We start from the raw sequence: 65994 nt of genomic DNA on the forward strand, positions 1-65994 counted from the left end.
CCGCCCGGAACGAAACAACAAGTGGGTCGCTTTGTTTAACTCCTGCTCCTGCAACACCCGGTCTGTCTTTCTTGCTTTCTTTGCACGCTCGGCGCAAACACTCCAAAGTGGTACCTTGGTAAACACCATCGGCTTCGAGTGGATGCTGGTCGGCATTTCGATCCTCTGCTTCATCTACGCCCCGCTGCTGACCTTCCTGCGCGCCCCACCGACCAAGGAGGAGAAGAAGGTAAGCATCGACGGCATTGACAACGCCGGACTGACGCTCGAAGGTGGACCATCGCCGGCCCCTCTGGCGGACGGTAAGGCTGCCCTGCCAACTGCGGCGAACGGCAAACATGACGCAAACCCCGGCAATCCCCACGCCAACGGAAACGGAACCGTAAATGGGCACAAGAACGGCTCCAGTGAGCCCGCGCGGGTAACGGATGGACCGTCCGGTGTGGTTGTTGGTGAAAACTGCGTGACGAAACTGTAGGGTTCCCGCGTGAAAGGGACCGGACCTTGCTTCCCAGCTCCCATCCCACCACACACTGACCCTCGCTCTCTAGCTGATTCTTGCAATCAATTGTCGTAAAACGCTCTTCGAAACCCCGGATGGAACGGATCGATGGAATCTCACACTAGAAAACGATATTTTGAATCCTTTATGGTGATTTAGATTAAGTTTTTTTCTTATCTGTTCCATGATTTGTAACCATTGTAAACTCTCGTGCATATTTTTCGTAATGTTTGTATTACTTTATATGTTGTACTTTAGTTGTAAGGCAATCTTTATGAAGGACCGAATAAACATTTTTATTTGATAATAATTTTCCGTTTTTTTTAAATTAATTTATGCTGAAGCTTAGATTTGGATTGGTTTGTTATTTTTTATTTTGTTTTCAGGCTCATTTTCTGAATATTCTTGAAGTTTATTAATAGGTTCATAGTAGACGGGGTCATTTGTGAATTCTCTAAAGTTCCTTGATTTTTCTTTGCCATGTTGAGATTTTATATTTAATTTTATTAAATTTTTTTTAGTTTTCTTCACAGCGCAACATCTTTAAAAACTGTCCCCGTTAAGTCTGGGTAAACTCTTCAAAGTTTCTTCACAAACACAGACGTTATTTCTTTCTTATCAACTTTCTGGCACCAAATGAAGAGTTTTTCCCATTTTTTTCACGTTTCAGTCTCTCATCGTTGGCGAACGGTCTTCGGTGCGGTACGTCACGTATCAGAACGAGGAAGAGGACGAGTAAAGCGGCACACCAGTGGTATTTTGAAGAGAATGTTTCACTACCCATACTCATCGCATACACTAAACACCTAAACGCATAAACATAAGAAACGTAAACGCTACACAACCAAGAGATCAGGAACATTTTACTCACGTATTGCATGGATGTTTGGAGCAACAACAAAAAGTAAAAATATATAAACAAAAGTATCTCATACATAAAACTTAGTGAGTAAAACTGCTGAGCAAAACAGGAAATAATCTCAAATGAGAGAAAAAAAAACTTGATGATAGAATGAGCAAGCAACAGCAAGGAACAATAATTTGGCCAAACAGGTAACAAATCTTCACACTCGTTAAGCGAAGCACGGAAACCAATACTGATTACTGTTATTCGATTTTTGCATAACATGCTGATCAAAGGATAATAAGGAACGAAACAGGCATTAACCAGCACACCAACAAATGAAAAAAAAATGACTGCAAAGTTTAAAGCCTAACGAAGAAAACAACATATAAATGTTATTAACGAAAGGAAAGAAAACAGTTATGCTTTAGAAGTGATCCTGTGCGAACGAAACCAAACATTACTACTGGTGGATAAATCTTGCTCTCAGCATTCAAATGTATCTTAACGCTACTAACCAATGCATTAGAAAACAAACAAAACTATAATTACTCCCTGCAAAATACTAAGTCAATCGGTTTCGGTGACGCCTTGGAGTGGCGCATCTTCGTTTTGTTCTCGATTGGATTCGGAGTGGGGCTCAGATTCCTCAGTCCCAAATGCCGATCGAGGAGTGACACTCCAAGGCATCATCCGGAATCGACCTAGCCTGCCGCGACCGGGTGGCGCCGCTCGAAGTGAGAAACGAATACCGCCTGGCGGATCGTTAACGGTTTTCGTTTGTGCATCGGATCAGACGGCCCCGGGGGTGAGATTATGATGTTCAAACGTAGGACGATACGGAGGTGGCAAGTGGCTCGATTCGTTTCCCGCTCAAAGCCATCGTGTCCCCTTTGTTTGGGCAGCCGAAATCGTTCGAACCCGAAGGATCGCTTCCGCCTCGCAACACGGATACACTTCGGATAAACGACACTTTAAATCCACTTGCGGGAGCCCCTCGGGAATTTATAGTGGCAAGGCCGTATCGAAGCTGGAAACAAATATTTAATAAAAGGAACCCTTTACTTTCTGCAAGCTTAGTTGGCACTACACCCCGTAAACGGAATGTCCTCCCATGCTGCTTAATGTCTGCTCTATCGCACGCGTCTAACGCCAGGACATTGCCGACAATCTGACCAATTTATGGGAAATGTGTAAGTTGAAGGAAATTTCGAACGAAAGGCAAATTACGTAGAAACGTAACATAACGAGCCGATGACAAACGGAATGAATCCGATCAGTTAATATACACACATATGCTACTAGAAATGCGGTGACGCATACTCACTATGTCGTGTACCTGTAGATACCACCCGTCACCGCTAGTGGACGCTACGTAATGTAACCATATTCCCACAGCTTTACGGTACTACACTATCAATGTACAACCTTGTACTACAACTTCTATCCGATCGATGTCTATAGTTACGAGCAACGTGCAAACTTGTTATCTAAAACACTACTGGCAGACTACTGTCGATTGTTCCCTTTAAACGAGTAAACCTGAACACTTGAGACTACTTCGGAAGCAGATGAAGCGGGAAAAAAATAGAAATACAACATGTCTAACACCATCGTGACACAACCAGTGCCGATAATCTCTTTGCGAAACTTGAATGGCTGCAAGCTTTGCCAGACGGTATCGGTAGCTACATATTTAGTCAACTTTTTAAGTAATTGCATATAAACTGTTTCATTTGTTACAAGGTAAAACAAATAATGTGTAATCGAACATACAATACTATAGGGCAGTATCAACAGCAATAAAACAATCAACTATAACCATTGTTCCGTAGAAAAGACTGTCGTTACTTCCTTCGATGTCATGGCATGTCAGAGGAACCTGAAAAAAAACACACGATCACCGCTGGAAACTACACTCGAGCATGAGTTGGTGAATTGTTTCAATAATCGGTCTAAAGCTTTGTGCATAGATTTGGCAGAACGTAACTTATGGAAAGAATACATTATCTACACTACAAACGCCACAACCATCTAACACGTACGATTGATATTTAAAAACATGCTAAAAACACTTACGCTAATACGTTATAAAATATAAAAACACACAAAATCAAAGTTCACAATGATGAATTGCTGACTCAATCAAAAATCAAACATCAATCGAACATCGATCATGCGTTGTACAGGGTTGTAAAACATGCCTCCCTCATGATGGCATCGGAAAGCATAAATGAAAGGAAATACGTTAACCATTCGCTAAATTTATCTTGAGCCCGGACTTTCTGTCCGATTGATTTAAGGTTGAAATATTTTCCTCCTACTTCTGTAGTGACGATTGACGAACGAAATACTATGATTGCTAAAGTGAACGGAAAATGGAAAGTTTATAGATATTCTGTGTCGAACCTTCATCGAATCGTAAACCACGCATCCTTGTTATTATCCTTGTGCCGATGTTGTGTTCCGGTGTGTGCGTGTGTGTCTTGTTTGCTTATCTGGTGTCGATCGTTGTGCACTTCACTGTTAAAGTACGCCAGGAACCAGGGGAGAAAGGGAGCAGACGAACCCACACTGTAGAAAAGGAAAATTCGGTCCACTCGAGAGCCGTGTTATTGTGAGTTAGACAATAACTTTTTGCTGATGTATCTTTGAACGAGGGAAAACGTTTGAACGGAAACTTAACAGGTCGTAAAGCGAACCAATCGTACACATAAAAAGAACAAAAAAAAAATCAATACAAAAACGAACCAAGCATCCAATGAGGTGAAAGAAAGTTATTCTATGGCAAACTAAAGTTAGAAAATATTTACACTACTACTCTATATATTCGCAAATATTGTCGGTGCGTTATCAAACAATAACCAGCAGTTATGCAACCATGTAAGCAAGTGCTTCATTGCTTATCATTCCATTTGGCAGATTTTATAGAAGATCACATTTTTGTTGTTAAAACTTTTGGAAAACAAGTATTTCCTATGATTTTCCTAGTTCACGACAGAGACCGCCCAAATGTGGCCGTCTCTGCTCGCTAGGACATTAAACTTAACTACAAACTATCAAAAAGGCTGGTATGGGGTCACACACACACAGTACAGAAGTTCAATACATCCACTGAGTAGATGTTATAATCTACTAGTAAGTTGAAAATGAAACTAAACTATTATCTACCAATATATATTATACAATCCGGGAAGGTCGGATACTTTTGCCTGCATAAGAACTCGTGTTACGAGTTCTTATTTGTAGAGACATTATTTTCGGATTTGCTATATACTCCAAGGAATAGTTTGCGAATCGTTCACTATTTAAGTTTCAGTATAGCCCACACTCACACACACGTGTCAAACTAATCGCCATGTTACACATTTCAAATAATTAAGAAATCTCCACAGATTCGTAGGGAAATAGGATCAATGTAATAATGAAGCAAATTCCGTTATTTGAATTGCAGTAGCTAAAACAACTGCTATCTATTTGGCCCGTGACATTGTTGATGTATAAGAAGGTAAGAAAACCTGTAATAAGATAAAACGGAAATGAGAAAAATGAAAAATAAAAATAAGTATTTTAACTTCTTAAAAAAACAATATGATGTGAAAGCTTTTTGGATAGAATAGAACCCACTTTTAGCACCGTTGACGAAGCGCAAGATAGTTACAAAAAATAAAAAATAAACAACTTTGTATCACGAAAGCATACATACCCAAAATACATAAGCGTAAAACAAAGCGAGGAACCAAACTGTATCGTTTCGGAAAGTATAGGCGCACTAATGTGCATATTTTAGTGCTTTAGTGAAAGTGAAACGAGTAATGAATGGACGGCTAGAAAATGCTAGGCCAAATGAAATGAATATTTACAAAACAATAGCAACAAGTTAGAAGAACAGACAAACTAACAACCAATAAATATCCGACTCGTTGTTCTATTTGATATGCAGTTTAGGCTAAGTAATAATCAAACCAATCGATCGCTAGTTTAAGTGCAGCAAACCATAATAAAGTGTAGAAAATGGAATGAATGCAACAATAATGGCCAATACCATATATACAATTTATAAAACATTATCCCAAAACAGTATACACAAAACTATACATATATACATATATACAGATATTTCGCGGTAGAATCCTTTAGGAATATGATGTTGTATTGCGAAGGAATGATATTTTGCTGCGGCCCTCAAAATGGTCCATTTTTAATATGTTTATATATAGGTGTATTCGATGCTAACAAAAAAGAAACTCAAACAGTGAGCGTGTTGATAAAAGAGTAAAATTTTACTTGTAAAATGGTAGCTATTGACCGTGAACCAGCAGCTCGTACCAAAACAGGCAAAATGCTATAACTATGCTGATACTATTATGTACAATCAAGACGAACAAAAATGGGGAACACAGAATAAAGTTGTTGGTGACATCTAGCCGGTTTGATGTTTTTATTTAAACAACGGGTAGTAGTGATAATCTCCGAGGCATCCACGATCGCCTAAGTTCAAGCGAACATATTCACATACTCCAGGATCTTTGGGTCACACCGGTATCCCTGTATGATGGTGTCCTTCAGCAGGCAGTACTTCTCGTAGATCGCTATGCTTTCTGCGCTCACCGTCGGAATCGGAACATCGTTCTGCAAGTCCTGCTCTGCTGGCCCGTTGGCAACGATTATTTCATTGTTCTGTATCGAAAGTCCCCCGCTTTCGTTCATTGCCGCGTGTCGATTGTACTGGTGCGGGGAGGACGGTCGTGCCGGTCCTCCGAAGGGACTGCAGATCCGATTGATTTCGGCGTATTTTTCGTACCTGGTATAGAATGGCAAAAATCAAATTTATTCGATCAGATAAAACCTTACATCGCCTACTTGGGTATGCTCCAACGTACTTTAACATATCCGCTTTTTTGGGCATTTGAATTTCAAACCCATAGATGTCGTTCGTCATCGGAAACATGGAGCTGAGCGTGACGGGATCCTCCGCCCGGCTACTGTTATTGCTACTGCTCGCTGCCGTTGCATTCCGATTGCCCTTATCCTCGTCGTCCGACTCGGACTCATCGTCGGACCGATCGGACGACGAACTATTCGTCGAGCTGGTTGACGATTGGCCGGTGAGCGAAGGATTTTTCAGTCCCGCATTCTCCATCCGCCGGATCGGTTCGAAGGGGCTGAAATGGGAGCGAAAGGCGGGCACCAGGTTGCGCGACTGGTGGCTCAGCTGGTAGTCGATGTGCTCCTCGAACGAGGTTAGTTTGTAGTCGTAGTGAAAGTTCGAGTAGTAGTCAATTATTTCCGCATCGTTCGAGTGGATCTTGATGAGCTCTTTGACGACACGGTTTTCGTCGCTCACTGCCGCCGGCAGGCAGTTCATCACGAACGGACTGATCCACTGGGTCAGTGGAATCGACGAGATTTGGGTGATTTCGTCGAACCGCGCGTTGTGGATGTAAAAGTCCGTCTCTAAATCCCAGATGTGGAGAGTTTCTACACGAAGCGGATAGGAAAGGAGGATAAAATTATTAATCTCCGACCTGCCCGAGCATAAATAGAAACGCTTCCACTACTTACTGTTCACCTCCGCTTTGGAGGGAATGTAATAACCAAGGAAAAGATTGATGCTATGCTGTTTCTCCGTATCACTGAACGTATTGCTATAATACCGGCTGAGCGTTTGCATAATATCGTTGCCCTGTGACGCCCAAACGGCCGTTTTGCGATACGTTTTAATGCGGTGCACCAACTGTGACCCACCGTACTGCATGGCCAGTGTGTCACCGTGGTCCTCGTACAGATTTTCCAACATTGTAATGCAATCAGATTCAAACTCCAGCTTGCGCTCTTTCAAAAACCCAAGATCGTACAGTTGATGCGCCAGAACACACTTCCCTATCGCAAACTGTGCCGTGTTGGTGCGATCGAGACAGTCCACGCAGTTCACCCGCACGATCCCGGTCTGCTTTTGGCTCCGTTCGTCATCCAGATAGAACAACCCCGTCTGCTGTATGACCGTATCGGCAATCTTGGCCAGCTTCTCCATCACGTTTCCCTTGCCACGGCTTTTGCGTGCCATATCGAAGTCGATGTAACGGATGCGCTGCTGTGGTGGGAGGAATTGGTTCAGATAGCATACGGTCGATTGCATTTCTTCGCTTAGTAAACTTTCGTGGCGTCGTTTTTCACGCGTTTTCACAAGGTTCAATATGATAACCGGCGCTCCGTAGTGAAACATCAGCCGCTGGTAGTGCTTACCGGCCGTTTCACCATACGGATCGGACAGATCAATGGCAATCTGGGGCTTCGGAACCATCTTACTGACATCCTGCGACCAATGCGACGGCACCGAACCGCGCAACTGCGTGAAGCTGCACTTCCGATTGCCATCCTGCACGATCTGCTCCGTTTCCACCTCGTTCGCTACGTCTCCGTGGAAATTAGCGCCACGCTTAAGGAACCGAGTACCCGCGTACCGTGTACTGCGCCTCGCAATCAAACATACGTACACCTGCCGTCCGAAGATGTTTATACTCGACTGACTGATAAATCCGTGAATTATTTCCAACATCCAGTCCTTGTGCACGATGCCACCCATTGGTTTGAGCAGAAACGAATTCCACACAAACCGCTCCCGGGACACACCGCGGAAGGCGTAGGTTGTCTTCTCCCCGGTGCGGTTCTGCCATACGAGCGGCTCGTCGCGCACAATATCGCACCGACTGCCGACGAACTTCGGTGGTGCCAGATTGTACTGCAAGCTGTGCGTAAGATCATAGCTGTAGCTAAAGTAGAAATTACTGTTCAGATCGACATTGTTGAACATTTTCAAGTAGCGCTGCTCGAGCGGTTGCATTTGTTTGCCGGATGATTCGTTCACCCGAATCATGGCCGTGTCCTTGATGGTGTAGATAATGTGCTTGCCAATGAAGGCGCATCGTGTCCGCTTGGTCACCAGTATCAGGTAGTAGCTTTCGAGAAATTTAACAAACCCCAACACACCGTACGCACTGATCGAACGGGTGAAGGAACGGGACTGGACAAACTTTCGGATGTCAGCCTTTTCCAGCTCGTTCGGGTTTTCGTAGATTGAAAGATCCGGTGCACGTCGGTCGATTTCCAGGACGCGGAAACGGGTTTCCTGGCTATTGCTTCCGATAAGGTAGAGTTTCTGAGCATGGAGGAGAAAAACAAACCTGGGTTAGTTCATTGGCCACTACAGCTTAGTTTATAAAAGGTACTCACGGCTTTCGTCTCAAACAAGGCCACCTTCTGTATCGAGCTTATGAGCGGCTGAAATCGTACGTTTTGATCCATTCTAGCTAATGTTTTAGATCATTCTTAGCAGACAATAAAAGGGATGGTCAATTGTTGACCTCTTTTTGGTAATTCATGATAACAAATGATGATTCATCGAAATTGTCATAGCTTCGTCGAAATCTTTCAATGCCCAAACAATCGATGAAAAACTTGTTTTTGTTTTGATCCCTTACGTTACTTTGCCTCAGAAAAGTATTGTATAATATTGCATAATAATTCACTTTTTTTAAATTACCATGACTAGCGGTTTATTTTGTCTTTCGTGTATTACAATTATGGTTTCATATCGAACTGGCACTCAGGAAGTGCCTCCTTCAGCTGTTTTTCTACTTGTTGTAAATCTTTCACATAACCCAATTCGAACGTTTTTAGCTGCTGCAGTTTGGTCAACTTCTTCAAACACAGCAAACCATGATCGGTAACGTTACCACACTTCGAGATTTGCAACTCCTCCAAAGTACCGGCAACATTTTTCAATTTATACAGTGCTTGATCGTCGATGTACACACAGTTGTGCAGCGTGACCTTCCTCAACCGAGTCAAACCTTCGAGATGATCGAATCCGATGTGCATGATGCCCGAGTCCGTTCCGTCGAGCTCCTCCATCAGCACCGGTAGAGTTTCATGTGGTAGGGCATTAAAGTGCACGTGCGTCCGGTGATCTTTCACGAACTTTGCCTTCGCCCCGTTTTTCAGCAACCATTCCGCACAGAGCCGATCCGGGCCTACCTTCTTCAGCCGGCTGCGGTCGACCCGGTTAAACATCATATTAACCCAGCCCCAGAATGGCCGGCTGAGTGGTGCTCCAGCCATAGATACTGGATCAAATTTCGCGGCAACTCGCACCATTGGTCGTACGGTAAGCATTTCCTAGAAACCGAGAATCAGGTTATAGAAAAGATTTACGTCTATTTCATGTATAATTTACTACTTACGTTTGTTTTGCTTTAACCGGGTGCAATAAACAACGTTTCGCGGTGCATCACCTAGTCAAACTGTCCCAAACTAACGAGGATTTGGCATGTTGACAAACTGCAATGTTGTGAGAATCATCTGGAGCGTTTCAATCCACCTAAAGTTGTACAGCATGATTTACTTGAAAAAGTATTTGAAATGTGTTCAAATTTTAGTTATAGTAGTGGTGTTTAAATCTCATCGCATATTTTTTTATATTATAATTGCAAGGAAGGGACGCATTTTTCCGGATAGGTACGCTGTTTTATAAAATTTTAAATTTGGATTGATTTAATTTAAACACGTATGCTAAGGTTTTACTGCTGATGAAGTGGGCCGTACCATTAAAAATAAAAAAAACTAATATTTACATACATATCCTTCTAGAACTTTTATTTTAAAAACTGTTAGAATTTTTTCCTCCAAGTATTCAGGATCACCGTTACAAGAGTAAAACATTTCTCACACTTTTCTTCAACGAAAGCTACAGCTGCAAACAAAGCTCTTTGCCATAAAACGATCTATTATTTCAACAGAGCTTAATACAACGTTTGTACATAGCCTTAAAATACCACTCTGAAATTAAAAAAAATGTTTATGGTCTAAGTTCTTAGTTTTGGATGAAATCATTTATCATCGCCCCCGTCTTCCATTGTTGCTGGGCTCTGTTTAACTGGCGCACTGGTAGAAACTATGTTAAACCGTTTCAAAGTCAAATTACGACCCACTAAAGAAGTGGACAAAGTACCAGCCGATACTGAAGCCGGACTGGTTTTGATAACAATCTTGTTGCCACCAGTGCTGGTGGTTATGATGCTGCCTTCCGGTTGTGCGGTGACTCCAGTTTGCGACAAATTATTGCCTCCCGTCGTACTAATGACAATGGGTTGATATTTGCCCTGTTGCATGGTGACCGGGGTACCGGTTTGCTTCACGCCGGAACTGTTGATGAATTCAACCTTACCGCGGGAAAAAAGTTCACCCAAATTTTTCACCACCCCCGAGGAAATGGTACCGGTGGCGGGCGTCAGTGGTTTCGTTAGCAAGAGCTTCGTGTACTTTACCCCGGTGTTGCTACCGCTCGAGACTATCGTGCCAACCGTACCGGTGCTGGTTGCTGTGCCAAGGGGCAGATTAAGTTTTGTCCCACTCACGTACGGAAACGTCACAGTTCCGTCGACCGGTTTCAGGCTACCTTTGTTTACCAGCACGATCTTGTTGGATTTTCCGAGAACTGCCGAGGTACCGGCACTTGCTCCTTGTAAAGTTACCAAGCGTGGCGCTTGTATCGTTGTCACCTGCGGTTCGGCGGAAGTACCAGCCGTGGTGGGGGATCCTCCAACCACGGTAATGCTCGCCACCGGTGCCGGTGGTTCGTTGTCACCTTCGTTGTCGGCAAACACAATCGGTAGGTCGAAAATGTTCGTCTGGGACAGATCATTACCGGGAGACTTAATTGGGGATGAGTGCTGCTGCTGATCATCGACACTTTGCTCGGACTCGGGGCCACGCACGATGGTAAACTTCGGTGGACTGAAGGTGATGTTATCGGATACCGAGCCGACGTTTCCACTGTTGCCGATGACCGAGACGACGGGCTTATGGGTCGATTTCACTGAGTAGAACTTTTGTGTGGTTCCCGTGTTCGGTTTCAGCTGAATCAGTTGATTTGAAATCAGCTTCACGTTCACATTGCCCGTCGTTTGAGAGGTATCTCGCTTGAGTGCAGGCAATGGAATCGGTGTGCTGGCCAGGCCCGATACGATCTGTGCACCGGAAGCGTGCATCTCATACTTGATCGTCTGATCGGCACGATCCTCCGATGTGGCTGCAATAATCGGGGAAGTCTTTTTTACTGATGGCACAACCTGCTTCTCGGGTGTGCTCGGCAAAATGCTCTGTATAGCAATGTCCAAGGCTTCCTGTGCCTGCTGTGATTCCAAGGGCTTCGGTGCCGTCCGACTGGACGATTGTCGAGACTGCTTTACGCTACTTTTCCGCACATCCGTGGTGGTTTTTCGTTTACGTGGCACCGACGACTCTACATCATTCAGTGGCACCAACACATTACTCGACGATAGCGGTCCGTTCGAAGCTGGTTCCGGTAGGCCGGTTTTCTTCTGCCTCGGTGGACTAAGTAAGCAGTTCGTGGCGAACTCTGCTATCTCATCAGCGACCATATTTTCCACCATCGACTGGGTGACGCCATCGATTTTGCGCTTGGTCTTGGACACCCGTAGGCACTCGTCGGCCGAGCCGACAACAACCAACGATGTTTGGGCGAGCATGCGACTTCTTAACATTTCAATTTCCTCCTGGCTGCAATGAAAAGATGCAAAGCAACGTTTGATAAGAAAATTAAAAAGTGATATTCATCTCAAGAATACAATACCTTGATCGTGCGGAGTTCTGCCCAATGACAAACATGACGGGCGAGGTGATGTCCACGATGTGATCGTCCGGAGCGCCACGCACTCCATTGTACGTGTTGTAGGAGAATCCCAAACAAATGACGCAACTAACCGTTTCTACCAGGCCAATCTGAATGGCCAGGGCAGCGCCGGCGTCGAAGCCGACGAGTATAATCGACCTATTTGGCGCCCCGGTACGCACCTGCTGTATTTTCGTGCGCGTTGTGGCCACCATATTTTCCGCCAAACTCTGTAGGGTTTGCTTTTCGATGCTTCCCTTGATCGGTGGCGTTTGGATCGGTATAACCGAAGCCATGGTGGCGAACAAACTGAACCACTTCTGCTGCCGGGCAGTTGGTTGCGAGAATTGCGGTACCGATGGCACCACCACAATGTACGGTTGCCCCGGAAGCTTACGGTTCTTGTGGGCCACGATCGGTTCCCAAGGTTTCTTCAAGACGGGCCCGAGCAGATCCGGTCCGATGTTGTGCGGATTGCAGAATACCATTTTGTTTACCAGCATCGGAAGCTTGGCGTGCAGTGTTTGCAGAATGTCGATATAGATGGCCAGGTAGCACGGTGGAAGGTTCTCCATTAGCAAACTGTGTAGCCACTGGGTTAGGCGGGTTTCCCAAGACACACTCGCCAGCGCTTGCCGGAGCCGGCTGACCGACTTATCGATCACCGTGCGACGGTGTACGGGTTCGTGTTGTTTCTCGGTATTAGTCAACCGTGCCAGACGGTCCATATCCAGCAGGCGCGCAACACGATCGAACAATTTGAACTGCTGCACGGACCATCCAAATCTGAAAGAAGAACATAAACAATGTAACCACGGCACACACAAACAACTATCGACCAATGAGAAAGGGTGGATCTACTCACTTGTTGACTTTTTCTTCCCAGTCATCCTCATCCGACACCGAGTTCCGACCGCCACCGACAATGTTTTCACTTTCCTGCATTGCCCGTCTGGCGCTTTCCTCGTTGTATGAGGGAATCGGTGGATTGTAGGACTCCTCCAGATCGATGCGCTCATCGTGAGGATGCGTGTGGCACGACGGACACTGCGGTGGTCGGTGCACCATAAGCGTGCGGGTCGACGCCGTTTGGCTGCTTTCCAGCAGCCGGAAGTCCCGCGTATAGCTATGCTCCATTTCCACCGCACGCGTGTTCACTGGTGTGGAAGCCAGAATCGTTCAATATTTCTTGTAACCACTGGTATACAAATCCTAACGATGCGCCAGGGAACTGTAAACAGTCCGTGCGTGGTGCGGCTGATCTTGTACGGTCTTCTGCGTAGCCCTGATGGATCAGCAAAATTGAACTTGAAAAAACTTGTGACACGCCAATGTTGTTAAACACATTAGTAACATTTAGCGACGTCGTAAACTATGATAAGTGTCTTATTTTCTGAATTTCTTCACAGAAGATGCAAATTAGCAATCTTCCAAACATTTACGTCAACCATTTGACGGCGTCATTTTATCAAGGCAGTGTTGCCAGATTCATATATTATGAATTTCAATTAAAACTTATTTCATGAACGTTTCACTCTTGACTTTATTGATTTCTAAACAAAAAATGCACTTTTCTCACGAATGTTTTTTTTATTGTTGTAATGAGAAATAATTTACTTTTACGTTTTATTCAAAGAAACAAAAGAAGCACGTTCGCAGAGTACACTTTTGACGTCTCTTCCCAGTGTACTGTTTGTTTTGATTCGTGCAGTGCAGTTTGTGAAACGCATGTCTCAGTTGGAATCTGAATAACTAAAGAGGATTTTTATACTTGCCAGCAAGGACATCGAAAGAAAAGGTTCGATTCAAGATGGAGCCCCCAACCCGCATCAAACAGGAACCCGGAATCAAAACGGATTACATGGTAAACACGAACAGTATAATCCCCAACACTGCGGGATCGATGGACGTAGCTGTGAAAACGGAGCGACTGCAATCCTTCCGAATGCCTCGGGACCTTACGCTTACCAATGGACGTGCGACGAAACCTCCGGCAAACAAAAAGGTGTACACGCCCAATTTAAATGCAGTGCGCAACAAAAATACGTGAGTTATTAGGGCCATCATTGCCAGCATTTCCTATCAAAATGCAACGATGTTTCATCATCTTTCGTACTTGCAGTGATGTTAAGACCGCATCTACCGGCCCTAAGAGCAGAGTCAAGACTGATCGTAGTAAAAACGATAAGGACTTAAAAAACCGAAAAGCTTCCCTCATCCAAACATCAGGAATCTTTTCGGATGGTTTAGCACAACGAGCACCGACTCGGGCATCGAAATATGGTATGTTGTTAACGTACAGTGGTGCATTCAGAGTTATTCAGTTTCCATTCATTATATGCTTTCCAATACTATAGACCGATCAGGTTCTTCCAAAGAACCGGGCGAATCGATTAGGAAGCCTGTATTTGCCAGGACGGAAACTAAAATGGATTGGGAAGATGAGAAGAAAAGGTTGAAACATTTGTACGACGATGAGGAGGATGATGTCGCTGATATCGATAGAAAAATGGAGATTGGTTTGAAATTACCAGTCAAGCTTGAAAGTGGTACGTACCGGAAGCACGAGCCAAACCTAGCCGAACTTAATTTGAGTTCTATGTTTTACTTTACAGATGATTACAAAGCCAAACCGGAAGTTAAAACTGAAATCATTGATGACGCGAGACTAGATCCATTTACTTTGGCCGAGTCACTGGTATCGAACCCGGCATCAAACAACATATTTCTTCTGCAACTACCGGATGCATTGCCTGGGAAGTGCGATAGCGGGGAGAAGCAAACGGTAAACGGGCACGAAATCAAAACAGAAGCACCACAAGCGGCTACCACCGAAGAAGCTCCACAGTACTGTACGGTGCGTGATCTTGACGAAGGTTGTGTTGGTAAAATTATACGTTATCGGTCAGGAAAGGTGAAACTTATGCTAGGGAAAATACTGTTTGATATCAGTCTTGGAATGGACACGGGATTTCTGCAGGAATTGGTTTCGATCAACGTTAATCAAACAGAACGCAGCGGAAACATAATTAACATCAGTACCATTAAAGCTAAGCTGAATGCATCCCCGGATTGGGAATATTTATTTAAGAACTCTACGTGAAATACAACATTCTAAATGCAGCCTCAGTAGGGTTGAATATTATCTGTAGTTGAAGAATTGTTTGCACGGTGAATGTTTCCATCTCGATCCAATGCGAAGTTGTAGCTTGTCGGTTGAACCAATGCCAACTCGATCGCTTTATCGATATTCTCACGCGTAATGAACGTCTTTGATTGCTCCTTTTCGGCACGCACTTTCGCTTCAACCTCTTCCTGTTTGGACATTTCCCGTTGCTCTTTTAGCACTAACCGCTCTAGAATGAATTCCTTCCGTGCAGCGCGTTCGGCAGTCAGGCGTTCCTCGCGTTCGGCAGCGGTCTGTTGGTTCCATTCGTCGTTCCTTCGCAAAGCGTCCTGCCATTCGGCCTCTTCCTCTTCCGGAGTTTGAAGCACCAAACCAGCTCGAGAGACCAGCTTGTACGCTTCAACTTCATCGCGTAGGAAATTTCTGACCGCTTTCATCTGCGTGCGATAGTTATTGTGCAACCGCTTCAGTTCTTCGACCTCTTCCTCGATCTGTTTCCTGCGCTCTGGAACACGGAACAATTTGCTCTTGGCCGTCCCTAACCATCGTGGTTTTCGCCGGTATCGCACAGTTGTGTACTGCAGAAGGGCTAGTGCACGGGGTTTTGTGAAAACACCGGAAAATGCCGCCACTAAACTAGCCATCGTCGGTACTGTTCTGAACACCACACTAAAAGTTAAATAACATTGTTTTGACAGCTCGCTTGCTGCCGTGCTGATCAAAATACCAACCAAGGTTTGTGCACCTTTTTTCAATTTAATTTTTTTCCAAAAATTAGGAAATACGGAGTAATCTAAGTTGTTTGTCTTCAAAAGGCCTCTTAGCTGAGTGATATGTTGTACTTATAGGCCTAGGCACTAAACAATTGCGATAAATTGACTAATTTACCAATTCATTCAAATTTCGATCATGGTTTTAAATGTTTTTGCTTTCAATCTGTGCTGACAACTCGAAGTTGTCAAATCCTTTCTAGGGATGGCAAAGTCGAATCAAAGATCGCGCGAAGTTACAGTTTAGTAAATTTTTGTTAAAAATTATGAAATAGGGAGCAAATTTAGCATTTTCCATCGACTGAGTGTAGGCCACGGTGATCCAGAATTTCCTGGACAATATATCGTTTCATTTATAATTGAAATCCATTTTTGATTAAACTGTCAAAAGAATGGCGGCGCAGAAAATGGCTATCTACTGACCTCTCGTTTTACCGATCTTGGGTAGGTCTATCTTTCGGAGTCTTGTGATACCATTTTACACCTCGAGCTCAGTTGCATTGCATTTCCAATCTCGAAGACTGCGTAAGTGGTTGGCTGGTAAAAAGTTGTGATTCGGCACCAAAGTTTGGGTCAATTGCTTTGCAATTGTAAATCGTATCCCACAGTCCACCAGTGGTCAGTGTTTTAAAGAAATATCAGCATATAGTAGTGCTAGGTGAACATTGATATGCGAACTTCTTTTGCTTTCAATCGATTTTTGTTTTCTTTGCTTCTCCATCGCTCAATGGCCGGGAGTTTTCATTTCTATTGTTTTACGCAAGATAACGCTTAAAAGACTCCACACTACAGATGGAAACTATTTGTTCTAGCCAGTAGAAAAAAGGAGGTTTAACCTATGGCCATTGCTATATTTTATTCGAGCAAAACTGAAACCCCGCGGGTCACATGACACCGAGAGGGTTCCGAATCTATTGGTGCTTATTGCGTTTGTTGGGTTACCATCATCGCACTGGGGCGGTTTTGATCAGCTGATCTTTCTTTTCAACGCTGGATGGTGTCGAGGAAATATTGCCGCTCGATTAAGGTCCACTAATTTCGATCCGCTTTTCTATTTACACAGAACTTCCCAGCAAGGCAGCAGTAGAGCAAAAAGGGTATCGACACGGTCCGTCACGAGAGAACGAGATAGAAAATGTCGAATCTTAAGAAAATCAGCGATGAGGACCGCGAGTCCAAATTCGGATACGTCTTCGCCGTATCTGGTCCTGGTAAGTAAACACAGGGGGGGGGGAATGGCTTTAAGCAGCAACATTTTGAGATCCTGAAAATGGAAAATGTAGCCATTTTGCCCGTCGAATTCGGGAAAATTGAGACGATTTCCATGTTCAGATCTGTCATTCGGGATTGCGTTTGATTTCTCGAAGTCACATGACGTGTGAAGAGAATGTTGTGTATATGTGTCTGTTATGTTTTCCTGTAACCAGTATGCGGGTGTGTGCGTGCAATGACAACCATTCATGTGATCGAAAGCGACAATTTGGTTTGGTCGTCTTTTTAAATGGATTGTTGTTTTTACCATTTAAATCTCCATTTTAAGAATTTTTGTGCAATAGATGTAACGAAAAAGTGAAGTTTTTGTAAGGATGTTCGAAAACACCTAAATTAGCTAGGTTTCATTATGTAACTTCGTGCCTGCTTTGATATCATGATTTGGTCAGATGACACTCCATGCTTCACAAGCAAACAGGTGATATGGTATGAAGCTTTCAAAATTATCTAAACAAGCCGCATTGAAAATGAGTTTGAATTTGTTAAACTAAAAATATACAAAAATATTTTTAGTTCACGAAAAACATTTCGATTCGAATTTATACTCATCATGTTGCTTATGCTTCTTCCAGTCGTGACGGCGGAACGTATGTCCGGATCGGCTATGTACGAGCTGGTACGTGTCGGTTACTACGAGCTGGTGGGTGAGATTATCCGATTGGAAGGCGACATGGCAACCATCCAGGTATACGAGGAAACATCGGGTGTCACCGTCGGTGATCCCGTCCTGCGTACCGGCAAGCCACTGTCCGTGGAACTTGGACCAGGTAGGCACGTTTGTTCCGGCTAACGTCGATGGGCACTAACGTTTCGTTGTTGAACATCTGTGCAGGTATCATGGGAAGCATCTTCGACGGTATCCAGCGTCCCCTGAAGGACATTAACGAGATGACCAGCTCGATCTACATTCCGAAGGGTATCAACGTGCCGTGTCTGTCGCGTACGCAGAGCTGGAGCTTCAACCCGCTGAACGTGAAGGTTGGCTCGCACATTACCGGTGGAGATCTGTACGGTCTCGTGCACGAGAACACGCTCGTCAAGCACAAACTGATGGTGCCGCCCCGCGCCAAGGGTACGGTCAAGTACATCGCACCGCCCGGCAACTACACCGTCGACGATGTGATCCTGGAGACCGAGTTCGATGGTGAGAGCAGCAAATTCACCATGTTGCAGGTGTGGCCAGTACGTCAGCCGCGTCCAGTGACGGAGAAGCTGCCAGCGAACCATCCGCTGCTGACTGGTCAGCGTGTGCTGGATTCGCTGTTCCCTTGCGTCCAGGGTGGAACCACCGCCATTCCCGGTGCTTTCGGTTGCGGCAAGACTGTCATCTCGCAGTCGCTCTCGAAGTACTCCAACTCGGACGTCATCGTGTACGTCGGTTGCGGTGAGCGTGGTAACGAGATGTCTGAGGTACTGCGTGATTTCCCCGAGCTGTCCGTCGAGATCGATGGTGTGACTGAGTCCATCATGAAGCGTACCGCGCTGGTAGCCAACACCTCCAACATGCCTGTTGCTGCCCGTGAAGCTTCCATCTATACCGGTATCACCCTGTCGGAGTACTTCCGTGACATGGGCTACAACGTGTCCATGATGGCTGATTCCACCTCCCGTTGGGCCGAAGCTCTGCGAGAAATTTCCGGTCGTCTGGCTGAGATGCCGGCCGATTCCGGCTACCCAGCTTACCTCGGTGCCCGTCTGGCTTCCTTCTACGAGCGCGCCGGTCGCGTCAAGTGTCTCGGTAATCCGGAGCGTGAGGGTTCGGTTTCGATCGTCGGTGCCGTCTCACCGCCCGGTGGTGATTTCTCCGATCCCGTCACTTCCGCCACACTCGGTATCGTGCAGGTGTTCTGGGGTTTGGACAAGAAACTGGCCCAGCGTAAGCACTTCCCGTCGATCAACTGGTTGATCTCTTACAGGTTAGTATTTATCGTCATTTTTCTCTTTCACCTGCACATCTCCGTTGCGTAAATTTTTGGAATTATGTAGTGAGCTTATATTTTGCCGCTGAACACAAAACTTTCGCAAGTGGTGAAAACTGTTTCTGTTCAAATTATTATACGTTTAACTGACATTTTATTTAAGTTCCAAACTTATCCAAGCACAATCATTTATAAATGTTCTTGTAACAAAACGTGCTGTGGAATCATCAGCAATGATAACTAGTGAAATGGTTACACAAACAATTAAAAAACAAAGAACATAAAATCTCAACGACAGAACGGTTAAAAATAATTACACTAAGTTGGTCACATTCTTGTTGAGCATACTGATTGAATGTTACATTCCACATTATCGTATTTAGGGGTACGAAAAAAACAATAAATCATGCTTTTTACTTTTTTTTGTTTTTAGCAAGTACATGCGCGCCCTTGATGACTTCTACGACAAGAACTTCCCCGAGTTCGTGCCGCTGCGTACCAAGGTCAAGGAGATCCTGCAGGAGGAGGAAGATTTGTCCGAAATTGTGCAGCTCGTCGGTAAGGCTTCGCTCGCCGAAACGGACAAGATCACCCTTGAGGTTGCCAAGCTGCTGAAGGACGATTTCCTGCAGCAGAACTCGTACTCGGCGTATGATCGCTTCTGTCCGTTCTACAAGACAGTCGGTATGCTGAAGAACATGATCGGCTTCTACGATATGGCTCGCCATGCCGTGGAAACGACTGCACAGTCCGAGAACAAGATCACCTGGAACGTGATTCGTGACGCGATGGGCAACATCCTGTACCAGCTGTCGTCGATGAAGTTCAAGGTATGATGAGACTATGGCCTATCATTGTTTATACAACCGTTTACTAATTGGATAAAATTTTGTTCTCCATTTTAGGACCCCGTGAAAGACGGTGAACCGAAGATTAAGGCCGATTTCGATCAGCTGTACGAAGACATGCAGCAGGCATTCCGTAACCTAGAGGATTAAGGTGGCACGCATCTCCGTGCGAGGAAGAAGCGTGTGCCAGCATACAAGAAGCAAAGTCGGAGAGGGTAGAGTGTGTACTACTATTTGTAAGATTATTTTACCATATTGCCAGCTATTCCACCCGACGGGGGCGTACCTTTTGGGGAGAGGTGCGCCCCTTGGGCGCTGGCGTATCGTGAAATACGACACAAGAAGAACCACGATAAGAGAGACGTTATATATAGATACTATATGTACACACATGCACAGGTGCAACATGTAACAAGTATTCCACATGCGGTAGATATAGTAATGTCGTTCTGCGCCGTGCGGAGGGACACGAAGGATACACGGAACTAACAACAGCATTAACATCAGCGTAAAAAAAGGGGATAACTACAAACGTGTGTGTCCATCGTGTGCATCCGTCGGATGCGTGAGAATGTTTTAATTTGGTTTGTTATAAAGAAGTAAACGCAAGAAACGGCAGAAGATGTGGCCTACGAAACCCATCTACCGGGCAATGCCATCGTTCGTCCTCGTTCGAGCAAACGTCAAACAGAATAGGCAAACTGTTCGTACTCCTTTCTTTCTCTGCTCCCTTAATCTCTCTATCGGTTGCCGGTTGTTGCCGTGGCGACGGATATCAACCAACGTCGGCATGCTAGGCGTTTAGGATTGTTCATCACAAAACAAAAAAGTGGTCTAGAAAGTACAATTTAAATCCCATCCTGTACTTTGTGTGTGTGTGTGTGTAAAAACGAAGGGGATCACAAATCCAAATGCATCATGCACCACCGGCAGCGGCCCGTGCACCGCCAGAGGGAAAGGGTGTAACCCGTGGAACGGTAGGCGGAATTAATGTCGCAAAACGTACAATAAGGAGAGCCAACTTATGTTATGTTGCTATATATATTGTTTTTTTTTGTTTCAATTTAATATTCTTGTAGAAATTGTAAACCACGTAGCGGTGGCATAGTGTCGCTAAAAGATATAAGAAACATATATACATATAGAGCTATTAAGCATGATTACAACAAACAAACAAACAAACAAAAGAAAAAGTCTTTTACAATCGGCAAGTGTTAATGGAGTGTTGAAGTTGGCGGTAAAAGGATCGTAGGGAGGCGTACATAAATGAGTTGTAAAACTTAAAGAAAAAAAAAACCTAGAACGAGAATAATTCTTCACTACTGTTAAGCCGTACCGAAAGAGTCAAGTCGTTCTGGAGAATATTGTTAAAAAAAGGGATGTACTAACTATTATATCCATTTTTTCTCCCCTACGTCCACTGAGTGCTCGTTACAAACCTTCAATCGCGTGCAATCCAGAGTTGCCGTGGCGTTTCTTCCTTTCTTTCAATTTACTTAAAAAGTTCGTTGAGTTTATTTTAATGCTTTACGTTTCTCCTTAACTTCGCTGCCTTCGTCACAACGAAGCCCTTGGCGATGTTCATTGTTCTTTGTTAAATATTTAGTAACGTCTGCGCGATGTCCAGAATTGTCCTTTATTTTGCATGTAAGTGTTAAAACTGTGAGCTGGCATTCGAAGTTGTAAGCACCGACACATCATAAGACGACTTTATTTTACAGTTTCCTTATTGAGCGAAGCGCTAGCACAAGGAGAAAAGGGTTAACATGATGGAACCATTCGTTTATTCCGTTTCCGGTGAAGGAAATCCTTTCAATGTTGTGTCCGATGGTCTTGTTTGCAATCGCGTGATGTGGATGTGTGTTTTCTTAAAATCGCTCTCCCCCTACCATCGTGTAGGGTAGTCGCAAATGCGTGCGTTCGTACACGCAGCCGCAGTCCAAGCAGCGTAAAAGCTGCTGCAAAAGAAATTATCCGAGACACACCGGACCGGAAGTGTGTTTGGTGGTGCGCAAATTGTAACTGTACTACTTAGTCGAATGAAGATGGATATTGAAATGAATAAAATCGATCGGAAAATTGCATTCCAAACCGCGGACAAATGCGTTCTTTACTTTGATTACCGCTATGTTTTAGTAGGACGACATTGTTCTAATGATTGATAATGTCGAGTTGTATTTTAGCGTGTATAACATAATACAACCCAGTATGTTTGATCAATTTTACTTTTATACCAATCTCACAGATTTTCGGATCGTGCCGCAATGAATTTACAGGTTAATAGTTAATAGATAGACATTTCTGATTTTTTTAATTAAATTTGTTGCAAACGTGAATGTAAGTATTTTCCTACAAAAGATGTCCAGGAAAAAAAAATCTTCGAAAGTATATTTTCAGCAGAAATGAAGGATACAAATCCCGAGTTTAGCACCATCCCTTCTTAATATCTGATAATCGTGGATAGCAGTGGTGTTATAAACGCAAAAATACATTATTTTTTTGTTAAAATTTTGCGCATATAATCGTTAGCTATTTCAATCTAGTCAGAAGAAGAAAAGAAACTGGCAATCTGAATACGTGTTAAAGCCCACTAATTGGCCCACCGAGACCGACTTTATCGAACCTTGTTTAAATGTCATCATTGTCGTTATCTGCATATAAAGTAATAAAATAAGCAAATAAGTCGGGCTTGGATGAAAATCGCGATAACAAATGTCTTGTGAAGACAACATTTGTGGGCGTTTAACAATTAATTTGTTTTATTTTTACATATACGACGAAAAGCAGGGCATTGAAAAAAAACCATATTTACACTGCAATTTACACAAATGTCCCCAGCGCGCCTTTCATCTTCCCTTACGACTGCTGTTCGAGCAGGTTGACCACATTAAAGTACAGATTATTCTTTGCTATGTCTATCGGCCGTTTGCCCTGCAGGTTGCGTATGCTCCGATCCGCCCGGGCCTCCAGCAGCATCTGCACCAGCTGCAAATTGTTCTGCTCGACCGCGTAGTGCAGCGGTGTGTCGCCCCGGCTGTCCTTCAGGTCGACGATGTCGGCCGTCGGACACCGGGCCAGCAGCATACGAACGATGCGCAACCGTCGCTCGCGTGTCGCCAGATGGAGCGCGGTCGCACCGGACTTCAGCCGAATGGTGGGATTGACGTGTTCGTCCAGCAACACCCGGACCATCTCGACGTTGCCGTGCATGGCCGCCACGTGCAGGGCCGTGTAGCCTTCGCCGTTGACGGCGTTCAGGTTGAGCCGGAGTCGCGGCGCCCTCGGGGGTTCCGACGCCGGTGGTTTGGCCGACGACCCAAACGGTTTCCGCAGCAGGTTGTAGAACTCGGACGACTTCCGAACGCATCGATTGCAGGTGCACAGCGGGTGGCAGAGTTTCTCACCATTTCCCTGCTCGTAGTCCGAACGAGGTGACGGTAGCAGGTCACCCACCCGACCGTCCTTCCCGCCATCGATGCCAAGGTAAACGCAGGCCAGCTTGGTGTCCTGGGCGGCGATGGCTTCCAGTGCTTTCTCGATGCGCTTCATTTCCTCGATTGTGCGCTTTTCCCGGGCATCCTCCGAGAGCAGATCGTGGTCCGAGTAGCGCTGGGAACTGAGCAGCTCATCTGCCACCAGATACCCGGTCGTCGGGCGCCCGTTCGACCGGGGCCCACGTCCGGCGGCAATGCGCCGCTGGTCGTTCAGCGCGTCCACCAGCAGTTTCGTAATGCGAACGTTGTGCGAGTAGCGTAACGGCGTGGCGCCCAGCTTGTTGACCACCTCCACCCGGGCCGAGTACTCGACCAGCGTTTCGACGATGTCCAGGAAGCCCCACTTGGCGGCGTAGTGCAGCGGTGTGTGGCCCAGCTCGGTGGCCGCGTTCACGTCGACGTAGATGCGCATGTGCTCGGAGAAGTACAGCAACGCTTTCACACATCCACTGTGGCCATTAAGACACGCCAAATGGAGCGATGTGTGTAGATCGTTGCTGGTGCTGTTAATGTTAATCCCCGCGTGCAGCAGCAGCAGTAGCAGATTCTGATGACCGTTCGCTGCGGCGTAATGCAGCGCGGTCCAGTTCTTTGCGTCGACGGCGTTCACGTTCGGCTGGAGGGAGAGGATGAGCGTCAGGAGCTTGGCGTTGCCTAGGATCGCCGCCAGGTGTATCGCCGCCTGGCCCTGCTGGTTCTGGTCGTCGATCGAGGGAAGATAGTAGTAGTAACCGGCCTCCTCGTTCGGCACGTTGCACAGCAGCGCCTGATTGTTGGTGATATCCTGCAGCAGCTCCACGACGCGCGTCTCCTCGTCCTTGCGCATCAGCGCGAGCAGGTAGTTGAGGAAATCGTCCGCATTACGAAACTGCCCCCATGCCGCCAGACTGTCCTCCTCTTCCTCGTCCTCCTCCGAGCTGCCCGTGGACCGTGAGGAGCGTACTCGTGGGTCCAGGTTGACACCGAGCCGCTGAGTTCGCGTAATACTCCCACAGCCGACGTACACGATGGCCGCCTCGAGTGTCGCGATGAGGAAACCATGCTGACCCGTCTCGATGTGCTGCTCGCGGAACACGTTGTTGAACTGGAACTCCTTCAGGAACGTGATCGTCATCATCCAGTGCGTGAGGCCCGACTTTAGGATGAGAAAAATAAACAACGGCACCAGATCGTCCACGGTGACCGTGTCCTGCAACGAGCCATTCCCTTTCGTCAGCACATCCATCACCCGCTGCAGGCAACCGATCTTATCGATCACCGTGCGCGCATGGTCGATTTTGGCCAGCTCCTTCTTCGCCAGCGGTATCAGATCGCCGAACCGCTGGGCCACCTCGAACTCGGTACAGTGCACATCGCCCAGGTTGCGTAGCGTTTTGTTGAAGCCCTCCGCTTGCTCCATCCGGCACACGTCGATCACGCTCTTCACGTGATCGTACAGCTTGTCCATGACGTACGTCTCGATGGCAACCTTCACGTTGCGCCGCAGCAGCATATCGCGCTGGCAGCGGTCCTTCAGCTTGCGGTTCTGCAGTATCAAATCCAAGCACTCGACGTACACCATCTTGACCAGGGCCTTCTGCTCCTCGAACTGCCACCGGCCGAAGTCGCCGTTCGCCCGCACGAACTGCTGCACCCTCGCGTCCATCCGGCCGAAGATGTCCTTCTTTTTCGCCGCCGTGCGAATAAACTCGACCGCCTCGGTGAGACTACCGATGCCGAGGAACCGCCCGAGCGACAGATCGTCCTCCGCGTACGTGCCGTACTTCTTCATGTCGTGCAGGGGCCGCTCGATGCACCACACCTTGTACTTCAGCCCGTCGCGGTAGAATATCTCCTCGAACAGAATGCGCACGCGCATGCCGCCGAACACGAGCGCCCGCTCGGCCAGCTTCAGCTGCAGGAAGTTCAGGTTGAAGAAGTGCGTCTCCGGAAGCTCCTCGTTCGGCACGAGGACGTGCGCCAGGGCAAACTCCTGATCCTGCAGGCACTGGTCGCTGAAGGAACCGACGCGCGGTACGCACACGATCCAACCCTCGACGGCGGCCGTCTCCAGGATGCTGTGGTGGTCGCTTAGTAACCGCTGGTAGTAGCCATTGGCGGAAATATCCTCATCGTACTGCAGCGTATCCATTGCTCGACCGTCAATGCTCACACTGGGGCTCGATCACCTTCGCCGATAGCGATGGTGAAACTGTTTCAGCTCCCCTCCCCCCGGGGGATTTCTCTTCCTCTACAAGCACTAGTCTTCACCGCAAGTTCGCAATCTACCGTCAGCACGTCACTGACGGTGCAAAGCTATACTGTCCGATGCACCAGCAGCACTTTAACACGACACAAACTCATTTGAATTGCGATAACGCCTCCTTTGGTTCGGTTGAAACCCCGAAATCGGATACGAAATATTTTCCATCACTTGTACGGCATCGATGGAAGCGAACTGCTGGCTTTTCTGCACTTTCCATTCACTTTTGCTTTTTCTTTTCCTTTTTCAATTCCCCTTGTGTGCGCGCGCGCGAGTACAACTCACTACTTTGGCAGCAACAACGACGTTGGATGCTCTCCGTGTAACCTTCGCGTTCGAACTGAACGGAATCGAGCTCGAGCAGCAACCGAAGCGACCGCTGCCTACACCACACTGGACCATCCACTGTAGGTTGGGGTGGCCAGAGCGGCACAACCCTCGTCACGACCCCCGCGGCTCGTCACGCCGCACCTTCGCTGCTGTGTCGCTGAGGGGCTTCTTCGAGAATTATAAAACCGTGTCCAAACATCGACGACAACACCAGAAGTGAAACACGCACGGTTCAGCGCACAGCCCCACCAAAGTGCTCCAACCAAACAACTGGCTGCCTGGCTGGCTGGCTGACACAGTCTGTGGGGTGCAATCCGCCCTGGTTGAAATGTTGGACAGGCGGCCCCACGCTCTCGGCGCACGATTAATAAAAAGCCAACACTTTTTCTCGCGCTATCTTCGTCGTCCGTAAGCTCCGGCACAATTTAACCCTCACGCACACAAGACGGCGAAGACTGGATTACCCCGTTTGTTTGTTTTTTCCTCACTTGCGGCCCCATGCGGGGCTTTGGAAGTTAAATAATTAATTGAGTAAGATCATGCATGCCGGTGTGGCTGAATTATGATTACGAAGCATTTCTCTGTCCATTGGCTGTGGGTGGCTGGGTGTTGGGAATGCATTGAACCGGTCGCGGGAAGCGAGGAATGTTGAATTGCAACCAAGCAGAAGCGAGAAAGAGTGAGGAAGACGAACTGTGTTCGACATTCGCTGCATCGAAGCAGCTGTTGCATTGATCGATCGCGCCTGCATGCATACCACACGGCGGTGCAGTGATATTGATTTGGAACGATCGTGCCCCAGCAGTGCACTGGTGGTGCAGATAAGAAGGCCGAGGATTCACGGTCGAGGATAGGATGGCAAATGCCGAAGGGTGTGTTCTACTCTTCCCGTTCTTTTTTCACATTTCGAGACGGTGCTAATTAACGCCCATCTAACAACGTTCTCTGGAACTCTCTACGCGATAAAGACTTCTCATCATCGGCTTCCGTGCGCTTATCATCGTACGTAATTAAAAGTCCTAAGCTTGTTTGATGTTTAGAAAGGCGGCCGACAGATAATTGAAGACAGTGCAAAGTGTGGCAGACAAGATGGTCAGAATGGACTCTGGCAGGGTAGTCATCATCTAATATTGGACACACAAATTGAAATCAAGGAATCTATGACCTGGGTGGCCCTTGATCAAACGTTCGTCGGACGGGAAATGATCTGAATATCAATGTGGTTTAATGTTTCTTTTTTGTTGTGTCAAATCACATAACTGCCTCAACACAATGTGTATAGCCAGTTATTTTACGGTTGACCGATTTCGATCGAGGTTTCAAACGTTCTACCCGACGATCACGCTCAGCCTATCAACACTCCTACTACCATCATATCGGCTCGTTCGGACATAAATTTCGTTCGTTATTATTAAATAGAAAACTATTCGAATTTGAAACGAATTAATAATTTGGCTAAGTAGCTGAACAATTTCAAATTTTATGTTTCATTTTTAATGTGCAGCAATGCAGAATTGAAACAGTTTGGCATGTGTTCGACAGCTCTGAAGTATGGCCAAACGGTGCTTTTCTGCAATATTTGAGGTAGTTTTGTAAACCTAACAAACGAAGTTTGTGTTTGATGGTCTGCAGTAATTTACACTGAAACAGATTTTTATAACTTCCAGTAAGCGGACGCATGATAATTTTAATTAACTCGTTTCGCTAGGTGGAGCATTTACGGTTTTTTGCATTACCTACTTCGTTTGGTTTCCTTATCAAATCAACGGACGCATTTATGTAGGAAAACAAAAACTGAGTAAAAATTGCTAATGACAATCGCTTTTTCTTGAAGATTAAAAATTCACGACATTAAAATGAAGATCTATGGAGTGATCGCTGCGATGAGGCTGTTGATTTAATTTGAAGCCCAAGCGAAAGTGAATGCCTTGTAACCTTTTGCACAGCCATTGGATGACGGGTCAGAAGAAAGTAAATTTTGAACGGTATTTTTAAACAACATACTTTAAACAGATACAACGGACTTTTGATCCCTCATCCAAACCACACTTGTTGGTCTACGATGGTTGTTGCTAAAAATACATTCAGTAGTAACGGGGTTTCCACCAATTGCCCGAGGTTTACCAACACGCCGATCCAGGAAACGGGGCTTCCAACCGTCAGCTCCAACCGAGGGCTCGTTTCGCAGACGGTGGTATTGTTTATTTGTAATAAAAAGTTTGCATCACAGTACGAAAATGGTCTACTTCCGAAAACATTCCGTAGGTGGCGTGTGGCGGCCAGAGTCGTCGCTCCGACACTAGCAGGGACACCCTCGGAGTGCATCAATCATCATGTGCCGGACACCTGGATACCTTTCCACCAAGCTGCTGCTGACGTTGGCATTGATTCTATCGGTAAGAAGGCACATTTTTGGCCTAAAGGCTCCTATCAAACAGCCGAACGACGGGAGTGTTCTTGGCGAGTAAATTTTCCCCGATTCCATCCGACATCATCCTCTTTCGGTGTTATCAGCTCAAAAAGGAAACGGGAGGAAAAAGTGCGCCTTTTCGACGAAGAGCTTATCATCGTCGTCGTCGTTAGTGAGCAGGATGTGCGAAGGGAAAAAAAGATCACTTTTAGTCGATGACATAACGAAGAAGTGATAATCCAATCGTGCATCGTGTCATAATCGAGTGATGGTTCAGTGTTTAATGGTTTTCGTTTCCAACCCGATTTCTTCTTCACCCTACCGTTCCGTTGCTGCCTAAATTTAGACGGTCGTTCTGCGGCTGGATGCTCGCTTTTTGAAAATCACCAAACAGCCACCCGGAACCGTGGGGATCGTGCCGAGCGATGAGGACGGCGAAAGTGTGCATTTCGTGCCGATGGCAAGCGGTACGGGTGAAGGTGACCGCGAAAAAGGCAAGTCCGCGAGGGGATCTCCGGTCGCGTGAAAGAGCGTGACCATGAACGCAGGTCCGATAAGTGATAAGGTCTAATCTGGTTTTTCTCGTTTTTATGCCGTTCACTTTTTGGAAACTTGGCCGCCAACGCGAACGTAATCAAAACATCGAAACATCGTTTCAGCGAGTGAGATGATCTCGGTGAAACTGCTGAACCAATTCCACACGAGATCGTTCAAGGCAGACGATCAGCAGGGAAGCTCGGAAACGAGTTCCCCCGATGGCCGATCACCGCCAACGGGGCCGAACTATGAGACTGTAAATCTACCGGACCAGAGTGAGCCTGTCATCAGGGGTGAGCCTCCCCAGCTGAGGCCATCTCCCATCGAGCCGGATCTCATTGATGTGAAGGAGAACGTCATCGAGGACGACTTCTTGCCCATCGCGCCGCGGGTAGAAAAACGGTTGCGAGACGATGCACGGGTACCCGAAAAAACTACTCCTTTGCCGGCGATAAAGCGAAGCAGCCCCGTTGGAAACAGGTCCACGTCGACGACGCTGACAACGACGACCACCAGAACCACGACCAGTATGACCACGATTCGGAAAGTGCGTCGAAGAAAGACGATCGTGATGAGCAGCAAACCGGCTAGAACCGACACCACCACACCACGGTCGCTTCCAACCACCTCACTGGCAACAACTATGACCCCGAAATTGATTGTCCCGACTAGCCGGAAGCCTCCACCGCTGCCCCGGATAGACATCACCAAGCTCAACCTTGAACATCTTGAAAATGAACTGGTTTCTTTTCCGAACCTATCTGCTCACCCACAGGCGTTGCAGGCATCCTCCCCCTCTAGGCTGCTGCCGAGGAGCATCCGGCCCCAGCGGAACATCGCACCACAGGAGGCGGCTCCGAGCTGTGGCTGTCAGCACCGGAAGCGCTCGCTGGCACCGCAACACTACTCCTCGTCGGAAGAGAACGCCGACTACGACGAGTATGATGACTACGACTACAATGACGTGCGGCGGAGTGCGATCCCGTACGGCAAGCTGGCCGACGCCGGACCAATGCTTTTCCCGGCCATGTCGCGGCTGCTTGCCCCAGGCTCGTCGGAACCGGCGACCGAGGGCAGTGTCGAGCGGGCGGAAAAGGTCCATGGCACGCTGGAGCGACTGATGGGAATCGTTACGATATTTTCGCACGTGGACGAGTTTATTCAGCGCAAAACGAAGCAGTCGATAAGACGGCTAGCTCGTTTGTACGAAAGTGAGGAACTGTATTAACAAATACGGTCGCACTAACGGAATCGCAAGCGTACGATTCTAATTGGGAATGTTTACCTTTAGCGGGTAAATATTGTTTGAGAAGAAAGGCAACAGCTGCTGTTTCTGATTGCGCTCGAATGACTGGTTTTGTAAATATGATAAGACTTATGGAAATGCTATAGTAAAATATAAAAAAGTTTACATATTTCACTTTAACAGTGTTAATTTAGTTTTTGATTTAGTTTAGTGAGATGCGGCATTTTGAAATTTGGAAATGCAGAATAATATAACGGTTATACAGCGGCTTCATAACATTATTTTTTTATTTAGATTATTTAACGGGTAGTTCATGATTGGGGTATGCGTAAATACAAAAGAATGTAAAACATTTCGTCGAAGCAAACATTTACCACATATTTTTGAACCACAGTTTACACCGTCTTTCTTTCCGTGAGTCACGAATGAGTAAATAGAATAGAACGAAATGCATTTCGTCGAAATGGAATATTTTGCAGTACCTAATATTGCCATCCCTCGATGACCGTGTTGCTTTATCTGTTATTTAAAATTCGAGTAATGTTATCACTCAAACACGTTATCCCATGTTTCTATCGACGGGTCGGTGACTAACTCTCGTTAAAATTCACCAGCCTCATCTTCCCTTGCCAGAGATAACATACAAAGATAACGTGCGGTAGATAAATGTGGTCGGCTAATGCTGGCTGAGCAGCTTGAAACGCGCATCATCGGTGCACAAACGTGAATCAGGTTTGGAGCCAACCCCCGCAGGCAAACACTGTAGGCGCATTGTGTGTTCACGTCGTTCCCAGCCCGGTTCAATGTAAATCATGGGAACCGTAAAGCAGAGTAGCGGCATGCCATCGCGCCACCTTTGTTGACCGGAATTCGTCCGGAAATGGATATGTCTATGAAGAGTGATAGCTCTGCCATATTGTGCGCGTTCCTCGCATTTACTTTGCGCTATGTGTGTCGTATGATTTATCCCTATGCAGCCTGGGAGCGTATTTGGAGCTGATTGTCAATCGATGTTCGTTTTTGGATATCATCATCACTAGCTCGATCGTGCCAGCTGACTTATGCAATTTGCACCACTGGATCTATACGCAATAACAACTTACCAACCATAACTGCAGTCCGTTCCCAGTGTGTCAGCAAACTTCTGCTGTTGCTGATAATCCATAAATCCAAAATCCTTCACAATCGCAAGTTTTTTGTTGGCAGTGAAAATTTGGCGTACTTCACATAGGTTCCGGCAAGGAAATCCGCGTCGCGTGGTGCTCGGTGATAACCTTTCGGAGTACCGGTGTCAGCAGGTTTAATTCTCCAGTTACTGATACGGCTGGCCTTAGCTTCGACCAGCGTATGGCGCCGGCCTAGAACGCCAAGGAACAATTCTGCTGACGTGGTATGCAGTGGCCGAGTCGAAAAAGCTATGGCTGACCTTGTCTTTGATTGGTGCAATTTGAAACGATGGTCCGACTTGACCCTTAATGCAAACGTACCATACAAAACCAACACATGATTGGTACAATCCATGAGCTCTAATCAGTATAGCTAAATCACGGCCAATGAAGCAGTCGGAACAGAAACAAAGAACAATTTTCATTTGGATTTTAGAGATTTAGTTTTTATTAACAAATTTCAACTCCCCTCCACAAGAGAGACTTTCCTTCCCTGCGTAAGTTCAGTTCTTTGGCTTCAGCTCGTTGACCGTCTTGGTGAGGGTCTCGAACGTCGAATCGTAGATCTGCTTCAGCGCCTTCTGGAGCTCCTCGTTCGGTGCGCGGGTATCCTCCTTCAGCTTCTCAACCGTCTTCTGCGCCTCGGACACGAGCGACTGCAGGTTCGCCTGGACCTGCTCCTGGTACTCCTTGGCCTTCTGCACTACCTCCGGGTTCTGCTGGGACAGCGTGGCGGTCGTTTCGGCCAGCTTGGCATTTAGGTCCTTCACGAGCGGTTCGAAGATGTCCGAGTGCTTCTTCACCTCCGCCTCGATCGTACCCTGGACGGTGCGGAGCTGCTCGACGTACTGGTTGGTGTTCTTCTGGATCGTCTGCACGACCTCATCGTTCGACTGGAAACCGAGCGACTTCAGCACACTCTGCTGCGTCTCGACGAACGCCTCCTGGATCTTGCCGCCGACCTCGAACAAGTTCTTGAAGAAGTTGTTTTCTTCAGCCGGTGGGGCCGGAGCGTCACGACGGACGAATGCAAAGGAACCCTGAAGAGACCAACGGAACGCATAATTAGACACGATATTTGCACGGAAAGAACTAACGAAACAAAGTACCACGACGTTAAATTTATTCCACTAGCCGAATTAGTAACACACCTGAACGATGCACAGGGCAAGAACAACGTAGACAAGCTTGGCCATTATGTCTGTAGTATACACTGGTCAACCGGACAGTCACGATGCGGGATGCGTTAGAGCAAACGGGATTCTAACTTCCAACTGAAGCGTCAGGTTGCGTCGTTGTTGCGTTTTTATACGCCCCACCACCTCGCGGAAATTATTGTATGGACGCGGGTGTTCGGTTTGCATGTGTCTGTTGGCCGATTAGCGTTCCGGAGGTGTGCTATGTCATACGAACCGCGGCGTAGGAAGATCGTCTACTATCATTCGGCTGTCGATAAAGCTTGGAATATGGTACAAGCAAGAGAAACGAGCATAAACATAAAGAATGTGATGGAAAATTGGGTATCAGTAAATCTTGGCAAAGCATCATTTTACTCACGGAGATTATACACAGGTTGGTTTAAAGTACAAAGGTTCTGTTTTCACTTTGAGGCGAAGACTCAACCGGACCGAGCTGGCAATGAGTTTACAAACACACATTATTGACAGTGCGATGATATTTTATTTACGTTCAACATTGCTAATGGCAATAATGGAGTGAAGGCAGCCACAGCTACACATTCCTTATCTAATATTATTTGTGAAATTATGGCTAAGAAAGATGATCCCTACAATCTGTGGCCAGAGTGGGTGGCGTTCAGCAATCGGTGGCCTGGCGCTGTATGTGTTCAACCTGTTTTCCTCTCACAGTTATGTAGCATTCATGAATCTCTCTTAGCATTCAAAACATATTGGTTTCTTTTTTTTCAATTCTATCGATGCATTTCATATTCTCGGCACGTAGGATTTGCGTACGCACGGAGCGTGGAACACCTTTTTGTCATGCCCGAAACCTTTTGCCGCACTTGAAAATAAATCTTGAAAAGTAAAAGTAGCTTAAACCAAAGTTAATTGAGAAACAAACTTCCTACATGTAAGTCTTCTTCTTCTTCTTCTTCCTTCAGTGAGGATTTACTCCAGTACGGCTATTGAATCCAGCTTCCTGGGCCTTCGCAAGCTAACCTGGAGACATAGACCTCTACATGTAAGTCAAAGTCGAAAAGATATTGACTAATAACAACAATGCATTTAATATGATCCTCTTTCCAATATGATCCAATTACCTTCATTCTTTCAGTCGATACTCAAATACATTTATTTTTAAGTCACTCTCAGGCAGATTAGAATATCCTGTCCACCATTATGTGAGCAATTGGTGTTCTAAGTGTGGTAAAACTCTAGTACTTCAAGGGTTGGTCTGAGGTAGCGAATAACGTTTAAGACGGTGATTTTTGATTATTCGGAACGCCTTACGTTAGACTACATGAGTGTCTGACAAAAATGCGGAGGAAAATGCGAGGGCAACTAATGTATTGTATTAAGATTAAGTAAAATTTAAAGTAGCAGAAATTGTAATAATAACCTCTACCATTTAACTTCTGTAAAGATTCAATAAATTTCATTTGAGGAATTATGCAGCAGTAGCAATTTGAAAACTATTTATGCTAGCGCTTTGTACCAGAATTGGGAGCGATATTTTTTAACGGAACTCTCTCGTCATCTACTTCAACATTTCACTTCAACCCTTTTTTTTTTATTTAAAAAACTGAACTACATTGTATTAATTTATACATTTTTATTCTTTTTTTATGATTTAGTTTTTAGCTTTTGCAACATTAAAACGCATTAGGAGATGATGATGCTTAAGCAACAATTGCGCTGGATTCTCTGGGCATTCTATTCTTTCTTGAACGCATCGCTGGCCCTCTGCTGGATAACGTCACCCAACTCGCCGGCCTTCGTCTTCAGTGTGTCTCCTAACTCTCCCAGTTTGCTCAGAAAAGACTATTCGTTTCAACACACAGAAACAAAAGCGAAAAATACAAAAAAAAAGACAGAAAAAAAATGTTCATCTCAAATAGTTATAATAGTGTTTATTGTCGATCCTTCGATCGATTCTATGTTATTTACTACTTACATCCACGTTTTCCTTGGTGAAGGTTTCCGACACTTTCTGCTTCAAGGTATCGATACCATCCTCAATGGCATCTCGGCGCAGCCGGGCGGCTAAAGTGAACTGTGAACAAGCGATTGGTGATATGTTTAAAAACCACATCTTTGCAAAGAATCGCTTATAATACTCTGAGTACGTTGATGTGTTACTGGACAAAACCAAAACTTTTAAATTGACACTTTGCAGCATCATTTTTCTTTTGAATAGAATCACAAAGATTGTAGAAAAAGCGCAAGACATTCCATTTTTACAAAATTCCTATTCAAATTCATGTGACTGAGTTAACGTTAAGTTAAGTTTACATTAGAATCGAATACGTTGATCATGAACACGTGTACACTGTATGAGCAATAATTTAAAGTTCGTAGAATTCACCTGGATGATGCAGAAGATCACAATGAACAGCAATCCCAACTTGGCCATTTTGTAACTGATAGTAGTGGTTGACCGCGCACTAGGTTAAAGATGAGCGAGCGTTAGAACGAACGAATCGTAACGTTGGGATCCTACACCGACGAGTTATCGCGCACGAATGCTACAAGTCGTCGCACTTGAACTGATATTTTATTTACTTTACTCGGGGCTGGCGTACTTCACCTACGTATACCACCGACTGTCGACTATCGTGGCTATAGCATTTGCTGGTTAATTCATGCTATGATTGCGATTGTGTGTACATGCGCAACCTTACATGTATGAGTTACTCCCTTAAAATCGTCGCGGAATCCCTTTTCCCGCTTATCAGCCGAATGACCATTCACGGCGCAATGGTCCGTCAATGATCGACGTCAAGTATTTGTGGTTGTATGCGCGTGTTCTTTCGGTACGTAAGCTCCCTACTTGATAACAAACGATCGTTTTTATTTTTGCTTCGCCAGATATTTATATTTATTATCAATGCTTGTAAACTAAACTTTTCTTAGATTTTTGTCATGACAAACAATAAACTATGTTATGTTTAAGTAAAAAAAATAGACCCTTTTATATAATTTTAATGATACAAAATTAATATACCATAAAAAAGTTGAATATTTGTTGTAATTCATTTTGATTCAAAAGTTTTATTATCCAAATTACAAAACTTTCTCAATTAAATTAATTAGTTAGCGACGATTTTTCGAATAATTTCTAACATATGTTAATTTTCTCAATTCAATCTAAATGATCTTAATACTAACCGAAATATTGGTTCCCGAAAACTGAAAAGTTTTCATAATTGATTACAATGCTAGAAGTACTTCTACTCCATACTATAATATACTATACTAAAATCACTATTAAAATAAACCGCTCCTATTACAATCACTCTGAAGCATTGGGCTCAGTATAAGACCCAAACAACCTATTTGCCATTTTTCCGGTGTCGCCGCAACGTTTTTGTCAATACCATCGTTAACATTCAGCTCAATTGAAAGCCAATGCCAATGACAGCGTTCCTTGATCTAGTTTAGAGTGGAAAAAACATGTGACTCCCAACTCGTGGCGAGGTAGACCGAGCGGAAAGGGCTCAATTGACCCATTAGGTCGACAACTCGTCGTCGCTGCCGTCCGTGGCCAGTTGCGTCGCTTCCAGCTGGAGCCGGGCCCGTTGCACCTCCTGGCGGGCCTGACTCTCGAGCACCTGCAGTACACCCAGCACTATGTCGTAGAACCGTTCCGAGGTGGTGGACATGTACCGTAGCAGCTGATCGTGGCTTCGGTGAAAATCATTCGCGTCCCAGTGCCGCCTGCTGGTGTCCCTCCCCGAGCCGCTCAACGGTTCCTCCGCGACGTCTGGGACCGTTTCGCTCGACTCCAGCGAGAGTGCCATCAGCGGTTGTTCCGCGCGACCGCTGAGCAGTGTTCTTCCAAACAGCGGTAACTGTCGGTTGTGGGAAAAAATAATAATAAAAGAAGCAAGTAATATAAACAATCATAAGCACAAAAATACCCGCTCACATACACACACGTCGAGCTGGGTCGCGATTCGTACGATCATCTTAGTGCAATGGGCCATTATCAAATTACGCAAGCCGTCCGATTCCCGCTAACCCAATCGCTAAATGAGCGCGACCACGCTGGGTAATGACCATGACTGTTGATTTAATGCGTATTAGAAATGTCCGACGGTAGGAAAAAAAGCTTTTAGCTGTTGGATGAGCCGGCGATGGTCGCACGACAAAGCTAGTCAACACACATTCTAAGCCCGACCGGTGGTTGCCAAATGGCGCAGATTGCAGAAAATTTTAACGGACGAAATTTAGCCTCCAAAAGTTATGAAAAAATAGTGTGATAATGCGATGGGCAAACACACCAGGCGATGGACAAATTTGAATGGAGATTGATTATTTTCGGTAAATACATCAGACACTGTTCCGACAATTTTCGGTAAATACATCAGACAATGTTCGGAAGGGTGAAGTGTCAAAGGGTTAGTTGTATTAAAATACATTGTCTGTTTACATAGTAAAGCTATTTTTGCTTCCGCTAAGGTTAACTATGGGTAGGTAGTTGATCAATGGTAATATAACTTGAATGCTGATCTTATTATTATCATTAAACTATAGTTTGTTGGATAACTGCTTTGTAGTGGTTGTATCAAATAAGCTGTTTCATATTTTCATGTCATTGGAATGCTCAAATTATCGAGTTATCAGCACTGCATTAACCGATGGGCCTTTTCATAGATTATCTACGGTAATGCTTTTTGATCGAGGATACGTTGCTATGGCGACCCGCTGATGAAGCCCATCCCATCGATTAATGCTTATACCCGGGAAGATACAACAATAAAGTGCCTTTTTCAATGCAAAAGCAAATTAATTCTTCTACCCGTATGCTCGTGCTGCCCATATTTGTGCAGACGTTGCAGGTGACTCAGTCCCTAAAACAGCCATGTAAGTGCAAATAAAAATAAAAGTGGACCCGTGAATTGCGTTACCAAAATTCGTGTATTCACGGAATTTTCTTAGCCACTCCCAGAGCATAGAACCATCCACCAGAAACTCTTACCGGGCGGGGTTAAAGAGTGCGTGTTTCGCCTTGACCGCTTCTTGGGTATAATCTGAATGGTGTCGAGAATTCGGAGCACTATCTCCAACAAGGGTGATTTAGAAACGCCACTGCTGGTTGCTGCTCGTGCGCTCGCCAACTCCGGATTCAAGACACCTTTTCTGTCGTGTTTGTATAATTGCTTTTGAAAGAGAGAAATTGTAACGGTTCTGCTCAAGGTTCAAATAAAAATACTAACAACGTTCGTTGTTCGTTCCTATCGTTCATAAAATAAATCTCATTGCCAGAATGAAACTCATTTGAAGAGATCCATTACTTCGCTCGCAGGGAAACGTCTTTGTTGGAAGTTAATTCTTGATCAGTATCCTTCGTTTTTGCACATACAGTACACTACTTACACACTTCCCTGACCCGATGGACGAAAGGACTCCGGCTAACGCGAACACTATGGCCACCTTCATCTTTTAACTACGATTTATCGTCATTGATGTGAATAACTGCTTGGTAGTTTTAGGGTGCTTCGGAACACCTTGCCTCTTGGCGGCTTGACGGTTTAACAAAACTAACCAAGCGATACCCTCAACCGATCTTACACCGTGTCCGCAAACTACCCGCTAGCATCAGCAGAAACATAAATGACCTGCGACGTGCGGTTTGTTGAAGAACTTGCATTTCCATTCGTGTAAGGTGGGAGTGGGAGTTTTTTTTTTTGCACAAGGAAAAAAGCTGATGGAAAACTTTGTCTGCAAATCCAGCATAGCTGGATCCCGCGAACTGGGGTTTCGATGGGTTGGGATGTTGACGGGTTAAATTAAAGGTTTTATTCCGTCGAATCATGTCGACAAGGTCAAATCAGTGGATGATTACTCTGTTGGTCGATGGTTTGGTCGCACGGTGGCATAGACCTAACAAAATAATTTGCTTAATGTGAAAGAAAAGAATGTGTTTTTTTAAATGGGAAAGTTTACTTACTTCCGTGGATAGAAAGCACGGAGCGTATGGGGCGTTTGTTGGGAAAAATAAGAAAGCGAAAGTCACGTAAAGCGGGAACCCGACCCAACAGCTAGAAGGTCTACCAGGCTTTGCCTTTGGTCTGCTGTACCAAGGTAATAGGTATTTGAAAACAACATTTGACCTCCTCGCAACTGTTTTTCTACCGTAAGAAAGCAATTTCCTTAGCTGACATAGGAAAGCGCCTACAAAGCCATGCGATCTACCGAGCTGATCCAGTGTCCGACGGAACGATGAAACAACGTGTCGCACCGATGCTCTTGGGGGGTCTGCTAGTGGCTGCATGCCTTATGCTGCATGAGGTGAGGTTTCGTGTGGTCCAAAATACCTAGAACTAGCAGCAGGTGAGCAGAAATCACTCAATGGCAACTCTTTGTTCAAGGTTCGCAGTGATGCTGACTTGTACGGCCATGCCGAACCATCGCACCACGTCATGCACATCCGGAAGCTTTCCGACAGCGACAAGCTGAAGATCGAACTGGAGCCGGTGTGGTTCCATCTGGAGTCAGCGGAGCAGCTGCCGGCGAAAGGCGAAAGCCAACAGGTGAAGCGACAAACAAAATCGAACACAGGGCGTCCGGTTCAGGTATTTACCAGCTTATCGCACCTCGAGCGATACCGGCGCAAAAACCATTACACGTCGTCGGAGGCGGATGACGCTCCGGAATCGTATCTGAAGGACTTCTGGCATGCGGACGTCCCGAGTGAGGTCCCGAGTGGGCGCGATCGGTCGTACGAGGTGACACCAAAATCGACCTCGTTGGAGGACCAGCTGGAGGAGATCGAGCTACCTAGTTGCTTCCGACGGTATCTGCACGAAATGTACGATCGCAATAATGAAAGTGTCCGGAAGCTAATGCGCTGCCTAAGCCAACATCCGGAGGAGAAATGCCTCGAGGCACAACGTCGGGCCCAACGATACCGCGGAGGGGAAAGTCGGGAAGATGATCCGCGCCAGGCACTCTACGAGCGCAAAGTAATTCGGCGGCGTAAATTCAGCGATCATCGTGACAATCCACGACCGATGGTTGCAGACGACGAGGAAGACTTGAGATTCGAGAAACATTTCATTCGCTCGGACAGTGATGATGTTGGCCAGGTTTTTAACCCAGCCACCGATGAGAACGACTCCGAGAGCGGAAGTAACGACAGCGGTTCCGATTCTGATGAAGGACCCTGCCGGCACAACGAGGTTCGCACTCCACAACAGGACTCGGAAGAACCTGAACGAAAAGAGGCGCCAAAGTATGATCACCGTGAACCCTACAGACGACCGCCGCCAAAGTACAACACCCAGAGAAGGCGCCGGGACTCGGCCGAATCGGAAGAGGATGGCAGCTCGGAGGCAAGTGATGAATCTTGCGAAAATTGTTGAATAAAGTTGACTGAATTTACGATAGGTTTTTAACAGTATATCTGTTGTAGATGTGTACACGTACCAACCGGAAAGTACGTGGAATTATTAGAGTACTAGGAATTATTTATTTTTGGTCATTAGTTTCCAAACACGCGCCAATCATCTTAACCATTTTTTTAATCAATCGCATTTGCAGATGAACTGGGTTTTGTTTTGTATGCTGTGCATAGCTCGTTTTGTAAAACAAATCACATCGAAACATTCGCTTCAGTTGACTTTCACAGAATTATTGGGACAAACCCAGAAAAGGTTTGCGTTGTTCACCTAACATTTCTCAATAATAATTACAAATGTTAGTGCATTTTATCGCATCAATGTTGATTACATAATTGAGGCACAATGTGTTTTTGAATATAATACCCTGAATGAGAAATTTTTATCGTCGAAAATAGAATGTTTAAGATGTTTTCTATAATGTATTACGATGCTGTTGTAACAACTTTATTTCCTTTTCAATATAATTGATTACACAATTTCTGATAGGTCAAAACATGAAACTGTTTGAGATAAAATGAGATGCTAGCATAACAAAGTATGAAATATGGTGTTTAAAATTTTTATTTCATGACATTCAATAGATCACTGATGATGCTGATCGGAGATTGCACTTCAACGAAGAGGATTGTCGGCATCGTTATTCAAGTGTCTGAATGGTCGCAAGGATGTTCAAGTCTTCCGTAGGGATCGTCACGTCCACAGTCGGTGAGTTCGTCCACGTCAGCTAAATTAAATATGTACAAAAGTTAAACGTTCATCATAAATACACATGAAACGAAGAGGGATAAAACAATCATTGATGGAAGTATTAATTAAGTAGGTAAACTGGTCAATGTGATCATAACCGGACTCTCGCATTTCTCTGAAAAAGTACTAAAAAGAACAAGGTCAGGGTCGTCTCTGAAGTCGATTTCTTCGTGATGCTGGTGTCTGCCCAGTTTTCTCTTCTATTTTCCGCCCTATTATACGTAGCCCCTTCGAGGCGAGCTTGTTCAATTTCGCTGGCTGATATTCGCCCTCGATCGGCTTGATATCGTACTGCTGCAGACCATCACCCTTCTCCACCACCGTGCGCGTACCGTACTTCAGGGGAAGGGTAAAGTTTTTCTTGTGCTTCTGCTGGTAAATATCGTAGAACAGGACGGTCAGATTGCCGATGACGTCGTTGGTAGAGGGACTGTACTCCGATCTGGGTAGCGCATCCATATGCTTCTTGATCTGATCGTAAGTGATCGGGTTCGACGAGTCCCCGATGTAGACCGGTTGCTCGCGGAAGGAAGCGGGTTTCCTGGCAGCGCCAACCAGGTCCCCAGTGTACCCTTCGGCCCTATCCACATTTTGATCCGACGGAACACAGTGGCAAACGAATCCTCCCTGATTGGTCAGGAATCCATTTTGCTTTTCTTTTCGCTTGAGCCGGGGCCCGGTCGGTAAACTACGATGGTACGGGGATCTCCGATTTAAACCAGGGCGATTTGGTCGGCGTACTTGCGCTGAGTATTCGCACCGTATGGCATCGTGGGGAAGCTGGATTTTAAAACCATCTTCAATGTGCCGTTTTAATCGTCTTATCCGGTTACGATCACTATCATACGACTCGTTGGAGGTGGTTTTATCTGAAACATTTAAAAGAGTCCGGTTTCGGGAATCCGTTCCCTGCACGTACCGTCTTTGATTACAGTCGCATTGGCAGTCTGTAGCGAATAGAAAGTCGAGATCGACGGTATTAATGTAAGGAAAGTTAGTCTACGCTTCAGCGGAATACTTACGTCGAACAGGATGATCCGCGTATGCCTCCAGTTTCACTTTTTGGCATTTTTTCTCCTTCTTCGGTGCTACGACCTCAAAGTCGTACGTGTCGAAGTTTTCCTCGTAACAATTGCAGGGTTTCTCCACGTCGTAGTGGTACTGATAAGATCTAAAAGAGAGTAGCCATTAGATCACAAACCGCTGCAAGGGCCATTAACGTTATTCGCATACTTCCTGCAGCCTTTTCCGGGCAAAACCTCGACCGCTGCATCCAACCGATCGTAAGTTTCCTTATGGCAGCCCGTGATCTTCTCCACATCGTACTGATATCTGGTAACTTTCCGGCAGCCCGGATCTGGCGGTGCTTCTACATCGAAGTTGTGCCGACAAACGGGACACTCATCGCAGCACTTTTCTTGGGGAAATCCTCTGTTCCTGGCACAATTAAAGCACCCCCTCGGAAAGCCTTCCGATCGTTCCGGCCATAGCAGAAACAACACGGCAGTAGAGAGCACGATCCACGCAAGACACTTCATTTTATAGCTGCACTTTTCGTCGTTAACCTACGAAAAACTTTTAATATTTTTCCGCTCCCCAAAACCTTCGCCAGTGATCGGTGCTCCTTTTAACCATACACTGCCCTTGTAGACACGTTGGCTCCGGAGCACTGTTCCAGAGGAATTGTTGTGGTCTGGTTACGCAAAGCGGTTCTGCCTAGGTCACGTACCTGGTGGTGGCTGGTGTGATTCCGGTGTGTATGAACATACCAACCAACGCGACCACCGCAAGGAAAACATTATTTCAACGAGCAACAATCGAGATTGTTTGCTCGCTTTGCATGGGATGTTTTCGCCACGTTTTTCTTGGATTCCAGCGATGTTGGAAGGAATTTTACTGAGTTCGGCATTTCTGCATAATGTTTATCTGTGCAGGGCGAAAGAAGGCGTCTGCACAACCGTTTTACCGACGGTGAAAGAAATGCGTGCGATAAGCGGATTTCAAATTTCAACGCCCTATTATGTCCAACTGCAGATTACGTTCTTCTCGATAGAAGACAAGAAGCACGGTTGAATCGTGAGACGTGTGGAACTGAGGTTTTTTATTCAAAACATTGAAAATAGACAGCAACAAAAAATAACATAATTTCTACGCTCTATCGTGCAGCAAAACCAATTGTGAGTATTTCATCATTCTTCGAAAATGTTTCAAGCGGTGGATACATAAAAATATTATCAATGTTAAAAAAACTAGTGCCGAGCAAATGATAATTAAGTAACGATTGTTTGGTTTCGTAAAGTGAATATACGAGTTTTGCAAAAAATACTTCGGCCTAAAACTATTTTTTTTTCATTTTTCCATTTACTTTACTTCACTTTACATCAGACCTGGCCGTATTATTTAAAGTAAATTAAATATCTAAAAGTTCAACAAACAAACAAAAATTTACTTAAAGTTGTTTGAATATAAGATAGCTTGATTTAAGTCTTGCAAAGCTCAGTCTTCCTTCGAGACAACATATTTTAAGTATACTTTTTAATTTACTTTAATTAAAAAACTTAAATTTCATGTTCATCTAGATTAGTTCGTTCAAGACCTTTTTGGTTCTAAGCAAATGTTGAAATTATTCTTTTTAAAATAAATTGCCTCAAATTTCATTGCTTTGATGGTTGAATTGGTTTGGTTTTATTTCGACCTTTGATTAATAAATAACAGCCAATTACCAAATATTCCGGCTACTTGCAGCATCATAAAATCACGTACCGTGTGAAGCCTTAGAATGGATTTCCAATCTATTTCAATGATAACGATTTTTAGAAGTGAGTGAGAAACATTGAAAAAATGTTGTTTCCATTTAACAACGAAATAATCATCTGAAGTCCGTTCATATGCATAACACTTATCTTCGGATGAGTACTGGTCGGATTATGAGTCTTCGGACACTTTTACAATCATTCTCCGTTTTACAAAAAAGTCTGGATTTATACAGGACTCAGTTTTTATTGATTGCTTCTTGGCACTATGTACAAACACGTTTGCACCGCTAATGAATCAATCCTACGATTAGTAAAGAATATCACAACTTAACCCGCACAAATCGTCCCTTAACGCTCCGTTCCCTAAACGACGAGCGTAGATTCAGCAGCACCCGGCGAGCGAATCGACCTGGAGTTTCTGTTAGCAAATGGACACTCGTACTCCTCATAGTCATCCTCGTAGCTGTCGTACTTCTTCGGGCAGTCACAAGTGTTCTTCGACTTCATACACTTGGAGCAGTGCTTAACCGGTGGCTCAGTGGAAAAGTCCTCCTCCGTTTCGTCAACTTCCTCCGTACTATCGCGATCCTGGCAATGGTCACAGGCCGGCCCATCTTGTCGTAGGACGTCAAACTTTGGTTCCCGACGTTCAACCTTTCCGTAGCAGAGGTCACAGTAGCTGTCCTCCTTCGGATGGCACGGTGCGCCCTCGGTTTCCTCCGATGAGTACATCCGATAGTGGACGCGCTTCCGCTGTGCCGGCTTCAGCTCAACCACGTGCAGGTGGTTTTTGTGCAGGCGCTCTTCGTCGATACCTTCCCGCTTTTGAGCAGGTGGTGGCGTTACTGGACGCCCATGAACGTACAGATGCGTTTCAGGAATGTCTTTCTTGTTGGCGTATTCGATCGCCAGCAGTCGGCTAATGATATCGGCCGGATACTTCCTGCAGAAGAGAGCCAGTGGAAAAACAGACAATAAAAACATTTAGACTCAGAGATATTTAAACACCATCTCCTGTGCGGGCTTCCTTACCTCTTGACTTTATGTTCCGGTTGATCGAAGCCGCACTCACAGGATCGAGACTTTGCAAACTTTGGTTCACAATTCTCGGGTGCCAGCGGACGGATGCGATACTCCTGCTCGCACGAGCAGACGTCGGGTTTCGGTTTCAGCTCAAGCGGTCGAGTGACATTGCACTTTTTTTTCTTATAAAACGGAAACGGTTGAGCTGGAGGCCCACGTGCTATCTCCAAATTACATTCACATTCGTTGCTCTTACACTTATTGCACTTTGCATCCACGATGGCGCACAGTGCCAGAATGCACACCAGCGCGATGGAAAATCTCATGATGATGAGCCACTGCAAACTAACCCCTGTTTAACACTTGACCGCCAAAACGACTGATGGAGATGTACCACCATAAGGCACGTTTTATACCTTTATCCAATCGCCTACGAGTAGCTGCGTTATGTTCATGCTTGGCGCCACGTTCGTGTGTTGTGCTGCTCGACTCTTTACCCAAGGTCACCGGCCGATGTTCCAGGGGTTCGACGTAGCCGAATGACCAGACGGCGACGTGCCTTCGGGTGCCAGCAACTGTACCAGCGTTATCGTGGTTCTGTCATACTCTAGCACAAACTGTTGTTATTTCATCCAAATTGTTTCCTCCCTGTTTTGCCGCACATGATGGAAACAACCAAACAAATTTCGAAGACAGTTCCGAAGCCTTTACCCTAAGTCGGTAGGTTTACCGGAACCAATTTTTGCACCTCATCCGTGACTCGGTAGACACAAATATTACGATTCATCCAATTTCTAAACCACTGTATATTACATTTTTTTAAATTTAGTTTAAGATAAACCAGCTATTTAAAATTTAAACTCGAATACATCCATGAACGGGAAGGAAGCACTCAACGGATCTAACACATCTACCAGGTAACAAACGGCACCGGCTAATCCTTCGTACAGACTGAACGGTCGATCTGGTGTGAGCAAGTGTTTCGAAAAAATATCCGTCGTTAGAAACTCTACAAACCTTGCGGCACGGTACAAGTACAACTTTTCCAAGGTTAAGCGATACATCAGAAGAAAAGCGTATCCGTTCCCGCACACCCCGTGGCAAATTTTCGGTCCTTTACGCAGTAAGCCACGTTGCCAGATACGATCGGCCAGCTTCCGACATGCCTTGAGATATTTTTCCTCCTTGTAAATAAGGTATGCTTTCGCAAAGAGATAGATTGCACCACCGGAACCATGGCACCAGTGTACGAGCATTCTATCCGAATCAAACCTCGTTGGCAAATCGCCATCCTTAGTAAGCAGCGATAATATGCTGTCAAGTGTATTCTTGATATCGGCTTGCCTCGATGTTGAAATATTGTAATGTCCCGTTTCATTTTCACAAAACCAAGGGGAATCTAGTAGAGCATGTAAAATGGCACTGACTCCATGGGCCGCTCCGAGGTATTCTTTACCGTGATATTCGTACATTAACGGCGATGTGTGTTTGATTGCCTTGGCGTAGGTTCGACCACGCTTAAGAAGTGCCTCGCAGATGTCTTCTATTACATTCCGTTGGATTGGTTTTGGTTCAATACATTGATTCAGCCAATAAACGCCGTGAAGGTAACCAGCTCTTCCTACCAGCACCTCATCCGCAATGCTCGCATCGGGTTTGGCACACGCGGGGTAGCCTTTCAGAAACTCATCTATGTCCTTCTGCAAGATCTGCTCTTTTCCCATGTCGTATGAAATGACAGCTGAAACAGCGGCTATTCCCGCATTTCCGCACAAAAACGCTACCCGACTTTTGGAGCTGCTTGCCTTTGGCAAAGCCGAGGCAAGTTCCTTCGCATGGGAAATATATTTTAAAGCATATTCTAAGCAAGGGAACAGGCGTTTCGTTTCATTTGACCGGGAGAGCCTCCAGAACATAAATGCGATTCCTAATGTAAAATGAGAGTCAATCATCAGTGTGTTTTGCACAATTTCGGTTTGGTAAGAACACCGTAATTGTTACCTGCTTCACCCACGTACAAATCTTCGCGCTCTGCACCGGCATTGGTTAAGATAAGTTTAACGTATTTCTTTATCAAATCTAACACTGTCACTCGCGGAATCAAATCCTTCTCTGTTGGTCCGTGTACATTTTCACAATAATCTTGAAAAGGATTAGTAAAATATCTTTCTTTTTGGGACATGTTGCAGCTGTAGAATACCGTGATTGTTTACAAACATTCGCGATTGGTAGTTGTGTTTCCGACAAGGTTCCTCCCAAGGTTAATTTATATACAGTGATTAGAAAGGTAAACACGACGCCATCTACGGATATTGGAATTATTGATAACTTAAACAATTATCCAGAAAACAACGTTTTAATTCAACTCTATAACAATTAACAGTTGTTATAGTACACGTAAAGATTAATCAGCTGTTACCAACCATATGAATCCAATACAAATTTGCTTCGTAGAACAAACAATACGAAAAAGTGATTAAGTTTTGATAATTATATTTCTTGATTAAAACCTATGAAAATGTTACATAAACTTCACATATATTTAATTGAATTACCATATTGGATTGCAATTTCAAGGGAAATTCGTATCTGGGCTCTACACCAACCGTCGAATCGAATCTCAAAATTGGTTCCTGTTTTGGATTCAGCAATATCAAGGTAAAGAGACACAACAAGCTGAATCGATTGGTCCAACCTCTTGAAGCAAGAGTAAATAGTAACCTTGGCGTTAATAACATAAACATGCACGTCAGAATTGATGACAACTTTGCTCTGCAATTCGTGCTTTAAATATAAAAGTTTAGGTGATGTCGTGGTTCCAAGACCTGGCCGGAAGGGCCGAAAACATTCTCACCAAGATTGATCAGAATGCAGCCACTGTGCTACAGACCCGACCCGATTCTGATGATGTGGATACCCCGTTGCTGGAGGTCAGTGTCGCAAGCGAGACTACTGCACCGAAACCAGCCAAACCGAGGATTGTGTCGACAGGTTCGATACTTTCGGTGAAAAACTCCAAGGGAATGACACGGTCTGCCTCGAATTCCTCCTACGAACGCAACATCGACGAAAACATCGAAACATTGTCCTCGAAGTCGGAAAAGCAAAACTTTTCCGATACTTCCTCAAGGCGCAGCTCGCTGAACTCGAAGAAAGATGGGACCGTCATTGATATGAGTGCTGTGATGTCTAACAATGCCACCGTACCCGCTCTCGACCCTGGCTATTCCGTTGAAAAAGAACTAGCGGCTATGAAAATCATCTTGGCGGAGGTTAAATCCGAGAGGGACGAGTTGAAAAGCGAACTAGACAATGCCATGTCACTATTGAGCAACGGTGAGGCAGAGGCTAAATTGTTGGACCTGGAGGCATTGTGCCAGAGTTTGGCGGACGAGAAAAATGATTTGGCCACCAAGTTGCTGGGTATTGAAGAGTCAAACAGCAAGTATGTGAAATCCATTTCCGAGCTTGAGTCCACTGTGGCAAAACACATACAGAGTGAACAGGAGCTGAGTGCCAAACTAGAGACCACAAAGCTAGAGGCGGAAAATACGCTTTCAGAACTGCAGCAGTATCGTATACGTGCACATGCTACACTGCAGTTAAAGGAAAAAACGATTGAACAATTGAAGGAACAGATCACTGCCATTAGCAGTGGAGGAAATTCAGACCCGGACGTAGCTACGGTGAGCAACTCAGAGCAGATTCTACAGATAGAACTGGAGCAGACGCGACAGGAAAAGACTAACTTGCTGGAAGAGCTGAATGCTCTTAACGAACGTACGAAGCAACGGGAAACCCAATGGATAGGTGTAGAGGAAAAACTAAAACTGACGCTGCAAGGCCTTGAACAGAAGGTCCTACAATTGGAGCAGCAATTGTCGTGCGAGACAGATAAAATGCTACAATTGCAAGATGATTTCAAAATCAAACAAAAGGAGCTTTTGTCGGCCCGCGAGGAGATGGTCAAACAACGGACTAGCTTTACATTCCGCCTGCATGAAAAGTAAGTGGACGCCAAAAACAGTTATGAAAATTATTTATTTTTTTTCACTTTGTAGGGAGTCAGAAATAACCAAGCTTAGACATAAATTGCACACCCGGCCGGGCAGCCCCCCGACTGATCTAGAAGATCGATTGACATCATTAACGCAATCATTGGTTCAGAAGCAAACTGCCTTGGAGTCGATTACCGCGGAAAAAAATGCTCTTCGGATACAGCTGGAAAAATTAGAGGTAAACATTCATGCTTTTCCGAGTGACCCGTGAGAAACCATAATGTTTTTTTCTTTTATTTTAGAACCAGTACCGCAGCACAGCATCGCAGGTTAGACAACAGAAGGCAGTCTATTTGAACAGCAATGTGACCGACGATGGTAGGAATTGTCCAGTAAGCTTATGGCATGCCACTCTGAATATTTTTTTTTCAATTGTATTCCACAGCCAAATCGCAGGTTCCGAATTTTATGGTTGAAAATCCGTTTGATAACAACGTTGCTCGAAGAATGAAACGGGCGTATTCGTCGCTAGACTCCATCGGGATTAGGTTGGGCGTGTTTCTTCGGCGCAATCCGGTGATTCGCATCCTTGTGATCGTTTACGTGGCTGTGCTTCATCTGTGGGTCATGTTTGTGCTTTTGTCTTCCACACCGACGTAAATTTAAACAAATCATGTCCTAAACCCTTATTGCATGTAAACAAGATTATACAGATAATCATAAATTAATGTGATGCAAGTTGGGGTATTTTAAACTATAGATCACGGAACGTGCAAATGCAAATAAACATTTTAATGGTACAATCGTAAAGTTTGTCTCAATTTTGTTCTTGTTGGGACTGTTCTACAAAAAAAAACAATGTTTTCATTCTTATATCGCCAACAACTCTCCCACTGTGCGGAAATGCAATTCGGTCGAATCAAACGTCATCCAAGTCATCTGGGGCAGAAAGAAGGTAAACAACAACAAACCGCACAGTCGCGATCAATTTCAGTGAAAATTTACAATGGATTTCGATAGTCCGGATTGTGTGGAAAAGGATTTTCCCGGTTTGTACGCGTCGGAAGCCGGTGGTAAAAGCAAAAAGGATGAGAAAGACTGTACGTGTCCCGGTGAAGTGCAATTTCCTTCGCACCGTCCATTCAGGTGGCAAAACGGTTATTGATGTTTTCTCTGCTACATTCAACAGTTAGTGACGCTGATCCGGAGAAGGTGAGCAAAAAGGAGCTTCTCATAGGCCGCAGGAAGGATAAGAAGGAAAAGAAAACGGCCTACGCCACGCTGGAGGGGGAAAGCTCACCGGAGGAGGAGCTCGAAACAAAGTAAGCTGCTAGCACCTTTCGGTTGGTGGTGCGATGTGGGCATATCGGTGCATCGGTTCGTCACCAACCGCTGCTCAGTCGCAATTGCATTCCGCTCAACACATACACCAACCGATGCTTCGCTCAAACGGGGCTAGTGTGTGAACATGTGGAGTAAATCAATGTTTCTCTTTGGCAGGAGTCCGTCGAAGACGAAAAAATCGAAAACGTTCAAGTTCCCGTCGAAGAGCAAGGAAAAGAGGGAAAAATCTCGCGAAAAGGAAAAATCGGAACCAGTGAAGCTGGACGACAGCCTCAAGGTGCCGGAAAAGAGTGAAAAAGAAAAGGACAAGGACAAGAAAAAGGACAAGGAGAAGAAGGAGAAGGAGAAGAAAGACAAATCGAAGGATAAGAAGGAGAAAAAACTGAAACAGGGAAGCGTCAGCGAGGAAGTGCTCGAGCTCGGCGATGCGCAACCCATCTTCGGCGTGTCGCTTGGGTTGGCCACCGAACGGAGCCGCTGCCATGACGGCATCAATCTGCCGCTGGTCGTACGCGACTGTATCGATTTTCTGCAGGAGCACGGTCTACAGAGCGAGCAAATCTACAAGGTTGAAGCCGTAAAAACTAAGCTCCAGCAGCTTAAGAAGACGTACAACAATCGCGAGGGCAGCTGCGTCGGCGAGATGGACGTACCGATTGCTTGCGGTTTGCTGAAGATGTTTTTGCGCGAACTTCCCGAGCCGATCCTCACGACCGATCTGTCGTCGCGGTTCGAGGAGGTCGCCTCACACTCGCAAGTGTCGCAGCAGGAACAGGAGCTGGTGAGTCTGGTGGAGCAACTGCCCAGCTGCAACCAAACGCTGCTCTCGTGGATGTTTATGCACTTGGATGCGGTAACGCAGAATGAAGATTTCACCAAGATGAACGCCCAGAACATTGCGATGCTTTTGAGTCCCACACTGCAGATGTCCCACCGGTTGTTCGTGGCGATTCTGTGCCACTGCAGTACGCTGTTCGCAGACACTACCTTGCACAAGTAAGTAACATCACTTCTGCGGTAAGACAGGAACGATATGCACGATCAGGCGGATAGATAAAATGTGTCCCAATTCAGACTCAAACAAACAGGAGATAAGCGACGGATGATATCAAGTGCACGATCTATTTGATGAACAGTTTCATTGAAAACGTCACACGGAAGATATCGCAGGGCCAACAAGCATTCTATTCGTACTGGAACATGATGAAGAAAACGAGACTTAAATTGTTGTCTAGTTTTTTACTAAAGTACTGTCGGCAAAATTAGAATGAAGTAACTCAGATTATTTTATTGTTTCGTTAAACTGTATCGTTGTTTTTTTCGTTTTAGATACGTGCCACCAATAACTGCTTCTAGTCCCAACCTACCGGAGACGCCCGAGGAAATTTCCGTTGAGCTGAAGAAACAGGAAAGCTTGTTAGCTCAAATTCACGCCGAAATGAATGCTGGCTTTGTAACTAAGAAGCGTGAAGAACAACTTTGGGAGGTACAACGTATTATTACGCAACTAAAGGTGAGCTTATTTTCAAGGTTGTCTCCAGCAGAGGAACCCCTTCACGTGTGTGTTTGTACAGCTTGCACCATCTAACTCACGGTTCGGTACACCTTTGTATCTCTTCACACAGCGCAAGCTACGGGCGTTCGAGAAGAAATCAGATTGCGTTCAGAAAAGCATGGACGACACAGTCGATGGGGACATCTCGATTGATCTGAACCTGCAGAAGGCCAAATTCTCGTGCTCCGATGACGAATCGTCCATCAAGACGGTGACGGCCATTTCAACCGAATCGGCTACCAATACGGAAACGAAAAACACTCCACAGGAAACACCCGACGAGTCGGGTACCGTGGAGACCAAACCGACCTTACCGGATTCTCCCGAAACCACCACCACCACCAGCGCCACTATGAAGATCGATGGCGCAGCTGTGGTGAACGCTTCCGTTACGGAGGTGCCAAAAGTAAGCGACAAGGTGACCGTAACGGACAACGGGTTTCTACTCCTGCCACAAAATCATCCCGAGTACCTGACGTTGATCCGGCTGCAGCTGGAAAACCAGGAGCTGATGAACTGGAAGGCGCAGTTGCAGGCCCGCATCCAAACGGAACGGAATGAGATTGTCAAGATGAAGAAACTGCTCGTGACGGACGGCAGTGCGCAAGGTGGTGTCGGTACTGTGGACAGATCCATCACGGCTAGCGATGAGTACGCAAATTTGGTTGGGCATTACATGAAGGAGAATGCGCTGCTGGAACAGAAGCGCCAAATGCTCGCGAAAGAAATATTCGACGAAAACAAGAATCTGATACAAATGCAGGTAGAATTGGCGCTTAATCGGTATAAGATATAGGCAGCTATCCCTCATAGCGTCATACTAGACGATATAGGTTGCTCTCTCGAAAAACGCAAACGACATGGAAGATAAATGTGATCGTCTGAGGATCACCTCGCGAGGTTGCGGCAAAGATAACGAATGATCATATTTAGCTGTAAATCGATCGATTTAAGTACGTTATTACCAAGAAAACTCAATCTCTGTTGCATAGTATTTGATTGAATAAAATTCATCCTAAAAATAAGCTTGTTACATTAAAATAACAACAAAAATATTTTACCGTATTTACGCATAATCTACGCACAATTGGTCCCATTTTAAAGTTTCGGTTTACTTTAAAAATAACGTTGTGTTGTTTGTTAATGTGTTGTAGAAGCTTTGGAAAATTTATACTATGTACGATCGCATTGAAAATGTGTGCGAAATTCAATGTCACTTATTCAGACGATTTTCTTTTTTCTTCAAACCACAAAGTCAGTTAGAGCATATTGCCTCTAACAATACGGCAACGCCCGTAATACCAGAATAAATAAATAAATAAATAAATAAATAAATTTTCTGTTTTCACGTTTAACCAAACCGGAGAATGTATTGATCACAGAAACTAAACGGAGGCTTGGAATACATTTAAATATAATTGCCTAATTTGTAATTGAACATGGACAGAAAAGAAAACGAAGTGAGCAATTCGTGGATGGGTATGCTTATTTCCTTTCAAAGACCCGGTAGATATTAAGTTAAACCAAAAATTGGTCTCCAAGCTGTGTTAAGTTCTAGCGTACTTCCGCTTCAACAATACCCATCAATTTAAGCATGTAAAACCAATAATGAAATGTACTGACTGTAATAATGAAATAAATGAAAAGTGGACTAAATGTGCTTCAAAGTCATATGACTTATGGTTACTCATCCTATCGTTTCTCTTTGAAAATCTACTCACTGTACTGAGACGTGAGCAGTAAGCCCATGGCTCATTGCGTCTCGTGACGATGCAACTTGTACTTCCCCTAGATTTACCAAGGGCACAGCAAATATGTGCTTTTCGGTTGGAAAACATGGAAAAAATTATGCGCGCGCATAAAATAAAATTTTTGTTGAAGTATGCATGAATGAGCGACGGATAAATAGGATGAGGTGCGTGCTGTTTTTTTTGTTTGTGGAACCTGCGTAGATTTTGTACTTTGAAGATAAATTTACAAAGTGTTTTCATGTTGTAGAATCTCTTTTACGTTACTGTGTCTGGAAGGTTTTTAACTTTTTCATATTTGATCGGTTTATTAAATTTTGTGATTTAAAAAATCATCATCATCAATCAATTACCAATGTTACTAAGCCTCCTTATGGTCGCATTCGTTCGCGCGAACATCAGATGATGACATTCAGTCTGTCGGTGGATGTTTTGCATTCCTCGGGGGTGGATTTCCCGTTGATGGATGTCCTGGCGAGCAGCGACATGCACCCGTATCCGGTATGATCGTACATCTACGAAGCACTCATCAAATCCGTCCTTGCCCTTCTCCAGCGTTCGCTCGCAGTGTGCGATGCCACCAGAAAATAAACGCCAAAATATCCTTCGATGAGGATTTCCTCTCCAATCGCTGGACGAATGAGTGACACACATCAATGCGGCGCATATGCAGCACCTTCGGAACCACCACCACCACCACCACAATGGAGATGCACTTACATTGCACGAGCTCGGTTATCCTTCGAGGGCGAAATGTCCTTGCGCGCGCGAATGGCAAATCGTATCGCGCGAGTGGGAGACAAAATAAAAATTGCGTGTATGCGTGCGTGCGGGCGTCCGTTTCGGTCGCGTGTGTGGTTGTCGGCGGTAGGAAAAGGAAAAAAAAGGATATCAACCAGGACGAGACAGCATGGAAAGTACGAGGGTGTGTGTATATGTGTTTATCGAGAAGCAGAGAGAGAGGGACAAAGAAGCAGCTGAGCGAATGTGGCTGAGGAGGATGGAAAAATTACAAAACATTTCGGTTTCGGAAAAAAGAAAATTTTTAGCAAAAGAACTTTGGCCGGGTGTATGCGTGTTGTGTGTGTATATGAGTGTGTGGGCCACACTGCGTTGTCATCATGCTCGTTGTCGCCATTTCACCCCAAGCAGGCCTCGCGGGTGCCTCTTTCGGGTTTTGCATCTCGTTCGTACCAACACGCGCCCACCTCTCTCCCTCACATCCACCCTCGCTTCGTCCCCTCAAAGCCTCCCTTCACCCTGGCCGCGTTGCCATGTGTCCAGCGTGCGCTTGCTGGGTTCGTGCTGCGTGTGGGGTGAATTTTCGGGGGATGCGATGAAGGTCCCCGTTTTCCTTTTCAGGGGTGTTTTTTTTCCTTCTTTTTTTTTCGGTTGGTCGGCCCTTCGGCGTCGTGTCGCGCACTCGGTGCTCAGTGCAGTCGCTCCCGACGTCTATTTGGCACTGCGTGGCGGTCTGGCCCGGCTGCCTGCGAACCCGGTGGGTTAGTCTGTAAAAAAGTCGCGTCCGAAGCGGTAGCCTCCGGAACGGCGCGTGTAGCCCGGCTACCAGCACCATCTCACACGAGCGAGACGGGATTTTTTTGTTTCGAATAAGAAGAAAAAAAATTACACACACACCCACACAGACGAGGGTGCGCGCGTCCTGGGGCAGGAACACAACACCCAAGAAAGAATCGCGGTCCTGCGGTGCGGACGATGGATGTGTCGAAATGATTAGTTAGGTGTTTTATCGTTGTGAAGTTTTCTGTAAGTTTTCCGGCTCCAAAGCCGGGCGGCCCACAGGAAGGGCCCGGTGTCGGGTGCAAAGTTTTATTGCCGCTCAAGAATGATACGCTCACGCACCTTCACGGGAGATGCACGCACGTTTCCGGACAATTGGTGACAAAGTGGCTCGCGGTAGCAGCAGCAGGAAAATTGGAAAATTTCAAAGAGTCCTGGTGAACGTTTTCCAGTCACAGGTGGAATCCTTTCCGATCGTGTCTAAAGTATCCGTGTTCGTGAGATGAATAAAAATAAAGAGATGTTAAAGTGCACGGTTAAATAAGTCACAAAGTACTGGATACTCTCGAAGCGAGCAAACTGGCCAGTTGGGATAAAGGACACCGTTTGCGCTTGAAATTGTGCGAAAGTGCGGAACCTGTTCAGTGTCAGCGTCTTCTGTGTGAAAGTTCAACCTGTGGGTTTCCGGGTTGTTTTGTTGCTGTTGCTGGGCGGTTGTTCGCTTCGCGCTTCCGAAGACTGCGACACGCGGTTAATCGAAATCGTTTTTCCATATCCTTCCATACCTGTTTTCTTTTTGCTTTTGCTCCACCCCATCTCTCCCACCCACCGCCCCAATTGATGTCCCATGTTGTAACTAGTTTTTTGATTTATGACATCAAATCGTCTACTTTCCGGGCGCACGTAAATCGCCTTTTTTTCTTTTCTTCTACTTGGTTCTTTTTCTTTTCACTACCAACGAACTCCGGGGGGTTTTTTTTTGTCGTATTAGTCGGGAAAAAGGTTAAACTTGGAGCTTTTTTTCTTGCTGCGTCCTTTCGGATTGTTATTTGGTTTTTGGTGAGGGTACTTTGAATCCTTGGTGAAGACGGCCCCCGGGGATCGGGGGATTTTATTTTCCCCATGAAACTATACGCAAGCATAAAATTATACGTTCCGTAAAGTCATAAATATCGATTCAACAGAAAACTAAAAAATCCGTTGAAAAAAAGTGCGATCTCTAAGGGATGCAATAAAAACGGTGAAACTCCGTTGGTGGTTGAACTGCGAAGGTGATTTTAAACTAAATTCAACCTTCCATGGTGCAAGTTTTAGCATTTTTTTGGCATAAAAACCCAAGGTGAGGGCAAACACAACATCTATACAAAAGTTATTTGAATATACTATGAATTTCAATTTATATGATTTGTGCGAGATGTAAAGTTGTTCTTTGAAAATTTGGAAGAAATAAGAAACTGAATTGACTAGTGATATGCAATATTTTATGCCAGTCTTTGACCACAAGGAGAAAACGGATAGGAATGGTTATAATAATAGCTACATCCTAGTACCAATTGAAAATATAAAATGTTTCTGGAAGAATTCCTTTAACACAACTATTTTGGGACCACTTTTTCCGTGGCTTTTCGCGTGACTCCACAGTGACCAAGCGCAAAGTATCCCACTGCAACAGCAAACAGCACCACGGAAGGAGGAAAATATTGTGATAAACAAGTGTTTGTAACGGAAATCGCGTAACCGTCGGTCGTAGCACCGACCCCTCACATCCTTCCCGCAACTACCTCACTGCAAAACTGCAACAGCAACCAGTACAATCCGGATGTCAAACGTTGGGCGAGCATCGAAGTGCAGAGCAACCCGAAACTAAAGGTAAGTTCCGGCGATTTGTGCCACAAATTGGATTGATTCGTGTTCCACCGGGTGGACATCCTTGGGGCAGCGCGTTTCCGGTTTAGCTCGAAGTTCGTGTTCCGTGTCCGCCCGTGCTACGGGGATGGTCAACGAAAGCAAACCATACTTCCCCTAACATTTCCGGCCGTTTTTCTGGCGTTACTCTCCGGTGGAAAATTCAGTGCCTTACGCGGTTCGTTCACCCTCGCAGTCAATTAGCAACCACCGGCAGGGCCATCTGTACGAAAGGATCTCGAACTCGACGGGGATACGAGAGAGGCCAATGAACTTTACAATCGGCTGGTTGCAGTTTTCAGTCGCTGGGGTGGGAAATGTGTTTACGATCGATGGGTTGTGGTTTCTTCCGAATACAGCCGTTGGAAAACCTATAAATTTCACGCCTGCACTATAAATAGGAACTGCGGGATGCGCAATTACAGTGAGGCTTCGTCGACAGCAAAACCACCGTGAACAATGTAACCAATTGAACTCTATTCAATGCTCAAACATGTTAATTATGCTGTACGTTAGCACTTCATTGATAGCTGAATTGGAGTAGCTCAATTCAAACAGTTAAAATCGAATAATACAAAACCTTAATTTTTAAATATTTTAAATTATAAGCAACATTTGTGGAGCTAATGATCTTTCAAAATGTATTTCAATAATAATTAATTCAAAGGCACAACCTATACTTCTGTAATTTGTTACTAAACCGAAAGAATTTAACTCCAAGAAATTTAAGGTGTTGGAAAATTACTTAAACACTGAGCATAAAATGTGGATATCAACGTAAAGCATAGCTTGACTTAATAAATATAACTAAATCAAGCAATAAACTAAATCAAGCAAATATACATTTCCAAGAAAAATATTTATAACCCGATTTTTCCAACTTGGAAAAATTATGCAAGGAAAAGTATGGTGACTTTGAATATGATAATATTCATTCCTATAAAATTGATGTTAAAACATTCTTTAGAATTAGAATTACTCAATGCAGCATGATCCAAATTTATTATCTTTGACTTTAATTTATTTGAAACCTCCATTATGGCCTTTCAAATAAATTTATAATTTATTCATAACTTGTTTTCATCATTGAATATATTATCGACTCATTGGAAATATCATTATACTAGTGGAATTTTTATTAACGTGCATATTGATTATGTTTCCATGTTTTGATTGTACAGGCTTTATAAAAAAATTGATAGCCGAGTGGTGGAGCCACATCGTAAACCAATTTACGTTTTATTAAATTCATTTGTTACGCATTCAATTAAATTGAAAGTTGTAACAAAAAAAAACAACAAAGTACTAGTAGAACTTTTTTATCTAAAACATAATGAAAATTTCGAATATATCGTATTCAAAAGTATTATACAGTTTATATTTTCTATAGTAAACAAATTATTTGGGGAACTACCTGTCGTTTTGAAATATCCTTAGTGAAATTTTTTTTGAGGGACTGATGAAAAAATTAACGCCTGCTTTCATAATATTCATGAATTGTTAAATTCTCTGCATGGTCACATGAAAATAACAAAAAATGCAAAATAGTCATTCAGCAAAATACCAAAATTCCCAAATCAGAATCATCTTCAGTTGGGAAAAACCTGCCCACGCCCGCCAGGAATGTAACCTTCGAGTGTCCGAGCACCACCAAGGAGCGAATCGATTCGCAGCCTTACAGCTCGGCACGCATAATGCCCGGTTGAATGAGCGACATATTCCCCCATTGGCGAGTGCTTCAATTGATCCTGATGATGGTTCAATTCGGCCAACGTCCCGTCCCAAGCCCTCGACTACCTTGCCTCTTGGCCCGGTTGATATGGATCGATGATGGAGTGAAAGTGCCGGTGCGCAATTTTTGCCTATTTCCATCTTCTCCCCCGGCTTCAGTTTCTCCGGCCAGTTCAGCCTTTTTTCCCCGAAGAAAGCCCATCCCGGTGCAGGAGCGAAAGGGCGTCTTATCAATATTTCTGATCAGATCATCAATAAATAAATATTAATAATTTTCTTCCAATTTATTTTTTGTGAAATTAGGAAATAGAAAAACTCCTGCCCGACAGCAAAACCGGTGGAGCGTGACGACGCGGTGGGTGGGTGGGAATGAGGGATGGCGAGGGGGCGAGTAATTCGTGTCCTATTTGCGTCCGTGTCCGGTTCATCCTTGAAGGACTTGCAAAATATGAATCGTTCCCCTTGTTGGCAGAACGGTCATATCTGTTTGCACGCTTCGGTTTCTTCGTTCGGCGAGCTGTTTTCCTTTTTCCTCCGCGCGTATGTGTGCCCCATGGAGGTGTGTATTTAGGTACAGAGACATTTCACCCCACTCCGGCCCAACCCCACCTCCCCCCACCGCCTTCTTCCGGTCAGTTTGATTGCGAGAGTTTTATTTTCCTCGCTTTGCTTACCTTCACTCGCATCCTTATTTCCATCGGCTTCAAGAGGCCCTTCGGGTGGCCGCACGATGTCCGCCGGTCCGCTGGCTGCATTAGGGAGCTGGTAGTTTTACTGCAGATAGAAACATTTGCCGAAGGACCTGTGTCACTTTCAACGTCGATCCGACTCCCGCCATCCCTTCCCGCTTACCCGATTGGGTGATTTCCGTTGCGTCGGCCAAGACCTCCGCCAGCGCCAGCACGTGGACGATGATGTATGTGTCCGATTGTGTTGTTACGCTGCGCCGGTGGTGGAGGTGGAGGAGGAGAAGGAGGAGGAAATGGTGGCGATGTCCTTTGGCGATGACGGTAGCTTTTCTCGTGCCATTATTACACCAGGCCGGCTGCTCGGGGGTGGATTATTTGCGCCCAGCACTAGATCCGGCGAGCTATGTGTGTGTGTATGTGTGGTGCACCGATTGCGATTTGCGAATGATGGATACCACAGCGGTTTCTGTTTCCCCCTCCCCATACCAACAAACAACAGACAAAAATTCCGACTTCGAGCGTCCGAAGTCGAGTTCGAGAAGGAATCGGAGGGAAAATCAGAAAAAATAATCACAACTCCCGAAACCGCGTCCCACACATGGCTTTCGGGTTTTCGATGGTGAATTTTCCACAACAAGAATCATGCCCCCTCCCCCTCCCCGGGCGTGTGCGTTTGTTGTGTAACGGTGAACGGCGATGGTGAGAGAAATGGGAAAAAGGCAAATGGGAAAAAAACGAAAAGGAAAACAAAATACTAAAATACATATCCTGCCATCCCATCCTCCGAGCAGTGATGTGTTCGCATCACCAGCACACGCGGGATAAAAAAGAAATGTATCAAATCGACTTGTCATTGAATAAATGAGAAGAAAATTACTTTGAAATTAGACGGAAAGAGGCAGAAGGCCATCGGTAAAGGGCGAACTGCCAGCAGAGGACTGGGCTGAAGTGCTTTCCGATGCCGATCATGGATGTCGAAGCTCGAATGTTGCATAAATTGATATATTTCTTGAAGCACCCGGAGACATTTGTCATTTCGATGGAAGTCCACCGTTGAAGAATGGAATAATTTTTGCATCCATTTGTTTTGTTTAGTAACACTTATCCAATGATAGTTTTTTTTCTTAAAAAATGAAGAACATTTTTTTCAATTTTTATGAGTGAACAAACGACATACAGTAGGTCTCCGCAGTACGCTATACTCGATATACGCGATTTTTTACAACTGACAGCTTATAGCGTTGCTTTAGTTCTGATTAGTCAATTTTACTTTGTTTTGATAGAATGAAGTTTTAATATGCATTTTTTAACAGAGATATAATGATACAATAGAAGAAATGGAACACTTATTAGTGATTTGAATAGAAAATATGTTAAATAAGCGGTTCCCTCTCAGTGTCAACTATTCAATATGAGGTATAAACGATATGGCAGAGAAAATCTGCAATACACGAAAATTCGATATACGCTATTGCGTTCGGTCCCAAACATTCGCGTACTGCGGGGACCAACTGTATATTTAAAGTATAAAAAGTAGTGTTACTAGCCAGGTCACCTTTTTCTACTTTATCCTTTAATGCTTTACTTATAAAATATAATTGGAGTGAAGTTGGTCTTAGCCTAGTTTAGGCACGTTAAAATTGAATGTTAAAGAGATTTGTACAGAAAAATTCACTAGTTCTTTTCAGTGGTTGAGGTTGAGGTATGTTCGGCATGAGATAAAGTGAAAAGATTACAATTTTATCTGATCATTTCTCTTACTTTCCTTCAAATTGATTCGTCCGCCTGTTTGCTGTTATTGTGGTATACAAAACATGATATTCCTTTGGCAAACAAATAATTGGGGCACATAATAAATCACGCAAACATTTGGCAACGAAACCTGAAATGAAGAAGAAACTTGTCCCCGATCGACCCATGCTACGTAACGAGCGCATGTGAAATTGTGTTGTTTTGTAAATCTCATCCCTCCCTCGCTCGTCCCACGCCCTCACCGAGTGTGCAACATGTTATTCCATCCCGAAATCTCTAATTACCAAAATTCCTCTTCATTCCCTTACGCCGTCATGCACACATGACCACGAGTGCCCTTGGCAAGGCTCGTGTCCTGGCGGACAAGCGAGCTTCATTTTCCTCGAAGCGGACAGATAAATAAAAATCATCAAGCCCACACGGTGCTACTGCTTGGTGCTGTATCTTTTCCTTTTTTTCCCTCCCACAATCGTCACCCATTCGGCCACCGTTTTGTCACACAAGTACCAGCCTAGGGCTGCCTTTCCTCCCCTTCGCTCGGCCCTCTCCCGCACCGACACAATGGGAAAAACGATACACACTAAAAACAAACTCTCATTAGCGCATGGTCCGTGCTGCGGGAGGAAAAGAATTTCTGCAGAAAAATCCATCCTTTTAAAAGCACAAGTTTGACGAATGGAAGCTTCTTCGGGCGAAGTGCTTTGGATAGTTGGAACGGGATGGGGTGGCATTTAGTGGAGGAAGAAAAAAAAGTCTCAATCTAAGGTTGGTCCGAGCAACGGAAAAAACAGAAAAACACATCATTTTCGCTGAAACCAGCGAGTGAAGGGCATGGGAAGCTGTGGACATTTTCTCTCTTTCTTTCTCATTCTTTACGTTCGGAACTTGCATTCGGTTTTTCCAAGCATCCCACTCCGCTGGAAGAAGATGAAGGGAAAAAATTAACGTCCGGTGGCGAAAATAATTTTCCCCTACTTTTGTATGTACAATTTTTGCTCATCACTTTTCCAGCTCCACTTTCTCCATCTTCCCAGCGCCAACCCTTGTGCCTTCTGTTCGCGCGGTAGGCCGTTTTTTCCGTTCTTCTCCCCTTTTTTCCACTCGCCTACTTGGGCTTGCAATTTTCACCATCTCCGCAGGCGGGGGTAAGAAATTAAGGAAGCAAGACTTTGTAAGAAGATTTTTGAGGGACACATCTTGGGCAGTATGCGTGTGTGTCTGTGGAAAAGAGATAACGATGTTAAGGATGGAAGCGCGAGGAAGGAACGAGAAATGGAAAACCCGGTGTGTATGGTCATCGAGATACGTATGTAGTCATGTGTGTAGTTTATCTTGCTTTCCTCCTTCGCCCCGACTAGAACGGTAATTTTCCACATCCACTCGCCCCATCATCAATTTCTATAGCGCATTTTCCGATCGCAGCGTCAGCAATGGGATTTTATTTTTTTTTTGAATGTGTTTTCCGATGTTTTTCGGTAGCCAATGAGTTTAAATGGCTCGAACGGAAGCACCGTCGATTCGTACGAAGCCGTAGTAAAATGCGGGGCAACCGAGAAGAGAAAGAGCGAGAGAGAGAGAGAGAGGGAAGGAAAACAAATGGTTGAAAGATTCTCATTTTAGGGTTGCCCATTCAAAAGCATAAAAAGAAAAGGACATTGGGCGCCGGAAAGCAAGAAACTACCGTATCGTAACAAAAGACAAGGGCACGGGAAAAAAAAGAAACCCACCATGGGCACCATGAGAAGGAGGTGGTGTAGGTGGTGGGGGAGTGGAAGGAAAAGAAAATCGAAAGAAATGGGATAAAATTAATAACGCGATAAAGGAACAATAACAGCGCAACGGCGATGCTGACGCACACGGCGAGACGTAAGTCGAACCATCGGACCATTGCTGCCTCGACTCGGGACCGGTAAGCGTGGAAAGCGTGGAAAATGAGCACCAAGTCCAAGGGACCGATTCGTCGGGAGCGCGAGTGGGAAAGCGAACGCCGACCCGAGAAAGGTAGGCTGGCAGAAAGAAGATAAATCTATCGAAGGGTGGTGGTGAGGGGTGGGTTGGCCGGTGGGAGGGGGGGGGGAGGAGGTTTTGGAAGGAAAAGACTCACTGATCCATCTTCGCAGGCGGGAAAACTCATCCTTCTGACCCGGTCGGGTGTGTAAGTGTGTTAGTGAGTCAAAAATAAATAAACAAAACAAAACCCTCCCCCCACCAAACCCCCCAAGCCGCTCAACCGGGTGGGAAAACAGGGACGAGAGTCGAAAAATCACGAGAGGCGCCCGAGAAAACGGTGCCTGTGTCTCGGCTTCTCAGAGTCCGCGTGTCCTCGCGATGGTCAGTTCAAAGACTCTCCCTTTTCATCTCAGGTTTCCGTCGTCCGTCGTCGACGTCGTCGTGGTCGGGGCCAGGTGGGTGGGATGCTGGGACATGGGAATGGGGGGGGTGGAAGAAAACTGTAAAAATGGGAAAAGTTTTTACTTTCGATTTCCACCCGCTTTCGGACGCACTACATGCGCACGTACAGTGGACAACTGGACACGTGCACACACACACACACACCGGTAAGAGGAGGGTGTGTGGAGCGGTTGGTCAAGCCAACGACGTATGTGTATGCGTGTGAGCGATTGAGATCGTTCGTCCTTGCCGTTCGGTGTTTCCGTTCGCGAGACGTCCAGCTCGCCAGAGTGTGTGATGTAATGGCCATTTTCCATCCAAGCATCATGAAAAGGAAGGATAAGAAAGAGAGCGAGAGGGAAAACGAAGGAACGGGAAAGGGAGAACGAGAGCGTGTAGAGGAGTGAGTGAGGCAGCGTTCAGGAAAGGATACATAAACCTCAGTCCGGCCGTTCGTCCGTTTTGAGCTGACCGTTCGAGATAAAAATGGTCGGATGGTGGGGTGGTGTGAGGGGGGAGGATCTGTTTGAACTTTTTTTACCTTCTTTACATCTTATGCTCCCTCTCCCCAAGACGGTACAACTTTACCCTCCCCAGTACCGTGCTCTTCCCTCCGGAATGGCTTTCGGTTCGATGAAATTTGTACTTGTGTTGTGGTTATGGCCCCAATTTAAATGGCCGTAGTGTTGAGTATGTTTAAATGTGCGTGTGTGGGTATGTTTAAAGATAGTTCTGAGGTTTCTTTTATTTGTTTCCTAATTTTTATTTCCAGTAAAACCGAAAATTCCACGTTGGAACTTTAAATGCTCGATGAGGCGAGAAAGCTTGTGAGGGGGAGAGAGGAAGGGTATTGAAGGTGGTCTGCGGAAAGTTGCAAATAAGCGAAAGGTACGATTGAAATGTTTAACCTTGTATGCAATCGGTGTGTGCGAGCGAGAGAACCGACGGACGAGTGAACGATGAGTTATGAGCGTGTCCTTTTTTTTGAGCTTTTCCCTCTCACTTTAAGGGAGTCCTTTTACGTTCTTCCTTCTCACTCTATCTCTCTCTTTCACACACTCATACACAAACACGCTGCCGTTGAATGGGAGATGTAAAGATTTCCCAGCTTCCTTCGATGGACACTACAGTGTATGCATCCCCTTTTATGCTCTGTACGTTGTGTACATACTTTCTTTGTGTTTCTCTTTCTCTCTCGTTCGCTCTTTGCCCATCCTGTTCTCGCTAATTTCGACATCTCCCGCCCTCATTACTTCGCACGATTATACACCGTTCACCGGAGCACGAGGAAGTTGGTCAGTTCGTCCGACCGAGGTGGGAGTGTGTATGGATGTTGAGGATTTTCACTTTCACTCTCTGTTTCTTTTTCCATTTTTTTTTTTTTTTGAGTAAAAGTTTAGTTCCGAAAGGAGGTAGTGTGAGGTTTTTTTTATGTGGGCTGCCACCACCCGTCCTTGCTGCGGCTTGTTATTATTTTTATTTTCTTGGCCAACAATTCGTCACGACAGCTGCGTGTGTTGGTGTTGTTTACACGCACGGCACATTTGCCGGACGCGTGTATGTACTTCAAGTGGAAATTGGGTGTCTGTGTATTGACCGGATTGGAGCGCGGGGGGGACTTATGTGTATCTCGGTTAGTAGCACTTTTTACCCACCGACGGTCCGTGGTGGTGGTCGGAAAATACACGCTCGAGCGAAGGGAAAATGGTCTTCCTTCTCTTTCTTCCTCCCTCCGGAAAGGAAGCTGTCCGAGGGTACATAGATGATTTTGCTGAAATGTTTTTTTGTTCGTTATGTTTCTATTTTTCAACGCCCCAACCGACGTCTGGTGGTTTTCCAGCGAGTGATGGGTTTTCAGCCGGAGGCTGACAGGCTTTCCCGTCGCGTCAGCAGGTATCAAATCAGCAAAAGCGGACCGGACTTTAAAGGAATGCGCCCACATTTTATCGATATTTTTAAAGCCCGCCAGAGGACAGGCTCGGCCGATCTAGCCAGGGTCACTGGTTTAAAGTTGGGAAAGCCCTGATTTTCCCATCAACCCCAGGCGCATGGATTCTTAAAGTGAGGAATGAAATGGGAGAGTGAAAATTTAAAGATTGCAACCAGTTGCGCCCACTCACCAATCGACCTTCTACTTTCGTGTTCAGCTGGCTCCTTGGGATGGGTCACCGTTTTCCACACAGCCACACACCGTTTTCCGCTCCGTCGCACGGATTTAAAATTTACCTTTCATCCACTCCGGCTGCAGGAGTTGGAGCATTGATTTAATTTCCTGCTCACGGCCGGAGCCTTTCGGGAGCACTTAAAGGACTCTCCCCTGCTGCGCGGTTTGGGTGGAACGGAAAGCGCGCCCGGAAAGGCGGAAGTTTTAAAGTTTACCCTCGTAACGTAGGTTGCGCACGCCACGGGGCCATGATTTTTCAGGTCATTATTTAGTGGGTCGGCGGAAGGCATCGTGCGGCGTGTCGTGTTTAAAGTTTGTGAAGGCCTACGTCCTGCTAAACGTTTCGTACTTCACGCTGTGTTTTCGGTGCGTTTCCGGTGAACACGGATCCGGTGTACATTTGAACAATGCGCTCATTGGAACAAATTGCTGGATAAATATTCCTTCTTATTTTGAATTGTTTTATTATCCCTAGGATATTGTGTTGTGAATGTAAACATTATTACTTAAAGAAATAGATATTTACTTAATCTTGTGATTTCTCAAATTCCCCTAATAAAATAAAATTAACCATAAATTTGGATGTAACGTATTAATTATTGATATAAAAAATAGTTATTATAGTAAAACACAAAATGCTGGAAAAATGGCAAAACCTGCGAAAATGTGTTTTTCGGTCAGCG

At 45.2% G+C, this 65994-nt stretch overlaps 17 protein-coding genes across 18 annotated transcripts in view; 7 read left to right on the forward strand and 10 right to left on the reverse strand.

The window, feature by feature from the left end:
- The window catches only part of LOC131284778 (synaptic vesicular amine transporter), a 17552-nt gene extending 16311 nt beyond the window's left edge, over positions 1-1241 (forward strand). The window contains exons 7-8 of the mRNA XM_058313637.1: positions 109-229; positions 1173-1241. Coding sequence (XP_058169620.1) covers positions 109-229; positions 1173-1241 — 190 coding nt within the window. The remainder of the gene's footprint in view (positions 1-108; positions 230-1172) is intronic.
- Positions 1242-5843: 4602 nt separating this feature from the next.
- LOC131286748 (polyphosphoinositide phosphatase) lies at positions 5844-8651 on the reverse strand. The gene is made up of 4 exons (XM_058315746.1): positions 8580-8651; positions 6912-8505; positions 6230-6827; positions 5844-6150 (listed from the first exon to the last, which is right to left on the reverse strand). Exons 1-4 carry the CDS (start codon positions 8649-8651, stop codon positions 5844-5846), a joined length of 2571 nt encoding a protein of 856 aa, XP_058171729.1.
- Positions 8652-8926: 275 nt separating this feature from the next.
- On the reverse strand, positions 8927-9518 carry LOC131288027 (ATP synthase subunit s, mitochondrial). Its single transcript, XM_058317124.1, has one exon. It carries the CDS (start codon positions 9501-9503, stop codon positions 8928-8930), a length of 576 nt encoding a protein of 191 aa, XP_058173107.1. The 5' UTR covers positions 9504-9518; the 3' UTR covers position 8927.
- Positions 9519-10218: 700 nt separating this feature from the next.
- On the reverse strand, positions 10219-13418 carry LOC131284780 (KAT8 regulatory NSL complex subunit 3). The gene is made up of 4 exons (XM_058313638.1): positions 12905-13418; positions 12001-12825; positions 10357-11927; positions 10219-10289 (listed from the first exon to the last, which is right to left on the reverse strand). The coding sequence occupies exons 1-4, from the start codon at positions 13174-13176 to the stop codon at positions 10219-10221; spliced, it is 2739 nt and encodes a 912-aa protein (XP_058169621.1). The 5' UTR covers positions 13177-13418.
- Positions 13419-13822: 404 nt separating this feature from the next.
- On the forward strand, positions 13823-15184 carry LOC131287861 (DNA-directed RNA polymerase III subunit RPC4). Its single transcript, XM_058316948.1, has 4 exons — positions 13823-14085; positions 14162-14322; positions 14397-14588; positions 14655-15184. The coding sequence occupies exons 1-4, from the start codon at positions 13850-13852 to the stop codon at positions 15140-15142; spliced, it is 1077 nt and encodes a 358-aa protein (XP_058172931.1). The 5' UTR covers positions 13823-13849; the 3' UTR covers positions 15143-15184.
- Positions 15136-15830, reverse strand: LOC131287862 (small ribosomal subunit protein mS26). Its single transcript, XM_058316949.1, has one exon. It carries the CDS (start codon positions 15808-15810, stop codon positions 15166-15168), a length of 645 nt encoding a protein of 214 aa, XP_058172932.1. The 5' UTR covers positions 15811-15830; the 3' UTR covers positions 15136-15165.
- Positions 15831-16410: 580 nt separating this feature from the next.
- Positions 16411-20616, forward strand: LOC131287860 (V-type proton ATPase catalytic subunit A). Of its 2 annotated transcripts, none has more exons than XM_058316946.1 (6): positions 16411-16554; positions 17000-17147; positions 17781-17975; positions 18041-19124; positions 19561-19957; positions 20033-20616. In XM_058316946.1, the coding sequence occupies exons 2-6, from the start codon at positions 17072-17074 to the stop codon at positions 20123-20125; spliced, it is 1845 nt and encodes a 614-aa protein (XP_058172929.1). In that variant the 5' UTR covers positions 16411-16554; positions 17000-17071; the 3' UTR covers positions 20126-20616. The 2 variants fall into 2 exon arrangements, with proteins under 2 accessions (XP_058172929.1, XP_058172928.1); XM_058316945.1 differs by having other exon boundaries at positions 16423-16461.
- A 2215-nt stretch (positions 20617-22831) lies between these two features.
- On the reverse strand, positions 22832-25600 carry LOC131284781 (ankyrin repeat domain-containing protein 27-like). Its single transcript, XM_058313639.1, has one exon. The coding sequence runs from the start codon at positions 25598-25600 to the stop codon at positions 22832-22834; it is 2769 nt and encodes a 922-aa protein (XP_058169622.1).
- A 2813-nt stretch (positions 25601-28413) lies between these two features.
- LOC131288854 (uncharacterized) lies at positions 28414-30216 on the forward strand. Its single transcript, XM_058318034.1, has 3 exons — positions 28414-28437; positions 28798-28945; positions 29111-30216. The coding sequence occupies exons 2-3, from the start codon at positions 28909-28911 to the stop codon at positions 30214-30216; spliced, it is 1143 nt and encodes a 380-aa protein (XP_058174017.1). The 5' UTR covers positions 28414-28437; positions 28798-28908.
- Positions 30217-31903: 1687 nt separating this feature from the next.
- LOC131288283 (apolipophorin-3-like) lies at positions 31904-32596 on the reverse strand. Its single transcript, XM_058317403.1, has 2 exons — positions 32552-32596; positions 31904-32440 (listed from the first exon to the last, which is right to left on the reverse strand). The coding sequence occupies exons 1-2, from the start codon at positions 32594-32596 to the stop codon at positions 31904-31906; spliced, it is 582 nt and encodes a 193-aa protein (XP_058173386.1).
- A 3494-nt stretch (positions 32597-36090) lies between these two features.
- Positions 36091-38023, reverse strand: LOC131284782 (uncharacterized). The gene is made up of 3 exons (XM_058313640.1): positions 37947-38023; positions 37543-37723; positions 36091-36432 (listed from the first exon to the last, which is right to left on the reverse strand). Exons 1-3 carry the CDS (start codon positions 38021-38023, stop codon positions 36091-36093), a joined length of 600 nt encoding a protein of 199 aa, XP_058169623.1.
- Positions 38024-38806: 783 nt separating this feature from the next.
- LOC131284783 (uncharacterized) lies at positions 38807-39948 on the forward strand. The gene is made up of 2 exons (XM_058313642.1): positions 38807-38875; positions 38956-39948. Exons 1-2 carry the CDS (start codon positions 38807-38809, stop codon positions 39946-39948), a joined length of 1062 nt encoding a protein of 353 aa, XP_058169625.1.
- Positions 39949-40875: 927 nt separating this feature from the next.
- LOC131284784 (uncharacterized) lies at positions 40876-42272 on the reverse strand. The gene is made up of 3 exons (XM_058313643.1): positions 41968-42272; positions 41757-41905; positions 40876-41681 (listed from the first exon to the last, which is right to left on the reverse strand). Exons 1-3 carry the CDS (start codon positions 42270-42272, stop codon positions 40876-40878), a joined length of 1260 nt encoding a protein of 419 aa, XP_058169626.1.
- Positions 42273-43836: 1564 nt separating this feature from the next.
- On the reverse strand, positions 43837-44839 carry LOC131288735 (uncharacterized). Its single transcript, XM_058317908.1, has 2 exons — positions 44523-44839; positions 43837-44433 (listed from the first exon to the last, which is right to left on the reverse strand). The coding sequence occupies exons 1-2, from the start codon at positions 44837-44839 to the stop codon at positions 43854-43856; spliced, it is 897 nt and encodes a 298-aa protein (XP_058173891.1). The 3' UTR covers positions 43837-43853.
- Positions 44840-45361: 522 nt separating this feature from the next.
- LOC131284785 (lanC-like protein 3 homolog) lies at positions 45362-46695 on the reverse strand. Its single transcript, XM_058313644.1, has 2 exons — positions 46515-46695; positions 45362-46440 (listed from the first exon to the last, which is right to left on the reverse strand). The coding sequence occupies exons 1-2, from the start codon at positions 46693-46695 to the stop codon at positions 45362-45364; spliced, it is 1260 nt and encodes a 419-aa protein (XP_058169627.1).
- A 577-nt stretch (positions 46696-47272) lies between these two features.
- LOC131287342 (golgin-84) lies at positions 47273-49171 on the forward strand. Its single transcript, XM_058316383.1, has 4 exons — positions 47273-48519; positions 48575-48749; positions 48814-48889; positions 48957-49171. The coding sequence occupies exons 1-4, from the start codon at positions 47321-47323 to the stop codon at positions 49169-49171; spliced, it is 1665 nt and encodes a 554-aa protein (XP_058172366.1). The 5' UTR covers positions 47273-47320.
- A 303-nt stretch (positions 49172-49474) lies between these two features.
- On the forward strand, positions 49475-52212 carry LOC131286380 (ralA-binding protein 1). Its single transcript, XM_058315326.1, has 5 exons — positions 49475-49617; positions 49701-49833; positions 50012-50851; positions 51185-51368; positions 51481-52212. Exons 1-5 carry the CDS (start codon positions 49518-49520, stop codon positions 52204-52206), a joined length of 1983 nt encoding a protein of 660 aa, XP_058171309.1. The 5' UTR covers positions 49475-49517; the 3' UTR covers positions 52207-52212.
- The last annotated feature ends 13782 nt before the right edge of the window (positions 52213-65994 follow it).

The sequence above is a fragment of the Anopheles ziemanni genome, chromosome 3, assembly GCF_943734765.1.
Source record: "Anopheles ziemanni chromosome 3, idAnoZiCoDA_A2_x.2, whole genome shotgun sequence".
Classification (NCBI taxonomy): domain Eukaryota; kingdom Metazoa; phylum Arthropoda; class Insecta; order Diptera; family Culicidae; genus Anopheles; species Anopheles ziemanni.

Bases quoted from the DNA above. Each gene is read 5' to 3' on its own strand.
- LOC131284780 (XM_058313638.1), bottom strand. From the start codon at position 13,176: ATGGAGCATAGCTATACGCGGGACTTCCGGCTGCTGGAAAGCAGCCAA. The intron at 12,826-12,904 runs GTGAGTAGATCC...TTCTTCTTTCAG, and splicing joins TGGGAAGAAAAAGTCAACAA to ATTTGGATGGTCCGTGCAGC. The intron at 11,928-12,000 runs GTATTGTATTCT...TTTTCATTGCAG, and splicing joins CAGAACTCCGCACGATCAAG to CCAGGAGGAAATTGAAATGT.
- LOC131288027 (XM_058317124.1), bottom strand. From the start codon at position 9,503: ATGGTGCGAGTTGCCGCGAAATTTGATCCAGTATCTATGGCTGGAGCA.
- LOC131284784 (XM_058313643.1), bottom strand. From the start codon at position 42,272: ATGAAGTGTCTTGCGTGGATCGTGCTCTCTACTGCCGTGTTGTTTCTG. The intron at 41,906-41,967 runs GTATGCGAATAA...ACTCTCTTTTAG, and splicing joins CCCGGAAAAGGCTGCAGGAA to ATCTTATCAGTACCACTACG. The intron at 41,682-41,756 runs GTAAGTATTCCG...TATTCGCTACAG, and splicing joins CGCGGATCATCCTGTTCGAC to ACTGCCAATGCGACTGTAAT.
- LOC131288854 (XM_058318034.1), top strand. From the start codon at position 28,909: ATGGCAAGCGGTACGGGTGAAGGTGACCGCGAAAAAG. The intron at 28,946-29,110 runs GCAAGTCCGCGA...ACATCGTTTCAG, and splicing joins TGAAGGTGACCGCGAAAAAG to CGAGTGAGATGATCTCGGTG.
- LOC131286748 (XM_058315746.1), bottom strand. From the start codon at position 8,651: ATGGATCAAAACGTACGATTTCAGCCGCTCATAAGCTCGATACAGAAG. The intron at 6,828-6,911 runs GTAAGTAGTGGA...CGCTTCGTGTAG, and splicing joins CTCCAAAGCGGAGGTGAACA to AAACTCTCCACATCTGGGAT. The intron at 6,151-6,229 runs GTACGTTGGAGC...ATTCTATACCAG, and splicing joins AAAAAAGCGGATATGTTAAA to GTACGAAAAATACGCCGAAA.
- LOC131288735 (XM_058317908.1), bottom strand. From the start codon at position 44,839: ATGAGATTTTCCATCGCGCTGGTGTGCATTCTGGCACTGTGCGCCATC. The intron at 44,434-44,522 runs GTAAGGAAGCCC...TCTCTTCTGCAG, and splicing joins CCGGAACATAAAGTCAAGAG to GAAGTATCCGGCCGATATCA.
- LOC131284782 (XM_058313640.1), bottom strand. From the start codon at position 38,023: ATGAAGGTGGCCATAGTGTTCGCGTTAGCCGGAGTCCTTTCGTCCATC. The intron at 37,724-37,946 runs GTATGTGCAAAA...CAAACACGACAG, and splicing joins AAGTGTGTAAGTAGTGTACT to AAAAGGTGTCTTGAATCCGG. The intron at 36,433-37,542 runs GTTCTATGCTCT...CACAACCGACAG, and splicing joins GTAAGAGTTTCTGGTGGATG to TTACCGCTGTTTGGAAGAAC.
- LOC131287860 (XM_058316946.1), top strand. From the start codon at position 17,072: ATGTCGAATCTTAAGAAAATCAGCGATGAGGACCGCGAGTCCAAATTC. The intron at 19,125-19,560 runs GTTAGTATTTAT...TTTTGTTTTTAG, and splicing joins AACTGGTTGATCTCTTACAG to CAAGTACATGCGCGCCCTTG. The intron at 19,958-20,032 runs GTATGATGAGAC...TCTCCATTTTAG, and splicing joins TGTCGTCGATGAAGTTCAAG to GACCCCGTGAAAGACGGTGA.
- LOC131284785 (XM_058313644.1), bottom strand. From the start codon at position 46,695: ATGTCCCAAAAAGAAAGATATTTTACTAATCCTTTTCAAGATTATTGT. The intron at 46,441-46,514 runs GTAACAATTACG...ATTTTACATTAG, and splicing joins TTTGTACGTGGGTGAAGCAG to GAATCGCATTTATGTTCTGG.
- LOC131288283 (XM_058317403.1), bottom strand. From the start codon at position 32,596: ATGGCCAAGCTTGTCTACGTTGTTCTTGCCCTGTGCATCGTTCAG. The intron at 32,441-32,551 runs GTGTGTTACTAA...TGGTCTCTTCAG, and splicing joins TTGCCCTGTGCATCGTTCAG to GGTTCCTTTGCATTCGTCCG.
- LOC131284783 (XM_058313642.1), top strand. From the start codon at position 38,807: ATGAAACAACGTGTCGCACCGATGCTCTTGGGGGGTCTGCTAGTGGCT. The intron at 38,876-38,955 runs GTGAGGTTTCGT...TCTTTGTTCAAG, and splicing joins CATGCCTTATGCTGCATGAG to GTTCGCAGTGATGCTGACTT.
- LOC131287861 (XM_058316948.1), top strand. From the start codon at position 13,850: ATGGAGCCCCCAACCCGCATCAAACAGGAACCCGGAATCAAAACGGAT. The intron at 14,086-14,161 runs GTGAGTTATTAG...TCGTACTTGCAG, and splicing joins GCAGTGCGCAACAAAAATAC to TGATGTTAAGACCGCATCTA. The intron at 14,589-14,654 runs GTACGTACCGGA...TTTACTTTACAG, and splicing joins ACCAGTCAAGCTTGAAAGTG to ATGATTACAAAGCCAAACCG.
- LOC131286380 (XM_058315326.1), top strand. From the start codon at position 49,518: ATGGATTTCGATAGTCCGGATTGTGTGGAAAAGGATTTTCCCGGTTTG. The intron at 49,618-49,700 runs GTCCCGGTGAAG...TACATTCAACAG, and splicing joins GGATGAGAAAGACTGTACGT to TTAGTGACGCTGATCCGGAG. The intron at 50,852-51,184 runs GTAAGTAACATC...TTTTCGTTTTAG, and splicing joins GCAGACACTACCTTGCACAA to ATACGTGCCACCAATAACTG.
- LOC131287342 (XM_058316383.1), top strand. From the start codon at position 47,321: ATGTCGTGGTTCCAAGACCTGGCCGGAAGGGCCGAAAACATTCTCACC. The intron at 48,750-48,813 runs GTAAACATTCAT...CTTTTATTTTAG, and splicing joins TACAGCTGGAAAAATTAGAG to AACCAGTACCGCAGCACAGC. The intron at 48,890-48,956 runs GTAGGAATTGTC...TGTATTCCACAG, and splicing joins CAGCAATGTGACCGACGATG to CCAAATCGCAGGTTCCGAAT.
- LOC131284781 (XM_058313639.1), bottom strand. From the start codon at position 25,600: ATGGATACGCTGCAGTACGATGAGGATATTTCCGCCAATGGCTACTAC.
- LOC131287862 (XM_058316949.1), bottom strand. From the start codon at position 15,810: ATGGCTAGTTTAGTGGCGGCATTTTCCGGTGTTTTCACAAAACCCCGT.